At 32.9% G+C, this 70,415-nt stretch overlaps 10 protein-coding genes across 11 annotated transcripts; 3 read left to right on the top strand and 7 right to left on the bottom strand.

Moving 5' to 3' along the window:
• Positions 1-20: 20 nt before the first annotated feature.
• On the top strand, positions 21-2,479 carry LOC25494182 (growth-regulating factor 1). 2 transcript variants are annotated; one of them, XM_013602967.3, is made up of 4 exons: positions 21-476; positions 568-1,036; positions 1,350-1,801; positions 2,122-2,479. In XM_013602967.3, the coding sequence occupies exons 1-4, from the start codon at positions 299-301 to the stop codon at positions 2,127-2,129; spliced, it is 1,107 nt and encodes a 368-aa protein (XP_013458421.2). In that variant the 5' UTR covers positions 21-298; the 3' UTR covers positions 2,130-2,479. The 2 variants fall into 2 exon arrangements, with proteins under 2 accessions (XP_013458421.2, XP_024637390.1); XM_024781622.2 differs by having other exon boundaries at positions 22-476; positions 1,356-1,801.
• Positions 2,480-10,592: 8,113 nt separating this feature from the next.
• Positions 10,593-15,279, top strand: LOC25494183 (mediator of RNA polymerase II transcription subunit 20a). The gene is made up of 4 exons (XM_013602968.3): positions 10,593-10,816; positions 10,916-11,237; positions 11,401-11,490; positions 14,881-15,279. Exons 1-4 carry the CDS (start codon positions 10,803-10,805, stop codon positions 15,109-15,111), a joined length of 657 nt encoding a protein of 218 aa, XP_013458422.1. The 5' UTR covers positions 10,593-10,802; the 3' UTR covers positions 15,112-15,279.
• A 4,082-nt stretch (positions 15,280-19,361) lies between these two features.
• On the bottom strand, positions 19,362-20,928 carry LOC25494184 (transcription factor MYB1). Its single transcript, XM_013602969.3, has 3 exons — positions 20,571-20,928; positions 20,338-20,467; positions 19,362-20,248 (listed from the first exon to the last, which is right to left on the bottom strand). The coding sequence occupies exons 1-3, from the start codon at positions 20,701-20,703 to the stop codon at positions 19,588-19,590; spliced, it is 924 nt and encodes a 307-aa protein (XP_013458423.1). The 5' UTR covers positions 20,704-20,928; the 3' UTR covers positions 19,362-19,587.
• Positions 20,929-24,426: 3,498 nt separating this feature from the next.
• On the bottom strand, positions 24,427-25,513 carry LOC25494185 (stress-response A/B barrel domain-containing protein UP3). Its single transcript, XM_013602970.3, has one exon. It carries the CDS (start codon positions 25,458-25,460, stop codon positions 24,657-24,659), a length of 804 nt encoding a protein of 267 aa, XP_013458424.1. The 5' UTR covers positions 25,461-25,513; the 3' UTR covers positions 24,427-24,656.
• Positions 25,514-26,772: 1,259 nt separating this feature from the next.
• Positions 26,773-44,086, bottom strand: LOC112421392 (uncharacterized). The gene is made up of 8 exons (XM_039832989.1): positions 43,916-44,086; positions 30,060-30,148; positions 29,912-29,984; positions 29,764-29,829; positions 29,522-29,613; positions 29,177-29,421; positions 27,878-28,061; positions 26,773-27,007 (listed from the first exon to the last, which is right to left on the bottom strand). Exons 2-7 carry the CDS (start codon positions 30,120-30,122, stop codon positions 27,923-27,925), a joined length of 678 nt encoding a protein of 225 aa, XP_039688923.1. The 5' UTR covers positions 30,123-30,148; positions 43,916-44,086; the 3' UTR covers positions 26,773-27,007; positions 27,878-27,922.
• On the bottom strand, positions 31,464-33,030 carry LOC120580047 (transcription factor MYB1). The gene is made up of 3 exons (XM_039832987.1): positions 32,673-33,030; positions 32,440-32,569; positions 31,464-32,350 (listed from the first exon to the last, which is right to left on the bottom strand). Exons 1-3 carry the CDS (start codon positions 32,803-32,805, stop codon positions 31,690-31,692), a joined length of 924 nt encoding a protein of 307 aa, XP_039688921.1. The 5' UTR covers positions 32,806-33,030; the 3' UTR covers positions 31,464-31,689.
• On the bottom strand, positions 36,529-37,616 carry LOC120580048 (stress-response A/B barrel domain-containing protein UP3). Its single transcript, XM_039832988.1, has one exon. It carries the CDS (start codon positions 37,560-37,562, stop codon positions 36,759-36,761), a length of 804 nt encoding a protein of 267 aa, XP_039688922.1. The 5' UTR covers positions 37,563-37,616; the 3' UTR covers positions 36,529-36,758.
• On the bottom strand, positions 40,426-43,980 carry LOC112421337 (uncharacterized). Its single transcript, XM_024782744.2, has 7 exons — positions 43,827-43,980; positions 43,679-43,751; positions 43,531-43,596; positions 43,289-43,380; positions 42,944-43,188; positions 41,645-41,828; positions 40,426-40,774 (listed from the first exon to the last, which is right to left on the bottom strand). The coding sequence occupies exons 1-6, from the start codon at positions 43,887-43,889 to the stop codon at positions 41,690-41,692; spliced, it is 678 nt and encodes a 225-aa protein (XP_024638512.2). The 5' UTR covers positions 43,890-43,980; the 3' UTR covers positions 40,426-40,774; positions 41,645-41,689.
• A 2,464-nt stretch (positions 44,087-46,550) lies between the features above and the next one.
• LOC25494186 (retrovirus-related Pol polyprotein from transposon RE2) lies at positions 46,551-50,945 on the bottom strand. The gene is made up of 6 exons (XM_039832829.1): positions 50,718-50,945; positions 48,997-50,603; positions 48,794-48,915; positions 48,335-48,661; positions 47,716-48,262; positions 46,551-47,163 (listed from the first exon to the last, which is right to left on the bottom strand). Exons 1-6 carry the CDS (start codon positions 50,943-50,945, stop codon positions 46,551-46,553), a joined length of 3,444 nt encoding a protein of 1,147 aa, XP_039688763.1.
• A 7,563-nt stretch (positions 50,946-58,508) lies between these two features.
• LOC25494188 (protein ELF4-LIKE 4) lies at positions 58,509-61,339 on the top strand. Its single transcript, XM_013602973.3, has 2 exons — positions 58,509-58,704; positions 60,793-61,339. Exon 2 carries the CDS (start codon positions 60,838-60,840, stop codon positions 61,183-61,185), a length of 348 nt encoding a protein of 115 aa, XP_013458427.1. The 5' UTR covers positions 58,509-58,704; positions 60,793-60,837; the 3' UTR covers positions 61,186-61,339.
• Positions 61,340-70,415: the final 9,076 nt, after the last annotated feature.

Here is a 70,415-nt window from a genome sequence, read left to right on the forward strand (position 1 = left end):
TGGATTTCCGTAAATATGTCAGAGACAAGAAATGCCAGAGATGCAGCAGAAGAGGTGCAGTCATAATAATAAGAGTTCAGAGAGAAAATAGAAAGAGAAAAATAGCATTGGCATGCACCACCACTGTAATCACAACCATTAGTTCATATCCATGTACAGAAGATTCTGTAACACTATGGTCCCTCAAATAAATATACCTATTCTAATTCTAGTACTCTCCTCCTCCTCCTTTTAAGTTTAAAACTCAACTCAACTCCTCTCTTCTCTTCTCTTCTCTTCTGCTCATAACAAAACAACAATGATGAATGGAAGAAACAGGTATCCTTTTACTCCAACTCAGTGGCAAGAGCTTGAACATCAAGCTCTTATCTACAAATACATGGCTTCTGGTATTTCCATTCCTCCTGATCTTCTACTCACTATCAAAAGAAGCTACTTAGACTCTTCAAGACTCTCACCTCATCAGTCTCAACACTGTAAGTACTATTCTATCCATATAGTATGCATTATGCACTTGTTTTGTACATATTTTTGAATGAAATAGTTTGTTTGGTGTGGTGCATGCAGTTGGGTGGAACTATTTGCCAATGGGATTAGGAAGAAAAATAGACCCAGAGCCAGGTAGGTGTAGAAGAACAGATGGAAAGAAATGGAGATGTTCAAAAGAAGCATATCCAGATTCAAAGTACTGTGAAAGGCACATGCATAGAGGGAAAAACCGTTCAAGAAAGCCTGTGGAAGTTTTGAAAACAACAAACACAGATGCTCCTGCTGCTACTTCAACAATCTTATCAATTACTAAAAATAGTAGTCTTGATTCTGATCATAACACTGCAGCACTAACATCAACAACCCATGACACTAATTACCATTACCCTCAACACTCTTCTTATGCTTCTTCCCATCTTAACCACTCTTTCCTTTACCATAACCCTCCATCCTCAAGGCCTAACTTCTCATTTCAAGACAATAGTGCTCCCTTGTTTCTTGACAGTAATGGTTCTTCCTCTCACAATAACAACAACACTGATTGCAGGTTACTAACTTTTCTTTAAACCAACACATATATTTAGGCCATGTTTGAATAAACAACTTAAACTAATCTTGCTTACATCATAAACACTTATCTGTTTTCATAAGCTATCGTTGAGACCGAGCGGATACTAGAGAACTTATAAAAATAAGTGGAAAACAGTTAAAAACATGTCATAAGTTGTTTCTATAAGTTTTCTGTAAGTAGAATAGTTCAAATAGTTCAATCCAAAAAGGTTCATGATTGTGCTTACTTTCCTTTTTTATTAAAATGTTTGTGAGAGATTCTTTTCTTGGTGGTGTTGTTATTTTTGAAGGAACAGATATGTTTATGGACTGAAAGAGGAGGTGGATGAACATGCTTTCTTCACTGAACCTTCTGGAACTATAAGAAGTTTATCAGCTTCTTCAATGGATGATTCATGGCAACTCACACCACTCACTATAAGCTCATCTTCCTCTTTTAAACAGAGGAATTGTTCTGGTTTATCAAATGACAATGAGTACTCTTACTTGCAACTTGACAACAACTCAAAACAACCACAGCAAGATCAAGGTTGTTACATCTCAGGTAGTGAAGAAACATTCATGAAACATGGGAAAGAAGAACCTCAGAAGATTTTTCATCGTTTCTTTGATGAATGGCCACCCAAAAGCAGCAGAAACTCATGGCTTGATTTGGATGATAAATCATCCACCACTCAGCTTTCAATCTCCATTCCTACATCTTCTCATGATTTCACAACTTTTAGTTCCACAAACCAACGAGGTAAATGGTTTCTCTTCACTCTATTGTCTTTGAAGCATTGTTACAAACACATCAACATCGATAATAATTTGAGAAAAACTTTATTGTCTTTGGAGCTCTGTAGCACTAACATTTCTAGCACTGATAATAATTTTTACCTTTGTCAACGTGGTCGTGTGAGTGTTGCGCCTGGTGTCCGTGTCAATGGTTCATAGCTTTGAAGCATTGTCACAAACACATACACAACACGAATGCATTGACACCAAAATCATATAATTGAATGTAAATTATCATGGATTAGTGGTTAGTGATTTCTCATTAGCTTGAATTTGGTTTTGCAGATGGTTGAGCTTGGATTTCAATTATGGATGGGTTCCTTTTAATTGAATCTAAGGTCAATAATAATGTAGTACTAGTACTAGACTCTAGTAGTTCATTCATATTTTCTGTAAGGTTTTCTAGTTTCACTTGAATTGTTTTGTTCCCACTTTTTCCCACTACTGTACATGTGTTGTTGTTGAAGTGGATATGTGTCTCCATGGAGGGATCCAATGTGTAGTTGTGTTGTGTGTGCTGTTTGGTATTTGTTTTACTAAGTTATGTTCTGTTGTTTGTTTCTGCCAAACATGATTTCAGTTTTCAGACTCTACCAGTTATTTGGCCGTGTCTGTTTCAGCTTATATTCAAAGACACATCACACACGTATGTGTTGAGTACATTATTGGATGCTAGCATTATGATGGCCCCTGGGATTTTGTTTGTTTGTCATATCCTCAACTCCCAAAAGTGCACAGGCTAGACTACATGTCTCTTTGAATTAAAACCAATATAGATTGCATAGTCTTTTATTTGGTTTATTTCATAGATTATATAATATCTAATAAGGGGGTCGTAATCTAACCCACTTGGGTTGGTACGGTGATATTGACTTGGATCTGGGAGTGTGTTTCTTCCCGATGTCTCAAGTTCGAAAGTTTTGTATATGTTATAATGAAGTGTTGATGATTATTCTACGTATTGAAATAGACAAAATTAAATATATAAAAAAGATGTGATTGATATGATTAATGTTTTAAAGTTTTGGGTGATGATGCGGCATGTTGGTCACATGTCTTAACTACTAAGTCATTGTTGTTAAACAATTCGTCGTATAATTAGAGTATTTGACCTTCGGTAGTCACCTCAAAGTATTCACACGACATAGACTCTTTGAAATCACTATGAGACTAATTTTTGAGTTGGTAGTGGAACATCCTCAATCATGTTATCAACTCTCCAAACTTTGTATTGAATTGTTTTATACATTTTATTGGCTCCTATTTTATCGGTACCATGTGCGACTTCACCTGCCAAAGGGACCTTTTGGTAGTCTTGTTACTAATTTGTTTTTTTATTTGAGTAAACCCTTCGAATCAGTCTCTGACATTTTAAGACACTCTTAAATAGATCATTGATATGGGAGATTAAAGTTAACAATAGATGGTTAATGATATAGACCCAATTGATAGTAAGTCGTTTAAAAAGATCTAATTGACAGTAAGTGAATAAATTTGATGACCAACTTAACAATTTAATAAAGTTGAAGATCTTTTGGAAATATTCATAATCTCGAAGATTTATTAGATAGTACTTTGATGGTTTATTCTTTTTTATTTTGTTGACAAACCATTGAAATGTTTGTTCTATGTTAGACAGTTAAACGCCATACATATTTAATGCATGTTTAGGATAGTAATGGTATATTTACCTAGATCACAAATTTGGAGTTTTTGAAAAATCACAATGATTCATCCTAATATCAAACACGCACTTATACCAACTATATATATATATGCTTCACGGCAACGATTAGTCTAGCCCTCAATACCCTCGATGTTTGTTTTGAATTTTATTATTAGTTTTAAAAGAAAGGTTACCTGTTCAGTATACGGTTCTTTAGATTATTATTAGGAAAATGATTGGTAGACCACTCATAATTTCATAACATCCATACACCCTCACATATTTGAGAGGAGAGAGATGGATGAAAAGGAAGAGAGACAAAGTGTTTGTGGGGTCTAGGCCACATGTCACATGTTTGTGTAGAGGTTTAAGTGTGTATGCCACCTATGAATGTGCATGTATCACCACTCTTATTATTATATGCAGTCGTGCACAACACATGCATAAGGAAAGAGCACTGTAGTATTATCAATAGATAAATACTGTGTGTTTTGTTTGGGAGAAACTATTTATTTATTACCTTATGCAAGGAAAACTTTGAATGAATTGATTTTGTGTATTATTGGAACGGACACTTAAGCAGTCTATAACTAATTTAATAATAATTAGGAGAGATCAATAAAAATCTCTGAAACTACTAAATAATATTTTCTGAAAAATAAAAATAAAAACAGGACCATGCATAACGTTAGATATCTTCATTTTATTTGCATTGCTCATGCATCTTATTACATTTAAATAGCATTACTACAAGAAAATAGGGTTATTAATTATTGGCCATTCAGCCCAACAAAATACACATCAACACAGCCAAAAGATGTGGTCAAAGTGGGTCCAAAGTGAGTGAGATTTTAAATCATACTCTGAGATATAGTATATCTTTTTACTTTAATTGAAAGATCATATCCTTTAGACTTTGCTAACAATTTTGCTAGCATAAACTCTTTTTCTTAAAACTTTATTATAAAGATGTCAATGTCATTCAGAGAAATATATATGATAGTATAGGAAATAATTTGTATCCTCTGACTCAGGCCATGTAATGCAATAAAGAAGTGTCACTCTCATGACTTATAACTTGTGTGGTCATCATGGAAATAAAGGCAAGCTAAAACAACGTCTTTAATTTGGACTGTCCAATTGTGCAACAGTGCAAAGCTTTAGTAAATATGATAAGAGGGTTTTGATTTTGATTATGAAGGTGGTGGTGCGGTGAGAATAAGTGGGACAGACACAGTTGTTGGTAATTTTGGTTCAAAAAGAGAGTAATGAAATGTAACTATTGCTTTGCAGATAAGTTCTGACTCTATCAGTGACATATACATACATGGAAGAAGGATACTTCATATAATATATATCACTTTGCAGTAGGGATAGAAGAAAATGAAAGCGTACACTTATTTAACCTGAGTGCCTGACATTCAAATAATATTGGATTATGATGAGTAAATTAAATTTATGAAATTGATTAATATTTTAACTGTTCTTCAAAATAATTAATATTCTGACTGGGAGAAGGAGAACCCTCTAGGGTAATTAAAACAAATTTGTTGAAGTTATGAGTCATAAGTTTCATATTCCATAATTTAGGTTCGATCTCCTGCTTGTCTTGCTCCTTCATAGTTGGTTCCCGTGCTCCTCTCGACAATCGACAATCCATTTTGAAATTGTAAGTGTGTAATTGGTTTTACAGTGTACAGATGAGAATTGATTATGATATAATTGATTTATGTTTGAATGCAATAATGCATAATTCATTAAATATAATGAAATAAAAATTACAAATAGATAATAGAATTTAAATTGCAACAAAGTACTAATATTATTACAAAACTAATTTAAAGTGTATTATGGTATTAAAATATTGATATAATAATTTAAAGAACAATATTAATTATTTTGCATGTGCTCAATAATTTGATTGCAGATTATGTTTCGAACGTGATCCATCTCTGACGAGGAAACTACATTTAAAACATGGGATTGATCCAAGTTAGATGAGTTATCATCATGGTGAATGAACGTGCTTTCATCTTCATAAACATTAGAATCAAAATCAATTTTTGTCTTCCTTCAGATAAATTTGTGTATAGCCATTGTTGCGACAACTATTTGAACTTGTGTCTCAAATTTAAAGTTGGACATGCGACGTAGGATTTCAAATCTGTTCTTCCATACCCTAAAAGTTATTTCTATTGTGCACCTAAATTCAGGAAGATGATATCGTTCATGTCTGCATGGATCAATGTACCCTATTGGTGTTGGATAGCCAAAATCTACCAAATAATACTTACCTAGAAAAATATTAAATAACAAACCTGGCGAAGGGTGTGGAAAATTAAGATTTGCATTTGTCAAAGCTTGGTAAAAAACACGAGCATCATGAGCAGTACCTTTCCAACCAGCCAATACAAAAGTGAAACACATATTCCAATCACATACGGCCATTACATTTTGCGTAGGATATCCCTTTCTTCCAATAAACCTTGTTTGCTCACTGCCCCTAACTACGCATGACACATGTGTACCATCAATTGCTCCTATAGCATTTTTAAAAAAGGGCCAGTATCGTTTATGCCTACTCCTAGTGTTTAAAATTACTACCTCCCTTCCTTTTTAACTGTACTATTTGACATTTTACACAAACCAATCCAATCAATAAATATTACTACTTTTGATACAATACTTCATACTTTTACTATAATAATCTTATTTATTTAATATTTCATTTTATATATTTCTCTCTCCACAATAAATAACTAAGGATAATATTGATAAAATAACATTTAATTTTGCATTGAACTTTGAAAGTGACAGTTAAATTGAAAAAAAAAAAAATTCTTCAAAAGTGACACTTAAAAATGGAGTACATTCAAACACTTTACAATAAATATTTAAATTACTAACTACATAATTTTCATAAAAAAATCACTTTAAGCTCTAAGAGACATTTTATCAAACACATATAATACAATTGTTTTTGTTTGTAGAAATTCATAAGAGATGTTATATTATGCAACCAAACAAATTTTATAAGCATTGCAGGAAAGAAAAAAAGATTAAATTTAATACAACAAGTAGGCAAATCAAAGTAAAAATCACTCAAAATTGTCAAATTACCTTGTTGTTGTTGTTACCTTTTGAGCAAAAAATTTCCTTTTTGTTGTTCTCTTGAGCACAATATTTGCTAGTAGGAGGTGGTGTTGTTATATAACCTAATAGCAATAAATTTTCAGATTAAATTTATTTTCAGATTAAATTTGTGAAGGGTGGTTGAGTTATAGCTAGAGAAAAGTGAACAGTGAAGTGAATGAATTTAACGTTTCAAGTAGAAAAAAGCAAATATGGTTGGAGAAAGGGTGAGAGAAATTGATGATAATTAAGAGGGCAGTTATGGAATTGATAATAGTTTAATGTAGAATTGATTCTACAAAAGCCAAAAGCTAGGATTTGTAGCTTCAAGGATAATTGCTTTTGGAGGATAGAAGCAATTCTTAAAAGTCAAACCAAACACCATTGAAAATTCAGTTTTTTACTTTTGAGAATTGTAGAATCATTTTTTGGTGCTGAAAAGTCAAAATAAACAGGCTCTAAGTGCATAAGCCCTAGCCTAAGTGTTAATGTTTGATTTGTTTGATTTTGATTAGATGTCCAATCAATAGGTTTAGAATTTATGTAACTAAGTGACTCTAAAAATCTTATAGTACTACATTTTGAAATGTTATACTTGCATGTTTTTGAAAATTGTAACAAAATGACACTAATGTTTCAAATCTTATACTTGCATGTTTTTGAAAATTTGAATATTGACTACATTTATTTTTGGAACTTTCAAAAAAAAATTCTGAAACTTTCTTTTTATGTGAATTGATTCGGTCAGATTGAGTGAAATGTTTCACTATCCTTTAATTAAAGTATATTTAAAATATTGTAACAAAAAAAATGTATATTTAAAATATACTTTAATTAATAATACTAAATACCGGGACGTACATCCTTGTGAGAAAAAAACGAGACATGCTGCTTCTATCTCCTAGCACAATGTAGAAATGAAAAATCACCGATTAAGTCTTACTCCAGTCTTCAAATCAAGATAAGCAAATTAGACAAAGTTTAGTCCCTAAGTCATTCATCAGAAATTGTTGTCAATAACTCATGGTCACCAAGTGCCATTATCGTAAAACATATTTGAGTGGAAAAAAAGTAAATGGGGATTACTAGATGTAAAAGGATAAATTTGGAGGGCTAAAATCCAACGATTGAAATTTGATGGCTAAAATAAAAATACGATTGAAATTTGAAAGACCCTATTGGGGTGGGGCACCCTGTGTAGCCTATGCGTCAGTCTACCCATTCAGTCAAGCCAGAAGGAAGCAGGCGCAAGCAAGTAGGGGCTATTCACATGAAGCCGAGAGAGCGCTTAAAGGAAAGTTTTTGGGAAGCAAAGTGACTCTAGCCGGAACCGGAATTAAATAAGTGAAGTGACCCTAACAGGCGTTGCGTTGAGACAGGAGCCAAGCCGACTTTCCATATGATTTGCGTGAAAGAAAGCTAACTTCTTTGTATCACCATTCTTCTATCAAGACAGACCCACTCCCACTCATTCACTCTGGTACACTGGAACGAGAACTTCACTTCCAGCCGAAAAGCTAACTGATTGCTTTCTTAGCTGCTACTTGGCTAAACATTTCTAGAAGGGCTAAGACAGTCAGTTCAGTAGTACCCTCTATCCTTTCACCTGACTAACTTCACACGAGACGCTGATTCTCAGTAGACAGTTCGAGAGAAAGAACCGGATTCCTAACATGAGGACATGAAGACGCAAGGCCATATAGAGCCCAATAGAAAGAAGAAGTGATTTGACATTCGGGTAAAAAGGACTGCTCTTTGCAGCATAAGTTATCCACAATCACAGGGAGATATTACCTGAGAGGCGATAGGATTGACTCGTGAATTGGATTTCACTTGACGCTCGGATAGAGGTTTATCGAGCGTTCACTCACAGAAGATCAGGGGATTCCTATAGGGGTCAGGTACACTCTACCTTAAAATGAGACAGAAATGAATGCGCTTCGAAGCAAGGCTTGAAGCTCAGAAATGGATAATTTGAGATCCCAGACCATAAAGCGTTAAAGTCTTTTTCCTCCCACTTGAATATAAGAATGAAGGAAGTCAATTGCCCCTTCTCCGACTAACCGATAGGGAAAGAAAGAGACTACTTGCCAAATCGAGAACCGGCTATCCTAAAATCCCTAGTCTAAGAATAGACTGCTTGAAGGGAGGGTAATCTTGGAGTCCGTAGTAGCTCCCAGGAATGTAACTACCAACTCCTTATACAGGGGCATCAGGGGAAATCCTACTAATTAAAATAGAATAACTAAGTGTGAGAAACTATCTATTGAGAAAATGGAAAAAGGGCCAGCAACCAGTAAATCACGCTATCCTTACCTTCAGTGGATAATCTTAATACCAAGGTATTACCCTTCCATTTGGAGGTCCCAGCCAGGAGAAAGAAAGTGATTTGTTGCATCTTTCTAGTTTTGTCTTTTGCTCATTCGGGAGAAACAGAAAAGACAAAAAAGAATGAGATCAACCTTGGCTTACTGTTCATAGACAGCTGCTAAGGTCAAGTCGTCTAAGCTAAGTAGGAAGAGAAGGAAACTTGACTAGCTATAAAATTGAGTAATTGAAATTTCGAAGGTCAAAATCAAACAATTGTATAACTAAGGGAACTATAGCTGCAGTTTGACTCTAGTGGGTCAAAAAATAACAAATATTTGACGAGTTAACTTATAACTGATGAGCTTATAGTAGATATAGTTAAGCTAATTTATGATTGATAACAAATGAGTTAGTTTTTTTTTTTTTACACAAACAAAACGATATTCATTTATTCAAATTGAGAGTATAACAGATACAATAACATGTTCAACAACACTAAAAATGTAAAATGTGAATCTGCAAACAAACTCATAACATTCAAATTAATAGTATACAACAACAAAATGCCTACAAAAAATATGATAAATTCAAAGTCATTGAAATATCCATGCTTCTAGATCTACAACATCAACGCCCAAATCATTGATTGAATCTGTAATTGACTGAAGTTGATCTTTCAATAGGAATTAAACGAACACCTCAACAAGACACATAATCAAACGCCGTACAAGACGACGAACATCACAATGCCACACTTAGACGATGAAATCATAAAAAACACAAAATGAAAAACTTGCTATGTGAAAACCACTTATTTAAATTAAAAGAACATGGAAAAAGATGCAGGGGATTATTCTAGATCAAAACGGACCTAAAACCACTCCTCCTCCTCAACGAATGAATGAGAAAAAAAGTTTGAGAGAAAGGGGAGTTTTTCTCACCGTAAAACTATGGCCAACAACTTCTGGATGAGTTAGTTGGTTGAATATGTAGTGTTTAGTAAAATTATTGTTGAATTAGGTTGTAAATATAAAATGACAGAGAAATAATATTATTTATTTTCAATTAAGAGTATTTTGGCTCCACTTTTAGAACAATCAGAATTGATTTTGGAGGTATAGAATTGATTGTTGTTGAGTAGAATTGATTTTGGCCCTAGAATTGATTCTACTTGAAGACGATTTATGACTTTTAGTTTTAAAATTGATTTTCCCACGTGAATTTATAATTTAACGCACATGGAAACACAAATCATATTTATTTTTTTACTCCCTCCGTTCCTTTTTAAGTGTCTCTTTTGAAGATTTTTTTTTGTTTTATTTAATTATCACTTTCAAAGTGCAACATTAAATGATGTTTTATCAATATTACCCTTAATTATTTATTGCGGAGAGAAAAATATATGAAATAAGATATTAAATGAATAAAGTCATTATAGTAAAAGTATAACTTATTGCATCAAAAGTAGTAACAATGATTGATTGTCTTGATTTGTGTAAAATGTCAAAATATGACAATTAAAAAGGAACGGAGGTAGTAATAATGTAGGTGTAAAATTTGGATATAAAATGATTGAGCAAATCATTAAAATTGGTATATATCTTTGTACTAAATTATCAAATAGGTCATTGATTCTATTAATAATTCAAAATCATTGTATCTTTATCAAATGTTTCTATTTCTTGGATTAGATCCTAGTTTGTATTTTGAGTGTTAATGGATCAATTTTGAAAACAGTGAGTTAAGGTGAAGTAAAATCGGTGTTTGTAATTCGAGTTTGACAACTAGCGAGTGCTGGTTGTTTTTGCGGCGTCGAAATTGCAACTTTCCGGCACCGGCTCCGGCTCCGAACTTCAAGATGCCCGTCAGATGGTACTATCACTGAAATCAATTCCGTTTTTTCTTCTAATCTTTCTCTTAATTTCAGTTTAAACCAAAATCATTTGACATTAATTTTTTGTTTTGTTTCAGGATTCTTCACTGGCAACCAAGCCAAGGAGCAGTAGTAAACAGTCACATACTTAACGAAATCTCACAGTGCGTTGAGAATTTGAACGGCGTCAAAGATGGAAGAACCAAAGCTACTCTCACTTTCTATAGACCCAATTTACGTGACCAATCATTGAGTTCTGAATTCCCTCGCGACTTTCTCGGGATTTCATTGATGGAACAACCCAACAAATATTACTTCATTATTCGTGGTCATAAGCTTGCTGTTGAAGCTGATTCTTCCATTTTGACTATCATGGAGAAACTTCAGTCCTATAAATCTAAAGTTACCCTTAATTTTGAGGTTTACTCTTCATTCTTTCTATTGTTGTTTTTTTGTTTTTTTAGCTTTACAGTCCCTCATGTCCTATTTATAAGACACGTTTGGGTGACTCTGATTTCTTGTATAAATATGACCAGAGGAAGTATTATCTTTTTTATTAATTGGTTGTGTGCTTATGGTGCAGGGTACACAGTATAAACTGGGTGACTTTCAGGTGAGAATGATTAAGGTTGTTCCAAATCAAGCTGAAAATTTGAGGGGCATTTTAATGGAGGTAACAGCATTTGAATTCTTCTTTCATTGCTGTTTGTTTGTTGATGTTTTTTTTGGTCATATGTGTTTCTTGATATGCTTATGATGAAGAGAAGTGTGAGGTCCAAGTATTTTCTCTTGCTCAGTCTGTGTTTGGTTCTTGCATTGGCGAAAATTGATCTTGATTGAATTGATTTTAGTTAAAAGTGAGTTTAAGGTAAAATGATTTCTGTTTGGAACCGTAAACGGGAAACTGAGTTGAATGATTAATTTGAGTTTAAAGATCACGTTTTGAGGTAATAACTACCGATCATAGCTTCAAGTTAGAATCATTTCTATAGGCAAAATCAATTATAATCAGGAACCCCTAGACATACCAAAATCAATTGTAAGTCTTTAGAATCACTTTTGACTCTCACAAAATTGAAACTCAACATGCACTCTGTACATTTGACTGTCACTGCTTCGAACTTTGAAAGGGAAATGCACATAATCGATTGCTAGTATTGTTTTTCCCTTTGAAGTTTTTAGGTTTATGGCAGTCGGATATGCTGCAACTTGCTAAAGTTGTTATCTTACCTTAGCCCCTTTAAATTATTACCCAATGTTGTCAATCCGGATAACAGAAAAAATCGGACCGTTAAAATTCCGCTACATAATAGTGCCACTATAGCCTTTATTTCACAATATTTTGCACTGAATAGCGTATCGCAGAATAATAGTTGTTTGTCCAAATTCTGCTATTTCATTCCGGTATAGTGCCGCTTTAACTGCTACTTAGCAACTCTGGTATTACCTGGATATTGAGATGGTTTGTTTTCCTTTATGATATGTTAAATTTACCAAGCCCAGAGTTTGTGATTCCACAATTGACTCCATTAGTTGTCCTGTATTCTTGCATGTAATTAGATGATTTTTTTTTATCCTTAGCCCCCTTTTGATAACAATAGTCTTATATATATAATCGGAAGAGTTGTATTTCACATTTCTGTTGAATACGATACCTTTAGAGTGTATGCACAAGGTTCTTTGAAATCATTACTTATAAGCTAAACCCAACTTATTTTCTTCCTCTGACTGTTTCCTTATCTGGTTACACTCCTCAGATGTCATGAGATAATGAGTGTTTTCCAGTGTTAATAATTCTTCCTGCAGTAGTAGATATCTTACATGGTACAAATGAAGAAAGAAGAGACCCAAGAAATGGTTTCTTGATTTGATACCTTTTTTTGATTTGTCCTTTCTAGTGGTATTAGTAACGTTTAACAATTTACTAACACATGTCTCTCCAAATAAATAAGTAACGGCCTTATCCATGTACCATAGACGAAATAATACACCGAGGTACTTATTAGTTACTGTTAGATAATAATTAATATATTTCGGACAATAGAGATTTATTAAGGAGAATTGGTAGCGAAAGATTTAAATATTTACAAATGAGTCCTTTTTTCCTTCATCATTCTAGCCAACCTGCATCTGCTGCTTATACCACACACCAACCCTTCTCCATGGCCTTCGTGGCATGGTTCTTTCTATCTGTTTGTCCCTAGTCAAATTTGGGGCATATTGTGGCATGGTTCTATCTGTTCGTCCCAATGTTGGAGGAAGTTGGAAAGCATAGTGCCTTCCTTGTCCTTCCTTTTTTCCCTCTATTACTTTGGTCCCATTTTATGCTTTCTCTATTGTTTTTGTTTCCTTTTGTAATGAACCAATCACGAGAGATTCAGTGTTTCTTCTTGTGATTTCAAGGAAGCATTTGGATGATAGGCAGGGGTTCAGACATGTAATGATAAAACACAAGGTCACTGAGTTATTTGGAGATGATCTGATGCACTAGTTTAAAATAAAAACTTTTGATCTTTTTGACGATTTTTTCTCAATTTTGATAGTCTCAAAGCTATCAAAGTTTTGACGCATTCGCCAAAAGTATATTCTGGTGGAAAATATGCTTGCAGTCCTTTGCCTTGCCATCGGCTAGACTCCAGCGAGGTTATAGAACTTGACAATGGGAATGGGAAGGAATTCCCTTATCAACAGCGTTGACTTGGTTCTAGACAATATTTAGCAGAAAACATGGAAGGTCCTCTTTGCAAAGCATAAAATGTAGTCAGCATCTATAACCTGCTATAACAAGTACAGCCATAGCATAATTCATCTTTCTTACCACCAATCTCACTACCTCACCATAGACTTCACCCTTAATAATTGTAACTTGCACTTTTAGACCGAGTGGTGGAAGTATAATAGTTAGTTTTATACAACAACTGAAGCATTTTCCTCCTACTTATCATATGCTTAAACTTTAGTTATCTTTCTAATGGTTAAATTTTAGTCGATTATCATTAATTTTTTCTGAGAATATTTTCAAGACAATGGTGATTATGTTGCTCTCTTATTTTATTTAGTCTTTTATCCAGTAATCCAAAAGTTTATTTTTGAAAAAGTCTTCCATGTTGTTGGTTTTTTGGCTCAAAATTGTCGATGGACTTTCCTCCGAAATCGTGTACTGATTCTATGGAATCGTGGCACGGTTGTAGATAAGGATGCAACGGTACTGTGCACTTGCATCCAATCGTGACATGATGGAGGGCAATCATGGCGCGATTTGCCCTGATTTTGGACACTGTATAAGCATTCTTTATCATTTTGTTGTGGAATCTCATGAAACCAAATGAGGGAATTTTTAGGGAACTTAGAGGTTAAAAGTTGAGGGTCTTTTGATGAGATTCTTGGGTTGGGAAACAATTGTGAACCCCTTGGGTGAGTGAAAATCATCGAGTCTCTTGATCAACGGAAGATATTGGGAAACAGGTAGAAATTAGGTTGTTCTTAGAGAGCTTATTGAAGCTATTTTTCTGTAACCCCTTTTGTATCTCTTTGTTAGAAACTCATTGATAGTGAAGTGGAGAGATCTCTCTCCCCCATACGTGGGTCATTGTTGTGTCGAACAGGGTGAACTAATTTTGGTGTGTTTGTTTTTCACTACGCTATCTTTTGTTCTTGTTTTGCTTGTGAGCTTTGCTTTACACTTGGTTTCTTGATTAGATCTAGGTCTGTTGTTGTTGTTGCTTGAAGCTATTTTGATTTGGGTTGCTACTTCCTTTTGCTCCAAACATCTAAGTTGTGAATTGGCATGAGATTTGAGTTTGAATTCACAACACCTTAAAAATGAAAAGACCTTCTATTGATTTGCTAAATTTAGTCTCAAGGACCTTATCCCTTTAAAAGTTTGATCCTTGAAAAAATAAGAAGGCTGCTTAGTTTTGCTTTAGTTAGTTATGTTTTCACTCTGAATTTCAACACTCAATGCTCTTACCGTGCATGGCATCTTTTAGTAGTTGTTAAATTTGATAGAAACTGTGCTACCTTAGATACATGTTTTCAAGTTTGGTTTAATTTTCTTCTGCAGATTGAGTATCTTCCTAATTCTTCAGTTGAAAAAGTCAAGCCAATTATGGAAGAGTTCATTGAAATATGGCGAGACGTGCTGTCCAAAAAATCATTACCTGGCCAGTTCATGCGAACGGAACCAATTTTTGTAGAATACGGGCTCTCTGACCATTACACTTGGCAACACACAGCTGTTCAATATGCTGCTGCATTGGCCCAACTAATTGCATCAGTGCAAGTAAGGAATTAGTTAGGACCATTGAAGGTTTTCCATTCTCATCAAAAGGCAACATAAATGTTCTTCCTGTTTCTTACTTTCCCTCATTCTTAACACCAAGAATGTAAAATATTGAGACTGTGAAAGTGGATTTTTGTTGCCCGTCTCCTGAAGTACAATATTATTTATTGATGTTGCTAACTTGTGCTCATAAGTTAAGGAATTAAAAACTAGAAATTTGGCATTGAAAACAACAATTTTGAAACAAAATTACTATAAGTAGTTTGTTAACACGTGTTCTAATGCCTTTAGGACACATGTTAGCATTTTCCTTCATTAATCCCTTATTTATTGAAGAATTATAAAAGTAATGAAGCCAAGGGAATAGCTAACTAGTGAAGTTCTAGTTGAGTGCAAGTTTCTATCAGTCCGTATGGTAATAGCATCTGTTCTGCGTCAAGACACCTCTTCAAGATGTCCACAAAATCTACATAACAACGAATAAAACATACTCAAAACCGGCCAAACAAAATATTTTAAACAACCTCTCAAAAAAAAAAAATCCAACAAATTATAAATAAGTAATTGACAAGCAGAGCAAATAAACCAATTGCAATTATATTTAAGTTGTTAATGAACTCCACTAAGTACGAATTGTTTGGAAGAACTTGAAAATTGAACAATTTTTAGTCCGTCTTTACTTATCTTTTGGCCGAATTCTCGTTTACAAAGAAAAAGATATTCCGACACAATAAGATCTTAAGCATTAGGTGGCATTTTCTTGAGCATTGTTAATTGGGACTCAATTAATACGTAAGATCTTTGTGCATTAGATGTTCGTTAGATTTTTGTTTTGGATATTAGATTATTACGTACTTTCTCTAGAATGAAATATAAACAAAAATAATAGTTCAAAAATCAATGTATGTGTTAAAATTTTAACACACGTACATCAACCTTTCAACTACTCTCTTTTTACTTATATTTTATTCCTAAACAATTCGCAACTGTTTGCATTCAAATTAATAGGTAACACATGTAAAATGTAGATTTTTAAATTTTTTGCAACTGTTTTAAAATTAGAAACCATTATTTTATTTATTTATTTTGATCAAATTGGACACCATTATTGAGTTTATGTTCTATTGAGGCTGTGATAAATAAAGGCAACAATTATTTGGACACGAATTAATTTGGAATATTGTAAGATTTGGAAGATTAACATAGGGCAGGGCTAGATAGAGACCAGTGGCCGGAGGACGGCAGTGACGGCTTGTTTTGCATAGGTTGGCCACATTCATTTATGGTAAAAATAAAAATAAAAAATTGAGTAGCCATTCATGTTCCTTCTTTCCATCTAAACATTTTGAAAAATAAATAACATTTAGTAAAATAAATATTCTATTTCTATATGAATTTTTAATTCTGTGTATTTATTTTTTTAATTCTATTTTGATTTGTGATTTGGTCAATTATAAAAGAAAATTTCAAGTATTGAAACGAGGATTACAAAGATGAAAATCGACCTTACAACCAAATGATCTCTCGAAAAGTAACAAATTTTCTATTTGTTATGGACTTTTTTTGTATATTTTAATGTACTTATATCTTTTTTCTTCTTCTAAAAATCACGTACACTTATTCATACTAGGTAGATTCAAGCTATCGATAAAAGAGGTAGTCTATTGGTCAACAAAAGTTTGATTTGTTTTTTTTTTTTTTTTTTTGGAAGTTAGATAACAAAAGTTTGATCTATGATTTTTTTTTTTATAGGTGATCTTTGTATAATTTTATCAAAAGAAAATGGATTAGCGAAAATGAAGTTAAATAAAACCTAATTTTCATTGTATAATTTTATCATGAAAGTTATATGGTTTCCATTCTGATATGAGCCCAACTGTATGTGCAACTATTGAATTGAACCTATAAATTATATTTGTAGGTTAATCTAATTTTAAAATTTATTTTTCCATTCCTATCAAGCAATCTAGTGTATACAATCAACTTGCTTAAATATTCCCACATGACTTTCATTCCTTTTTTTTTTTTAAGGATGACTTTCATTCCTATCGAGTGCCTACAAAAAGTTAGTATATATCAAGCAAAAATTGAATTCCCATCAACTTCTACTGACACCAAATATTTTTTAGAATATACTTTGGGGATGATAGATTGATACGTATATCTGTAAAAGTGAACATGATCTTATTATTGGTATGATGAATTCAAACTAGAAAGAAGTAAAAAGTTATGAAGATGAGAAAAATAAAATATTTAAGGCAAAAACTGGAGCCCGGCCATGTCAATAGCCTCCTAAATTATGGAATGGTAACCATCAAATTTCTTTATAGAGAGAGCATTCATCAAGTATTTCAATCCAGCCCCACAAGTCCCTAACTAAGTTAAGCTATTTTCTTTAAATGTTGCATAATAATAAACCCACCTATACAACTGACTCTATTACGATAAATTACTCAGTTTGGCAAACTGCATTTAAAAATGGACCCACTGGTTTGTTTGTACTTCGTACATATTGCTACAATAATGATATTATACTAGTTAGATTTTTCAGTTATTACCTTCACTTCACTTACACCCACATGACAAGTTACTAAAATTGTCCTCTCTTTATTTACATTTTCAGAAAATATTCAAAACTGAAGTAGACCTGAAGGAATCCTACAAGTACAAGAGCCTCATGATTTATATAACATGATCAACAATGAAAAGAAATGTGAACCGTGCGTGTGTGTACTTCATTATGTTTAGCAGTGTTAACAATTTCAGTTGTGATTTTTTCTTAAATCGAGTATTCATGCGCGCAACTGTGGATAGTTGAAGATTAATCTCTCAAGTTTTGTGAGATTCAAACGAGTTTAACATTGTTGCATGTTCAAACTTATATTCAAACCTGAAACCTTTGTAAAGTTAGAAGAGACCGTTGTGTTCTCATCTAGGCGCTGTAAATCGAGTTGTATCAAATGTTGGAATCGATTATTTCTTATAATATTCATATTTTGGAAGAAGATATAAAATTTGTTTTATGGTAAAAATGATATGTGGGTATTAGTGTAAGTACAATACAACGACTTGTTGGTTTCTCATGGCCTTTTAAGGTCTAACGTTAAGTTGCTATCACTAGTTCACAGCCACGTGACAATGTACTTACACTTATTAGTTACTATTTGTTAATTATCATTTAGTCTTTAATATAAACAAAACAAAATATTATACGTGGCCTCAACTATGAATAATTTGTTTTGAACGGAAATATGAATAAATTAAACTAATTTAGATTTTATTTCATCAAAATTTCATGTTCAGAAACTCCTCAACCATATGTAAAGACTTTAGTTGAGTCTTTACTCTATAGGAATTAGAGTGAGTGAACTTGAGAGAATGATAGGATTCACAAAGTGGGAACTCTAAATAAATATCTAACATTGTAATAATTCGAAAACTATGTATTGGCAAATGACCATATGTAACGATTCCGAGGTTATGAGATTCTCACCTTTACCAATTGTATATGAACTACAAATGGCTAAATGTATTACAATTTGTATATGAACTAATGGCTAAATGTATTATTTGATAAAACTATTTAATATCATTTAAAAATTGTAATATTTAAATTTTGCATTTAGAAAGAAAAAAAAACATTGAAATAGCATTTAAAATTTTCAATTATTAATAATTGTGAATGTTGAATGTAACATTGATGCATCTTTTTTCTCTTTCGATAACAAAGTCGGTATTGACATTTGTATAAGGATGAAATGGGTGCTCTTTATTTTGCCAAAATGTGATGTGCATGTGGAAGAAGCAATGAGTTTATGAACTAAACTTGGTTCCGGTTGATTCCGAGCTCGATTCAATTAAAGCGATGGATAATTTTCTATCGTCAAGACACGATGCAACTGAGTTTGGTTCTAATATTGTACACTATAAATCTATTTTCTCCCACTATTAATTGAACATATTTTGATTAATAAAATGTTATGAATTTATTTGTCTCAAAAAATAATGAATGTTGAATATTTTTTTAATAAAAGATATAGAAAAGTAGCCTAATGCTTATAGACAATAATTTTCTTTTTTGTGTGAAATAAAAGAGTTTACAAATAGTTCGATGAATAACAAAAATTGTCATTAATTTATTTTTAGTTTAGAAAACAACCAAAACCCTTTAGTTTGACAATGTAGAAGATCCCAAAAATCAATGCCAATAAAATATATAATACGTTAAACATCGTTCCATGAGATTTCCAAGTCCACAAACATGAAATGAAAGACTTCATACTATCTTAGCTATTTTATTATTTTTGGTAACCACTAACCATTGGTGGTAGCAATATTAAACCGCAAAATATATATTTACTTATTGAAGGATAGTAGCACGAAATCAAAATAAACAAATAAAAAGCTTAGAGTGGCTAATTTAATTGAGTAAAAAGGATGTTTAAGAAGGACATCTAATTGTAACTACAAAGTCTAGAGTGGTTAATTTCATTCTCCAAGTACATCCTCACTGGATTCGAGAAAAGAAGTAAAATAATGAAGGTTGTTAGTCACATTTTTCTCATCAACAAAACTACATTCTGTCCAGTTCTTGAGAATCTCATCCGAAAACATAGGAGTCTGGTCAGAACAAGGTGACAATAACTCATTGTAATCAAAATTGCATGCAGTTGAAAAATCCGAGTTCAAAAGTTCGGATAAGCTAATATCATGATCTCCCATGTTAAAATCAACTAGCAAATCTGTGGATAGTCCTTTTTTCGCATCTGAAAATGACAAAAATTCATTACCATTCTCCATTTGGTTGTTACTCATTGAATCACTATCCCTGCTATCAACATGCATTGATGGCTTTGTTTTTGTCTCTGTCTCAACTTTGTTCTGCAAATTCTGCATTGTTGATGAGTTAGGGAGTGAATTCATGAATAATACCTTAGAGCACTTGGTAGCTTTTGTACGAACAACATGTGAGTTTGGCACCATTGGTTTAGGATTGTTCTGTTTATGTGCGATCTTTGCATTTTTTGGAGTAGAGTTGTTGGTGTTTTGTTGTTGGAGATCTTTAACCTTTTTTCCTAAATTCGTGTTCCAATAATTCTTGATTTCATTGTCTGTTCGCCCTGGTAGTCTTCCAGCTATTAGAGACCATCTACCAAAAAATTAAAGGAAGAACAATTAGCATAAATTCTTCAAAATAATTAGTATTAGTAATCACTTTTTATGATAATCAAATGTTACCTATTTCCAAGTAGTTTGTGAAGTCGGATGATAAGATCTTCTTCATCTGAGGATATGTTGCCTCTCTTAATATCTGGTCTTAGATAATTCAACCATCTAAGTCTACAACTTTTTCCACATCTTCTTAAACCTGCATGGCATAAATATATTTACAAAAACATGAAGGAAAAAAATATAAGCAAACAAAAGTGCGTCATTGATGATCTATGTAAGAAGATACATAATTAATGAACCTGCTCTTTTGGGAAGGTTTCTCCATTTTCCTTCACCATGGAGCTTAATGTAGTCTGAGAGAATTTTGTCTTCATGAGCTGTCCAAGCACCTCTGTTCAATCCCTCCTTTGCACAACAAGGACTTCTCCCCATTGATGCTCTTCTTAATTAGGCTGTTTTGGATTCCTACCTCACTCTCCGGATTGGAGTACGTGTTTGGATGTAGACAGAATTAAATAACTTGCAAGAGTAATTGGTAACCACCTATATATACACATATGTGCCAATATATGGATACTTTAGGTTGCATATGGAATTGCTATCATTTATGTCATGTCACGGAACAATGTTAGAATGGGACATGCACTTGGCTAGAAATTTATATCTGGCTTCAACAGTGTTATACTTTATTTTAGATACACCTACTAAATTTTTTATTTTTTTTTACAAAAAAAACTTTTAATATATAAATATAATATTCTATTAACTTTTAAAGTGTTACTCTCTCCGATCCTTAATATAAGAAAAAAAATTATTTTATAGATTATGTACTTGCAGAAAATAATATAACATAGAGGTGATGATTTAGATGTGAGCTGGACATGGATTTTCCTGGTCCTACGTATTCCTAAAGATCTTAGGTAATCAAAGTTACATAATTCTATATTGGATGAGACTCTCTTTTACGCCTTGAGTGAGGGGTGTATTTATAAATACGACATGCAACCTATTTATAAACCCTTTATTCATATCTAACAACTAGCATCGCCCTTTTATGGATATATTCGTTATGCCAGTCTATAGCCCCCCAAAACATGAGGCCAGTAAGGCGAAGTGATTTTAATTATGATGAGCTTCATCTGGCTTGGTTGCCCATAAATGCTATGTTTTTTTACGACGGTCCAAATTAAATGAATAATTGATGTATCTAATATATATTATAAATTAGATACATCAGTTATTCAATTAATCTAAAAAGTGATTTTTTTTTAGAGTATTTTAGAAATTTTATTTCTATATACCTATATTCTTTTAAGAGTCAAATATATTTTGACGGTAGCCAATCTAAAATATAATTTTTTTTAGAGGATAAATTATAAAGTTGAACATTTATTTATTTTTAAAAAAATATTATACACTTTTTTTTTAACAAATAGTTTTTTTTACTAAATATTTATGTATTAATTAAAAAATATCAAAGTAGATTATGTGAATAGTGCACATTTTAAAAATGCAACATGTACTTTAAAACATAAGAAGTATTACCGATTAGAGCAAATTTAACTATCCAAACTAGCTTAACCGAACAAACGGAGAACACATCAAGTTCGCTCATAGTTTCATTGGGCCACATATTTGGTGGCACAACCCAACCTAAAATACGAAAATTGCTCTTCTCCCAACAAAAAACACACACTCCCATATAAACGGTTCAAAATACCCCACGTAAGTTAACTCGCACTAATTTTCTTTCTGACTTTCTCAATGAAAAGCACCCAAATTCCAATTTTTTAGCAAAGTGAACAGCAGGGATGAGTTTCAATCTGTCGAGACATGTCATGGATGTACATTGAAACTTTGAACCATCATTGCACTCTTGTCCACCACGTGCTGTTCCATGAAAATTGTTTTTTTGACAATGAATATTTCCTATTGACACAAGTAAATGATTAAATTACTCTAGCGGTAGTTAATTGTCTTGGCATATGTGCCTGTCTCTGACTTTGTTGTTTTTTATTATGATTTTACGAGTTTTGGTTGAAAAATTAAAATAAATTGAAAGTTATTCAGAATTCTACGAAACTTTACATACATCTCTATAAAAATATATATAGATGATATGAAAAGTTTCGTAACATTCCAAATAAGTCTCAATTTTTTTTATTTTTCGACCGAAACGCACAAAATCGCAATTGAAAAAAAATCGACACTTATTCGGAATGTTACGAAACATTGCACATCATCTATATGTATTTTTATAGAGGTGTCTATAAATTTTCGTAGCATTTTGACTAAGTCTCAATTTATTTTGATTTTTCGACCGAACCATGCAAAATCGCAATTTTTTTCAAGTGCGAGTCCGAAAAAGTGTCCTAGAGGTTGAACTTTTTCACGCTTTTTTGCACTCATGTTTAGAACAAAAAAATAACATCCCCCAAATTTTTTTTGAATTTTTCGACAAGGACGGATTATATATAAATTTTTAACGCGCTAAAATTAAAAACGCGTAAACATCAACCTAAAAATTGAATTTTGAGCTGTTTTTTTGCAGACACCTCTGTAAAAATAGATATAGAGGATCTGCAAATTTTCTTAGTATTTTGAGTAATCGTCAATTTATTTTTAATTTTTTTACTGAAACGCTTAAAATTGCAATATTTTTTCAACTGCGTGTCCGGAAAAGTTATATAGATATTGAATTTTTTTCATTATTTTTTGTACACATATTAAGAACTTAAAAAAAAAAAAATTCCCGCAAAAAATTTGAATTTTTCGACAACGGATGGATTAAATATGAATTTTTAATGCGCCAATAATTCAAGAAACTAAAACATCAAAACGTCGACCTAGAAATTGAATTTTGATATGGTTTGTTGCAGACAACTCTAAAAAAAATAGAGGGTCTGTAAAGTTTCAATTTATTTTGATTTTTCGACCGAAACACGTAAAATCAAAATAAAAAAGCAGAAAAGCCAAAGGCAATTAACTACCTCTGAAGGAGCCAGCGGCAATTAACTGCAGCCGCATATGCCAGAGACAATTAACTACCGCTGGGGTAATTTGATCATTTACTTATGTCAATAGAAAGTATTCAATGTTAAAAAAACAATTTTCCTCTTCCATTGTCATTGCTTCTCCAGGTGTTGGATCTGAACCCTTTGTTGGTGTTGGGTTTAGTGACTTGACTGTGGATGCCATTGATGTTTTCTTTGTGAGTTTTTGCGTGTGACATGTCTCGATAGATTGAAAGGGTGTTGTATGGAAGTGAGCTTTCAATGTGAATTTCAGTGGGAGTATTTTGGTCGGTCTATATGGAAGTGAGCGTTTTTTACTGAGAGAAGAGCAATTTTCCTAAAATACATCAGGTTGGGGCGAACCAAGCCCAGGTATCTAACAAATAAACTATTTTAATTTTCAAAACATGAATAAAATAGGGGGAATTTCTAATCTTATCCACCATACTTCTCACGCAACCTTTTAATTTTCAAAAATACTTTTCGATTTTCAGATTTTAAAATTCGAATGAGATTTTTTTGCCATTTTTAAAGTGTTATAAATAAGTTACGGTTCAACTGTGACTACTTTTTTTCCATAACTTTTACCAGTTCAGATTCTAAAATATAGATGAAATTAATACTTTAGATTCTAAAATTTGTAATTAAGGATGTCAATTCAACCTAAAAGTTTTAAAATTGATCAAAACACTCTCATATCTATAGGCCATATATGTATGTTGTTCTCGCAGAGAATTCTAAAAAGTGACTTGGAGTTGGGATAGCTCTGGTGGAGAGTGAATATGGCTGAACGAGAAAGGTTAATAGTGCCTGTGGGTAATAATGATAAGGAATAGGATAGTATGAAATGAAACAAAATCTCAACTTAGTCTATTAAGTATAACTCTCTTCAACTTTCAAGACTAATTTATCTATACTTAGAACTAAATTGGAAGGGAGTGTGATATTCCAATGACTAAATTGAAGGTTTTTTTCTATGAAATTTGGAGAAAAGGAATGGCGGGGGTAATGTGAAACTGTGTAAGGTTGCTCTAATAATTTCATGTACCCTTTGCCAGTATATCATTATGCTATTTTACACACAACACCAACTTAAAATTCAAGAAAAATGTTAAAATTGAAGTTCACCGGCATCATCCCATTCATAAGCTTATTGAAGTTTTATTATCATGTTTTGATTGATTGACATAAAAGAACCTTTGAAAACAAATTACAACAAGTTCATAAGCTATTTCTAGTTCAAATTTATTTTCATAAGCTTTCCAAGATGTAAAAAAAACTGCAAAATTGAGAGTACAACACAACAGGTCTACACAATGAAACACAGAAGTGAAAAATTCAAAAGCAATGATCAAACAGAAATAACCTTCATCAAAGACTTGCCGATTGAGGAGGTGGTGGCGGCGGCACCACATAATCAACGACAACAACACTCTCAATCTGATCCCTAACCTTATCCTTCTGAAATTTCATCAACTCATGATTGGAATCATGTTCCTCCATCTCCTTCTCTCCTGGAAAAACCGCTAACGAAGCAATCGAATATCCCTTAGCTCTCGCCGGAGAGAAATTCTCACCATAGGAAATTTGCTTAATCTGTTGAAAATTTTCTGGAATTTCTTTAATAACCTGTAAAACCTTATCATTAACAACATTCTCCTTCAATTTCAAGAACATAACTCTCATCGCAGAACCCTCCTTCGGAACCAAATCCTCACCGTTAAGATCCTCAGCGATCCAATCAACGGCCATGATATCATCAATGATAGGAAGCACGTTTCCCTTAACGACGCTGACGTGGCTAGGGTGAGCGGAATAAGCTTCGAGATCTTGTTTGGAGCTGTAACGAGTGTGAAGCATGTGAGTGAAGGTTAATGAAGTGGAACGATTGCGTAGGAGAGGGCCTACGGTAAGATGGAGGACTTGATCGAGGGATACGAGAGAGCTGAGATTGTTAATCATGGAGGTAATTTTGGAGGGTTCGGTGTCTTGTTTGACTTTGAAGAGAACGATGTGTTCTATGGTTTGGGATTTGGAATGAGTTGTTGACATGGTTTTGATTGAAGAAGAAGATCTTGATGGAAATGAGAGAAGATGTGGTGTGAGGTGTTTTGAAGATGACGAGGAAGAAGGTATGCGAAGTGAAAATGAAAGCTGCGTTCTCAGACACAACATCGTTTACACTGGAAATGAATGATAGTGACTGGGATAGTGGGTGACTCACTTGATTCTTGTGAATCCAATTTTATTTTGAGCATTACTTTTCCACGTGTCTTTTCCCTAGCACCCTATTTTTTTTTTCTTCGTTTTCTTTTGTTAAATGGTAAAAAGATGAGTAATGGGTTTTTCCGGATCACATAATCTGGAAACCCCCTAAATACCATTTTTTAAGGTAAAACAGTTCAGATTATATAATCCAAATTGTATCAGCACAAATCTTAAACATGTTTGTAACATGCATAGTCATTTTTGGGACAATATTAATTTTCCTAACTTTCATTCTTCTGGTTTGAGTCATTGTTATCTGTTCTTAGTCAAAAATCGGGTTTTTGGACTCCTTGATCGGATTGCTCCAAAACTTCCCCAGAAAATCAGAAAAAATTCAAGGACCATAACTCCCATAGAAGGGACTTCTTACGGGACTCCGCCTCTCAAAATCCAAAATTCCATCATCTTGGTTATTATGCTCCCGTTTTTTTTTTTTTACTTTGTCTTCGATTTAGTGATTCAATTTTTATTATAATCTTCTTATCTTGGTATTATGTTTCAGTCGATTGTAATTCTTATGAAATTGGAATCTAAATTTATTTAAGTGGCTGAAGCTTTACAGGTTTTAATAGTTTATGTGTAAAAATGGTAAAAAATAAAAATAAAAACAAATCTGAATATGACTATGATGTTCATAAATCATAGCATGCTCTGAATGTTGAAGATGATGAAAATGAAACACAAGTACTGTCATTTTAATTTCAATAAGGGATTTGAAGATGGTGGAGAAGACATAATGGATAACTTATCCTGTGACTTTCGGTTTCATGAATTGGTTTAGTTTGGAAGAACTATTAGGAAATATATCAAAGTTAAGAACATGAATCACAATTTTTATTTTTTTTTGTGAATGCATAAGTAACAAAAAAAAAAATTAGGTGAACGTAAAGTGCAGACTAGGGTGAGTGTTTGTGAACTGGTTGTGTGTGGAAGGAGAGAGATGGTGGTGGAAGATAGTGGAAAAAATATAATGTTTGAGCCTATTAGTATTACTGTACAGTTTATTCTTTTTCATTCACAGATAAGAATATTCAAAGTTCTGCAAACTGGTTGGTTTGCTAGAAATAGATAAAAAATTCATGTTAAATTTTACACCAAACCGAGAAAAGAAAGAAAATGGGATTTGCATTGTCTGTGTAAATTAGTTTTACACCGACGTTCAATGAGAATTGAGAATTCGGTAGTCATTTTTTAAAACTTGTTGGAATATACCAAAAGCTTCCATGGCAATGCGATTGTAATAAAAATATAATTAATTGATTCAACAATAAGTTCTTAAATATTCTTGAAGGTCTAAAATATATCAGAACAGCTATTTCTCCACACAGCCATTACATATAAATAAATTCATAAACTAAAAGTCAGTGCTAGCTCAGCGATCCACCAAGACGCATAACCTATATAACCTTGACAAGATAACAATGTTGCCATTGCCCAAGATAACTTATATCTTTCTGCAAGTCACAACACAATAAGAAAACAAATACTGTCAGAGGGAAGGAAATTACAATGAGGAGAACACGAGGGTAACATCATGCGAGAAAGAATTTAAAAACAAGAAATGTAGAAAGACCGTCCAATACTTCGGCGTATAAAAATGGCTTTTAAACAAAACCTTAAAACATTGAAAAAGCACCAATGACATGCTAAAACAATCCATGTCTCAGATCAAGGTTAATGTTAAATGGTTTCACCCAAAGAGAAAATAATGTTTAATGAGCCCCATTTAAAAATGAGGCATGTATACACAACAATGCCTAAGTGACTAAGTAGGATATGAAAGGTAAAAATATACAATAGAATTCAATAAGAACATCAAAATTAGCAAAAATATGCAAAATGGTGATGGGTACAGCTCGTAACCAAGTGTTACGATGCATATATCTCCCAAACTGAAGATAAACATCTAGAAATATAAAATTATCGCATGTAATTTGTACAAAGAACAAAGTTATACAGCAAAAACATTCGATTTGAAAAGCTATTGCAAGCTTTATAAACATAGTGATTAGCATAGAGAACAATAAAACAATAGAATAAAGGAAACATGTTATATGACTAAAACAAAAAGAAATATGTTGATAAAATACAACAAATTGTGTCAATGACACACAACACTGCATTACTAGAGGAGAGCATACAATTCCAACTCATTACCTACCTATTCACCATTCCAAAAGTTTGATTTAATACCATAATCATGATTTTATCCCGCACATAGCATATTACTACTCTTAATAAATAACTTTAACTTAAAGCCACCATAATATGAAGATAGGACAGAAAAAGAACAGAAAAACATGAAAATGATCATTCAATCTTACGTTATTGTAGGGTCTCCATTAGTAGACAACAACCTGGCGCCGCGTTCAATATTGCCCGAGGTCGCGGCCAGTGCAACAGTCAGGACAGTTACATTTAGAAACTTCCTCAAGTTCATGGAATTCAGCCACGACAGAAGGGTCATCCATGTTGTAGTTCCCCAGATAGGGAGGATAGATAGGATTCCTTCATGTGCATAAAGAAAAAAAATGGAATAAGGAATGTGCAAAGATCGTTCAATACTTCTACATATCAAATATGGTTTTAAACAATCTTAGAACTTTGAAAAGAACCATAACAAATCATGTCTCCAATCAAATTTAAGGTTAAATGAGCCCTTTAAAGACGAGGCAATGGAAAGGTAAAAATATGCAATCGAGTCCAATAAGAACATCATAAGCAACAAAAATATACAAAATGGTGATAAGTTATAGGTCAAAGCCCGGTGTTTTGACGCATATATCTCCCACAGTGAAGACAAACATCTAGAATAATTAAATTATTACATACAGTATGTAAAGACTAAAGAGTACAAAGCTTTACAGCAAAAACATTATGTTTGTGCAATTATGGCAAGCTTTATAAACATGGTAATTGATAGGGACGCAATGATATTGGGCCAGCAAAGTGGGCCTAAGGAGTGGAAAGCCTATGTGAGGAGAAATAGGAAGTAGCACTGCTGATGTGGCAGTAGGGCCAGTTTGAGAGGGCGTGGTTTAGTTATGATTTATGTTATTAAGGATTGATCCGAGAAAGGGGGCGGAGAATTGTAATCTCTCTCTGTGGAGCAAGCTCACCTCAGCTCTGCTCCGGGGAGGATTGGGGAGTGTGTTCTCATCTGCATTTTCAATTTCTAATTCAATAATACCAAAAATATTTCTACTAATTTGTGTTTATTGCTTGTACTTCTCTGTTTTGAGGTATGCAACAGTGATTGTCACACAAAGTACAAACCAGTCAAATAATAGAATTAAACATGTTACAAGAAGTGTATTGGAAAACATAATAAATAATGGCAACTGACAATGACACACAACACTGAATGTTAAAGAAGGAGAGCTTAGAATTCTCTAACTCATGATTTACGTATGATTCTATACCAAAATTGTGATTTTATCTCACATGTAGCATATTACCACTCTTACTACGGAACTCAAACTTAAAGCCACCACCATTATAAGAAATTAATTAGGAAAGCAAACTAAGATGAAAAAGAAAAAAGAACATAAAAAAGATGAAAATGATCCTTGTAAATTCGTATGTGCATCCTCTACATTGAATCAAGAGTAAAATTTGTGCACCTCGATCTTTCCAACAAAAACTCATACTTCACTTTACTGTCTCCATGTATTCCATATCTCCGAATGCAATCTATGATATCTTTGAGATGAACGGGAGGGGCAGCAGCACAAGGAAATTCACGACCGTAGATATAAGTTTTACGGAACCAGTTGAACGTGGTTTGTTTATCTTCCTCTGAGGAGAATGTTGCTTTATGTTTCTTGCACCAATTTTCAAACCCTTTTTGAAAATCCGCATCAGTGACCTTGTATTGACACAGTGATTAGGCATAGAACACATGGAAATATTAAAATACAAATTATGGGAACGAATTGACACAGGATAGTTAAGTAAAAAAAATTTACCCCGTCAATTCCCTTTCTTCCCTTTCTCTTTCTCTTGACTAGAGAAGAAGAAGATGGATAACTTTCATAAATGTGGTATCTTGACAGTGATGCTGAAAGGGGAAAATAAAGGTCAATAATCAAGCATATATGGGAAATGTTAGTAACTAAAAGAAAGTAAATTAGTACTAGCATACATGAACTTGGAAGCCCTACTAAAAGTATAATACTACTCTAATGCATTTATGTTTTATGATTAATACCTGAACCACGGATTGATGAGTTTGGTAGCACTCGGTTATTGACATTAACGCCATGTCCATGTGCAACTGCAATTGTAAAATTAACAGGGTAGATCTTAAGATGATAGTATTTGTTTAGAAAATGAAAAGGGTGAATAACAAGTACCACCTCCTCCTCCAATAACTCTGGAAAGAGTCCAGAGTCCAGAATCCAATGTCCTATGGAACACTCCTTCATAGATCTGAAATTCACCAACGAAAAGATAAGCAGAAAATAAAATGGATGAATTAAGGAGCGTGAGAGAAAGATTGCATACGGATTTGCATGAGTCGCGGATGAGATGAGATGAGAGAAGCCTAACGCCATTGGAGCGAATCATTCTGGAAGCTGCACGATTTCCAAAACCCTAACCTTCTTCTTTTCGTTTTTTTGAAAACAATGACACACAGAATGAATTTTTTATTTTTGTTTTCGGTGTCGTGGCTTGTATGTATACTAGTGTAACTTTCCGTGTCAAGTATGGGATTTGATCCCTTAACTTATTTTCTATAGTCCTCTTCGTTAATTTTTTAGGCAGTGTGTTTGGTAACAAAAAAAGCTAGCTTATAGTTTGTTGGATTAGCTTATAAGTTCGTTAGATGAAAACGTGACGTGTTTGGTAACAAGCTTTTTTCATGAGCTTATAGCGTTTTTTGAAAAGCTATTTCAAATAGCTTTTTAGCTTATAGCTGGTAGCTTTTTATATTTTCTTCCAAATTTAACCCTATTAATTTAAATTAATTATTTTTTTAATTAAACAAGTAACCATGTTCATCTTTATAACCGCCCCATTTTTTTCCTTTAAAAAAAATGTCGTCTATTAGTTCTACAATATATATATATATATATATATATATAATTTTAGTGACTCTAAGGTTTGAAACTATGTTCAAAGAGGTTATGAGATTCTCCCCTTTACCAATTGTATATGAACTACAAATGGCTAAATGTATTACAATTTGTATATGAACAATGGCTAAATGTATTATTTGATAAAACTATTTAATATCATTTAAAAATTGTAATATTTAAATATTGCATTTAGAAAGAAAAAAAAATCATTGAAATAACATTTAAAATTTTCAATTATTAATAATTGTGAATGTTGAATGTAACATTGATTCATCTTTTTTCTCCTTCGATAACAAAGTCGGTATTGACATTTGTATAAGGATGAAATGGGTGCTCTTTATTTTGCCAAAATAGTGGTTTAAGCCAAAATGTGATGTGCATGTGGAAGAAGCAACGAGTTTATGAACTAAACTTGGTTCCGGTTTATTCCGAGCTCGATTCAATAAAAGCGATGGATAATTTTCTATCGTCAAGATACGATGCAACTGAGTTTGGTTCTAATATTGTACACTATATATCTATTTTCTCCCACTATATATTTATGTTATGAATTTATTTGTCTCAAAAAATAATGAATGTTGAATATTTTTTTAATAAAAGATATAGAAAAGTAGCCTAATGCTTATAGACAATAATTTTATTTTTTTGTGTGAAATAAAAGAGTTTACAAATAGTTCGATGAATAACAAAAATTGTCATTAATTTATTTTTAGTTTAGAAAACAACCAAAACCCTTTAGTTTGACAATGTAGAAGATCCCAAAAATCAATGCCAATAATATATATAATACGTTAAACATCGTTCCATGAGATTTCCAAGTCCACAAACATGAAATGAAAGACTTCATACTATCTTAGCTATTTTATTATTTTTGGTAACCACTAACCATTGGTGGTAGCAATATTAAACCGCAAAATATATATTTACTTATTGAAGGATAGTAGCACGAAATCAAAATAAACAAATAAAAAGCTTAGAGTGGCTAATTTAATTGAGTAAAAAGGATGTTTAAGAAGGACATCTAATTGTAACTACAAAGTCTAGAGTGGTTAATTTCATTCTCCAAGTACATCCTCACTGGATTCGAGAAAAGAAGTAAAATAATGAAGGTTGTTAGTCACATTTTTCTCATCAACAAAACTACATTCTGTCCAGTTCTTGAGAATCTCATCCGAAAACATAGGAGTCTGGTCAGAACAAGGTGACAATAACTCATTGTAATCAAAATTGCATGCAGTTGAAAAATCCGAGTTCAAAAGTTCGGATAAGCTAATATCATGATCTCCCATGTTAAAATCAACTAGCAAATCTGTGGATAGTCCTTTTTTCGCATCTGAAAATGACAAAAATTCATTACCATTCTCCATTTGGTTGTTACTCATTGAATCACTATCCCTGCTATCAACATGCATTGATGGCTTTGTTTTTGTCTCTGTCTCAACTTTGTTCTGCAAATTCTGCATTGTTGATGAGTTAGGGAGTGAATTCATGAATAATACCTTAGAGCACTTGGTAGCTTTTGTACGAACAACATGTGAGTTTGGCACCATTGGTTTAGGATTGTTCTGTTTATGTGCGATCTTTGCATTTTTTGGAGTAGAGTTGTTGGTGTTTTGTTGTTGGAGATCTTTAACCTTTTTTCCTAAATTCGTGTTCCAATAATTCTTGATTTCATTGTCTGTTCGCCCTGGTAGTCTTCCAGCTATTAGAGACCATCTACCAAAAAATTAAAGGAAGAACAATTAGCATAAATTCTTCAAAATAATTAGTATTAGTAATCACTTTTTATGATAATCAAATGTTACCTATTTCCAAGTAGTTTGTGAAGTCGGATGATAAGATCTTCTTCATCTGAGGATATGTTGCCTCTCTTAATATCTGGTCTTAGATAATTCAACCATCTAAGTCTACAACTTTTTCCACATCTTCTTAAACCTGCATGGCATAAATATATTTACAAAAACATGAAGGAAAAAAATATAAGCAAACAAAAGTGCGTCATTGATGATCTATGTAAGAAGATACATAATTAATGAACCTGCTCTTTTGGGAAGGTTTCTCCATTTTCCTTCACCATGGAGCTTAATGTAGTCTGAGAGAATTTTGTCTTCATGAGCTGTCCAAGCACCTCTGTTCAATCCCTCCTTTGCACAACAAGGACTTCTCCCCATTGATGCTCTTCTTAATTAGGCTGTTTTGGATTCCTACCTCACTCTCCGGATTGGAGTACGTGTTTGGATGTAGACAGAATTAAATAACTTGCAAGAGTAATTGGTAACCACCTATATATACACATATGTGCCAATATATGGATACTTTAGGTTGCATATGGAATTGCTATCATTTATGTCATGTCACGGAACAATGTTAGAATGGGACATGCACTTGGCTAGAAATTTATATCTGGCTTCAACAGTGTTATACTTTATTTTAGATACACCTACTAAATTTTTTATTTTTTTTTACAAAAAAAACTTTTAATATATAAATATAATATTCTATTAACTTTTAAAGTGTTACTCTCTCCGATCCTTAATATAAGAAAAAAAATTATTTTATAGATTATGTACTTGCAGAAAATAATATAACATAGAGGTGATGATTTAGATGTGAGCTGGACATGGATTTTCCTGGTCCTACGTATTCCTAAAGATCTTAGGTAATCAAAGTTACATAATTCTATATTGGATGAGACTCTCTTTTACGCCTTGAGTGAGGGGTGTATTTATAAATACGACATGCAACCTATTTATAAACCCTTTATTCATATCTAACAACTAGCATCGCCCTTTTATGGATATATTCGTTATGCCAGTCTATAGCCCCCCAAAACATGAGGCCAGTAAGGCGAAGTGATTTTAATTATGATGAGCTTCATCTGGCTTGGTTGCCCATAAATGCTATGTTTTTTTACGACGGTCCAAATTAAATGAATAATTGATGTATCTAATATATATTATAAATTAGATACATCAGTTATTCAATTAATCTAAAAAGTGATTTTTTTTTAGAGTATTTTAGAAATTTTATTTCTATATACCTATATTCTTTTAAGAGTCAAATATATTTTGACGGTAGCCAATCTAAAATATAATTTTTTTTAGAGGATAAATTATAAAGTTGAACATTTATTTATTTTTAAAAAAATATTATACACTTTTTTTTTAACAAATAGTTTTTTTTACTAAATATTTATGTATTAATTAAAAAATATCAAAGTAGATTATGTGAATAGTGCACATTTTAAAAATGCAACATGTACTTTAAAACATAAGAAGTATTACCGATTAGAGCAAATTTAACTATCCAAACTAGCTTAACCGAACAAACGGAGAACACATCAAGTTCGCTCATAGTTTCATTGGGCCACATATTTGGTGGCACAACCCAACCTAAAATACGAAAATTGCTCTTCTCCCAACAAAAAACACACACTCCCATATAAACGGTTCAAAATACCCCACGTAAGTTAACTCGCACTAATTTTCTTTCTGACTTTCTCAATGAAAAGCACCCAAATTCCAATTTTTTAGCAAAGTGAACAGCAGGGATGAGTTTCAATCTGTCGAGACATGTCATGGATGTACATTGAAACTTTGAACCATCATTGCACTCTTGTCCACCACGTGCTGTTCCATGAAAATTGTTTTTTTGACAATGAATATTTCCTATTGACACAAGTAAATGATTAAATTACTCTAGCGGTAGTTAATTGTCTTGGCATATGTGCCTGTCTCTGACTTTGTTGTTTTTTATTATGATTTTACGAGTTTTGGTTGAAAAATTAAAATAAATTGAAAGTTATTCAGAATTCTACGAAACTTTACATACATCTCTATAAAAATATATATAGATGATATGAAAAGTTTCGTAACATTCCAAATAAGTCTCAATTTTTTTTATTTTTCGACCGAAACGCACAAAATCGCAATTGAAAAAAAATCGACACTTATTCGGAATGTTACGAAACATTGCACATCATCTATATGTATTTTTATAGAGGTGTCTATAAATTTTCGTAGCATTTTGACTAAGTCTCAATTTATTTTGATTTTTCGACCGAACCATGCAAAATCGCAATTTTTTTCAAGTGCGAGTCCGAAAAAGTGTCCTAGAGGTTGAACTTTTTCACGCTTTTTTGCACTCATGTTTAGAACAAAAAAATAACATCCCCCAAATTTTTTTTGAATTTTTCGACAAGGACGGATTATATATAAATTTTTAACGCGCTAAAATTAAAAACGCGTAAACATCAACCTAAAAATTGAATTTTGAGCTGTTTTTTTGCAGACACCTCTGTAAAAATAGATATAGAGGATCTGCAAATTTTCTTAGTATTTTGAGTAATCGTCAATTTATTTTTAATTTTTTTACTGAAACGCTTAAAATTGCAATATTTTTTCAACTGCGTGTCCGGAAAAGTTATATAGATATTGAATTTTTTTCATTATTTTTTGTACACATATTAAGAACTTAAAAAAAAAAAAATTCCCGCAAAAAATTTGAATTTTTCGACAACGGATGGATTAAATATGAATTTTTAATGCGCCAATAATTCAAGAAACTAAAACATCAAAACGTCGACCTAGAAATTGAATTTTGATATGGTTTGTTGCAGACAACTCTAAAAAAAATAGAGGGTCTGTAAAGTTTCAATTTATTTTGATTTTTCGACCGAAACACGTAAAATCAAAATAAAAAAGCAGAAAAGCCAAAGGCAATTAACTACCTCTGAAGGAGCCAGCGGCAATTAACTGCAGCCGCATATGCCAGAGACAATTAACTACCGCTGGGGTAATTTGATCATTTACTTATGTCAATAGAAAGTATTCAATGTTAAAAAAACAATTTTCCTCTTCCATTGTCATTGCTTCTCCAGGTGTTGGATCTGAACCCTTTGTTGGTGTTGGGTTTAGTGACTTGACTGTGGATGCCATTGATGTTTTCTTTGTGAGTTTTTGCGTGTGACATGTCTCGATAGATTGAAAGGGTGTTGTATGGAAGTGAGCTTTCAATGTGAATTTCAGTGGGAGTATTTTGGTCGGTCTATATGGAAGTGAGCGTTTTTTACTGAGAGAAGAGCAATTTTCCTAAAATACATCAGGTTGGGGCGAACCAAGCCCAGGTATCTAACAAATAAACTATTTTAATTTTCAAAACATGAATAAAATAGGGGGAATTTCTAATCTTATCCACCATACTTCTCACGCAACCTTTTAATTTTCAAAAATACTTTTCGATTTTCAGATTTTAAAATTCGAATGAGATTTTTTTGCCATTTTTAAAGTGTTATAAATAAGTTACGGTTCAACTGTGACTACTTTTTTTCCATAACTTTTACCAGTTCAGATTCTAAAATATAGATGAAATTAATACTTTAGATTCTAAAATTTGTAATTAAGGATGTCAATTCAACCTAAAAGTTTTAAAATTGATCAAAACACTCTCATATCTATAGGCCATATATGTATGTTGTTCTCGCAGAGAATTCTAAAAAGTGACTTGGAGTTGGGATAGCTCTGGTGGAGAGTGAATATGGCTGAACGAGAAAGGTTAATAGTGCCTGTGGGTAATAATGATAAGGAATAGGATAGTATGAAATGAAACAAAATCTCAACTTAGTCTATTAAGTATAACTCTCTTCAACTTTCAAGACTAATTTATCTATACTTAGAACTAAATTGGAAGGGAGTGTGATATTCCAATGACTAAATTGAAGGTTTTTTTCTATGAAATTTGGAGAAAAGGAATGGCGGGGGTAATGTGAAACTGTGTAAGGTTGCTCTAATAATTTCATGTACCCTTTGCCAGTATATCATTATGCTATTTTACACACAACACCAACTTAAAATTCAAGAAAAATGTTAAAATTGAAGTTCACCGGCATCATCCCATTCATAAGCTTATTGAAGTTTTATTATCATGTTTTGATTGATTGACATAAAAGAACCTTTGAAAACAAATTACAACAAGTTCATAAGCTATTTCTAGTTCAAATTTATTTTCATAAGCTTTCCAAGATGTAAAAAAAACTGCAAAATTGAGAGTACAACACAACAGGTCTACACAATGAAACACAGAAGTGAAAAATTCAAAAGCAATGATCAAACAGAAATAACCTTCATCAAAGACTTGCCGATTGAGGAGGTGGTGGCGGCGGCACCACATAATCAACGACAACAACACTCTCAATCTGATCCCTAACCTTATCCTTCTGAAATTTCATCAACTCATGATTGGAATCATGTTCCTCCATCTCCTTCTCTCCTGGAAAAACCGCTAACGAAGCAATCGAATATCCCTTAGCTCTCGCCGGAGAGAAATTCTCACCATAGGAAATTTGCTTAATCTGTTGAAAATTTTCTGGAATTTCTTTAATAACCTGTAAAACCTTATCATTAACAACATTCTCCTTCAATTTCAAGAACATAACTCTCATCGCAGAACCCTCCTTCGGAACCAAATCCTCACCGTTAAGATCCTCAGCGATCCAATCAACGGCCATGATATCATCAATGATAGGAAGCACGTTTCCCTTAACGACGCTGACGTGGCTAGGGTGAGCGGAATAAGCTTCGAGATCTTGTTTGGAGCTGTAACGAGTGTGAAGCATGTGAGTGAAGGTTAATGAAGTGGAACGATTGCGTAGGAGAGGGCCTACGGTAAGATGGAGGACTTGATCGAGGGATACGAGAGAGCTGAGATTGTTAATCATGGAGGTAATTTTGGAGGGTTCGGTGTCTTGTTTGACTTTGAAGAGAACGATGTGTTCTATGGTTTGGGATTTGGAATGAGTTGTTGACATGGTTTTGATTGAAGAAGAAGATCTTGATGGAAATGAGAGAAGATGTGGTGTGAGGTGTTTTGAAGATGACGAGGAAGAAGGTATGCGAAGTGAAAATGAAAGCTGCGTTCTCAGACACAACATCGTTTACACTGGAAATGAATGATAGTGACTGGGATAGTGGGTGACTCACTTGATTCTTGTGAATCCAATTTTATTTTGAGCATTACTTTTACACGTGTCTTTCCTCGCGTGCCCTATTTTTTTTTTCTTCTAAAATTATCTTCGAAGCATTTCGGATTATATAATCGGAAATGATGTTTTCTTTTGTTAAATGGTGAAAAGATGAGTAATGGGTTTTTCCGGATCACATAATCCGGAAACCTCCTAAATACCATTTTTCAAGGTAAAACAGTTCAGATTATATAATTCAAATTGTATCAGCACAAGGTGGAGTTTAACATGGGAAAGGAGAGTTATTTCCCATGATGGGAAAGTTGATGTTACAACCATAGATATATCATTTAATTTATTCAACGGTTCAGATCATAAGTTGGTTACTTGCTAGTAACTTTTTGAGGTTCAGATTGACTACCCTCACAATATCCTAATGTCACTTCATTTAAAAAAATCTCAACCGCTCACACAATCAAACGTAGTGTACTCTGCCATGTCATCAATGAAATTATAACATTATCTAACATTCTTCTTGCCATTCTCCACTAATTTGGCGTGAAGGTTATCTGATATGGGTATAAGTTTTGCAAGAGCTTCTAATGATAAAAATCCCAATGAACACAAACAAAACTAAAATAACAAAGATATTAACATTAATATACCACCAGTTTGATCTTGAACACCTTGTAAGATTTTTCATAAGCTTTTTCAATCACACTAATTTTATCAAATGACTGGTTTTGCATTACACAAATTTAAGAGGGCAGGTCTTGCAACTCAGTCTTCTATTTTATTTACAAGGTTTCATCAAATCTGAAAATATATAAGCTTCCCACATTCTAATTAAAGAGGTTTGGGAAAAATACATTCATCTCCCTTGAGGTCTCTTTAAACGACACAGACACCCCCTCTATTTTCTTATTTAACATTGACCTCCCCTATTATTTGACATTGTTTAACTTCCGTCAAGTTATTTTTATCAAACAAGAAAAAGAAAAACTATTGTTGCCTCTCGTTGATGTGAATTTAACTTCTCTGCAATCAACACCAAAGAATTTCCTTCATCTATAGAAGCAACACAAAAGACATGAAATACAAGTCTTTCTCTTTGAATTTTCAGTTTTTGGGATATGTTGTTCACGTGTGCATTTATAATATATTTGAGTTTATTTGGTATTGCTTTTTGGTTCCAGCAACAATTGATTAAACTCAACAATACAGTAGCTTCATTCAGGGCTCCAGCAACGTGACGGCGGCGCTTCGTTGAATGACCACCGTGCCACCCATTTGTTTCATTAGTACGATTCCCAAGCTTCACGTCACAGTATAAAATAAACTGTTTAATCCATCAACACAGAAGCTCCCTGCCTGTCCTCGCCGGTGTTCTGTGGCACTACCACCATAGAGGTGGCCGCCTTCTCGATCCCCACACAACCTTGCTTGCGGTCTGGGAAGCCTTCCTTTATTGATACTGTATTTTTAATTTCTTTTGAGACATAAAACTTGGAGCGTTTGATAAATATAACGGTGGAGATTTAGACAACTGTAATGACTCTAGGGAAGCTTGACAGTGGTGAATCCATATTCCATTTATTTCACAACTGGGAAAACTGTTTGGTGTCTGTAAAAAGTGAAGTTTCCCATCATGGGAAGAAAGTTTGTTTTCCCATGTTAAACGTGACCTCAGCACAAATCTTAAACATGTTTGTAACATGGATAGTCATTTTTGGGACAATATTAATTTTCCTAACTTTCATTCTTCTGGTTTGGGTCATTGTTACCTGTTCTTAGTCAAAAATCGGGTTTTTGGACTACTTGATCGGATTGCTTCAAAACTTCCCCAGAAAATCAGAAAAAATTCAAGGACCATAACTCTCATAGAAGGGACTTCTTACGGGACTCCGCCCCTCCAGAAAATCAGAAAAAATTCAAGGACCATAACTCCCATAGAAGGGACTTCTTACGGGACTCCGCCCCTCAAAATCCAAAATTCCATCATCTTGGTTATTATGCTCCCGTTTTTTTTTTTTACTTTGTCTTCGATTTAGTGATTCAATTTTTATTATAATCTTCTTATCTTGGTATTATGTTTCGGTCGATTGTAATTCTTATGAAATTGGAATCTAAATTTATTTAAGTGGCTGAAGCTTTACAGGTTTTAATAGTTTATGTGTAAAAATGGTAAAAAATAAAAATAAAAACAAATCTGAATATGACTATGATGTTCATAAATCATAGCATGCTCTGAATGTTGAAGATGATGAAAATGAAACACAAGTACTGTCATTTTAATTTCAATAAGGGATTTGAAGATGGTGGAGAAGACATAATGGATAACTTATCCTGTGATTTTCGGTCTCATGAATTGGTTTAGTTTGGAAGAACTATTAGAAAAAATATCAAAGTTAAGAACATGAATCACAATTTATTTTTTTTTTGTGAATGCATAAGTAACAAAAAAAAAAAAAAATTAGGTGAACGTAAAGTGCAGACTAGGGTGAGTGTTTGTGAACTGGTTGTGTGTGGAAGGAGAGAGATGGTGGTGGAAGATAGTGAAAAAAATATAATGTTTGAGCCTATTAGTATTACTGTACAGTTTATTCTTTTTCATTCACAGATAAGAATATTCAAAGTTCTGCAAACTAGTTGGTTTGCTAGAAATAGATAAAAATTCATGTTAAATTTTACACCAAACCGAGAAAAGAGAGAAAATGGGATTTGCATTGTCTGTGTAAATTAGTTTTACACCGACGTTCAATGAGAATTGAGAATTCGGTAGTCATTTTTTAAAACTTGTTGGAATATACCAAAAGCTTCCATGGCAATGCGATTGTAATAAAAATATAATTAATTGATTCAACAATAAGTTCTTAAATATTCTTGAAGGTCTAAAATATATCAGAACAGCTATTTCTCCACACAGCCATTACATATAAATAAATTGCCGAAATGCCGAAATTGTTAGGCCGGATGCCATGACCGGGGTTCGAACCCCGGTACCTCCACTTGTGTGTGTGAGTTTATAATGGCTTTGCCATTTCGTCTATTTATCAAAAAAAAAAAAAAAAAAATTCATAAACTAAAAGTCAGTGCTAGCTCAGCGATCCACCAAGACGCATAACCTATATAACCTTGACAAGATAACAATGTTGCCATTGCCCAAGATAACTTATATCTTTCTGCAAGTCACAACACAATAAGAAAACAAATACTGTCAGAGGGAAGGAAATTACAATGAGGAGAACACGAGGGTAACATCATGCGAGAAAGAATTTAAAAACAAGAAATGTAGAAAGACCGTCCAATACTTCGGCGTATAAAAATGGCTTTTAAACAAAACCTTAAAACATTGAAAAAGCACCAATGACATGCTAAAACAATCCATGTCTCAGATCAAGGTTAATGTTAAATGGTTTCACCCAAAGAGAAAATAATGTTTAATGAGCCCCATTTAAAAATGAGGCATGTATACACAACAATGCCTAAGTGACTAAGTAGGATATGAAAGGTAAAAATATACAATAGAATTCAATAAGAACATCAAAATTAGCAAAAATATGCAAAATGGTGATGGGTACAGCTCGTAACCAAGTGTTACGATGCATATATCTCCCAAACTGAAGATAAACATCTAGAAATATAAAATTATCGCATGTAATTTGTACAAAGAACAAAGTTATACAGCAAAAACATTCGATTTGAAAAGCTATTGCAAGCTTTATAAACATAGTGATTAGCATAGAGAACAATAAAACAATAGAATAAAGGAAACATGTTATATGACTAAAACAAAAAGAAATATGTTGATAAAATACAACAAATTGTGTCAATGACACACAACACTGCATTACTAGAGGAGAGCATACAATTCCAACTCATTACCTACCTATTCACCATTCCAAAAGTTTGATTTAATACCATAATCATGATTTTATCCCGCACATAGCATATTACTACTCTTAATAAATAACTTTAACTTAAAGCCACCATAATATGAAGATAGGACAGAAAAAGAACAGAAAAACATGAAAATGATCATTCAATCTTACGTTATTGTAGGGTCTCCATTGGTAGACAACAACCTGGCGCCGCGTTCAATATTGCCCGAGGTCGCGGCCGGTGCAACAGTCAGGACAGTTACATTTAGAAACTTCCTCAAGTTCATGGAATTCAGCCACGACAGAAGGGTCATCCATGTTGTAGTTCGCCAGATAGGGAGGATAGATAGGATGCCTTCATGTGCATAAAGAAAAAAAATGGAATAAGGAATGTGCAAAGATCGTTCAATACTTCTACATATCAAATATGGTTTTAAACAATCTTAGAACTTTGAAAAGAACCATAACAAATCATGTCTCCAATCAAATTTAAGGTTAAATGAGCCCTTTAAAGACGAGGCAATGGAAAGGTAAAAATATGCAATCGAGTCCAATAAGAACATCATAAGCAACAAAAATATACAAAATGGTGATAAGTTATAGGTCAAAGCCCGGTGTTTTGACGCATATATCTCCCACAGTGAAGACAAACATCTAGAATAATTAAATTATTACATACAGTATGTAAAGACTAAAGAGTACAAAGCTTTACAGCAAAAACATTATGTTTGTGCAATTATGGCAAGCTTTATAAACATGGTAATTGATAGGGACGCAATGATATTGGGCCAGCAAAGTGGGCCTAAGGAGTGGAAAGCCTATGTGAGGAGAAATAGGAAGTAGCACTGCTGATGTGGCAGTAGGGCCAGTTTGAGAGGGCGTGGTTTAGTTATGATTTATGTTATTAAGGATTGATCCGAGAAAGGGGGCGGAGAATTGTAATCTCTCTCTGTGGAGCAAGCTCACCTCAGCTCTGCTCCGGGGAGGATTGGGGAGTGTGTTCTCATCTGCATTTTCAATTTCTAATTCAATAATACCAAAAATATTTCTACTAATTTGTGTTTATTGCTTGTACTTCTCTGTTTTGAGGTATGCAACAGTGATTGTCACACAAAGTACAAACCAGTCAAATAATAGAATTAAACATGTTACAAGAAGTGTATTGGAAAACATAATAAATAATGGCAACTGACAATGACACACAACACTGAATGTTAAAGAAGGAGAGCTTAGAATTCTCTAACTCATGATTTACGTATGATTCTATACCAAAATTGTGATTTTATCTCACATGTAGCATATTACCACTCTTACTACGGAACTCAAACTTAAAGCCACCACCATTATAAGAAATTAATTAGGAAAGCAAACTAAGATGAAAAAGAAAAAAGAACATAAAAAAGATGAAAATGATCCTTGTAAATTCGTATGTGCATCCTCTACATTGAATCAAGAGTAAAATTTGTGCACCTCGATCTTTCCAACAAAAACTCATACTTCACTTTACTGTCTCCATGTATTCCATATCTCCGAATGCAATCTATGATATCTTTGAGATGAACGGGAGGGGCAGCAGCACAAGGAAATTCACGACCGTAGATATAAGTTTTACGGAACCAGTTGAACGTGGTTTGTTTATCTTCCTCTGAGGAGAATGTTGCTTTATGTTTCTTGCACCAATTTTCAAACCCTTTTTGAAAATCCGCATCAGTGACCTTGTATTGACACAGTGATTAGGCATAGAACACATGGAAATATTAAAATACAAATTATGGGAACGAATTGACACAGGATAGTTAAGTAAAAAAAATTTACCCCGTCAATTCCCTTTCTTCCCTTTCTCTTTCTCTTGACTAGAGAAGAAGAAGATGGATAACTTTCATAAATGTGGTATCTTGACAGTGATGCTGAAAGGGGAAAATAAAGGTCAATAATCAAGCATATATGGGAAATGTTAGTAACTAAAAGAAAGTAAATTAGTACTAGCATACATGAACTTGGAAGCCCTACTAAAAGTATAATACTACTCTAATGCATTTATGTTTTATGATTAATACCTGAACCACGGATTGATGAGTTTGGTAGCACTCGGTTATTGACATTAACGCCATGTCCATGTGCAACTGCAATTGTAAAATTAACAGGGTAGATCTTAAGATGATAGTATTTGTTTAGAAAATGAAAAGGGTGAATAACAAGTACCACCTCCTCCTCCAATAACTCTGGAAAGAGTCCAGAGTCCAGAATCCAATGTCCTATGGAACACTCCTTCATAGATCTGAAATTCACCAACGAAAAGATAAGCAGAAAATAAAATGGATGAATTAAGGAGCGTGAGAGAAAGATTGCATACGGATTTGCATGAGTCGCGGATGAGATGAGATGAGAGAAGCCTAACGCCATTGGAGCGAATCATTCTGGAAGCTGCACGATTTCCAAAACCCTAACCTTCTTCTTTTCGTTTTTTTGAAAACAATGACACACAGAATGAATTTTTTACTTTAGTTGAGTCTTTACTCTATAGGAATTAGAGTGAGTGAACTTGAGAGAATGATAGGATTCACAAAGTGGGAACTCTAAATAAATATCTAACATTGTAATAATTCGACAACTATGTATTGGCAAATGAGCATATGTAACAATTCCGTCTATTTGTTCCTACAATATATATATATATATAATTTTAGTGACTCTAAGGTTTGAAACTATGTTCAAAGAGGTTATGAGATTCTCACCTTTATCAATTGTATATGAACTACAAATGGCTAAATGTATTACAATTTGTATATGAACTAATGGCTAAATGTATTATTTGATAAAACTATTTAATATCATTTAAAAATTGTAATATTTAAATATTGCATTTAGAAAGAAAAAAAATCATTGAAATAACATTTAAAATTTTCAATTATTAATAATTGTGAATGTTGAATGTAACATTGATGCATCTTTTTTCTCCTTCGATAACAAAGTCGGTATTGATATTTGTATAAGGATGAAATGGGTGCTCTTTATTTTGCTAAAATAGTGGTTTAAGCCAAAATGTGATGTGCATGTGGAAGAAGCAACGAGTTTATGAACTAAACTTTGTTCCGGTTGATTCCGAGCTCGATTCAATAAAAGCGATGGATAATTTTCTATCGTCAAGACACGATGCAACTGAGTTTGATTCTAATATTGTACACTATATATATCTATTTTCTCCCACTATATATCTATGTTATGAATTTAGTTGTCTCAAAAAATAATGAATGTTGAATATTTTTTTAATAAAAGATATAGAAAAGTATGCCTAATATAAACTCTTTCATTAAATGAAAAATTTACAAGTTCCACTAAATGTTACTATCATGAATAACATTCAGAGACCGCTCTGTTCAACTTTCTACTTCTCACCTTCCACCTGAATGTAAATCTATAACCTCTTTCTTTTTCAATTTCATCAATCATACAAATTTATTTAATTAAATTATTCTTTTACTCTCTCAACAGACAAAAATGTTGAAATGAGTGTATTGTTAGTATCCTTCACTCCTATGTTACCGAGCACTAAATGGTAATTGTGCTTTTTAGGGACACTAAAAAAAATTGAACCGTAGTTAATTATTATTTGGCGTCTAACAGCAATTAACTATTCGTATAGGTGTTTTAGGTTGTTTGTGAGCAATTTTTAGGAGTTTAAAGAACAATTTCCCCACCTATTTCTAATTGTTAGGTCATGAGGCATGAGGTTTAAGCACATCTTAACACAATTTTTTCCTTAAAAAAAAAAAAACACAATTTTTAAGGAAGCTTGCTGTTCACACTTTAACCTTTGCCATGAAACACCAGAAAATTACATATTTACTTCATCGGCAGTTAATTATCATTGGATAAGTTTTTTAACAAACTCAAAAGTGGGAACGAACGATTATCATTCTTAAGACATTTAGTTTATGAAACATTTAACTTATAAATTGTTTAAGATAGGGCTACATGCCTACATCATTTTATGAAAATGATGCAAATGATCTGGATGTAGTATTTTCAAACAAACTAATCCTCCGAGAGAGATTAATTTAATGATACACGAACAAGTGATGTGTATATAGAATATACACATAATGACAAGTTTATAATGTGTGCTCCCCTAAAAAAAACTGTATAATATGTTATACAGTATTAAACTCAAATGAAAATGCTCAATCAAATCAGTAAACTAATTCACAAATTATATAATCCAAATGATTCACATAAAGAAGAATAAAAGGGTTTAAAAAGGTCAATGAGTGTCTAACAAGTAATAATTATGTAAAAAACATCAAAAAGTATCTAGTTAATCATCTACCAGTTTTACTTTTCTAGTCACTAGTTATTACACTGAGAAACTCATAAAGAACATGACCACGGTGACAGCCAAAAAGAAGAAAAAAAAACATTGAGGATGAAAATGATTGCCATATTTAGATAGTCGCAAAGACAAACAAAACAGAGATATATTAAATTTGTAAAGAATATGACATCAGAATTAAGGTAGTTTGGATTATAGCCTGCATTCAGAAATAAGAATCACAGTCAATATTTCACTATTTTGTCAAAAAAAGAACATCATCAATATTTCACTACAGAAATATTTATGGAATTAACTTGCTTAAGCACATGATGCTAAAAAGAAGAATGAAAATTTTGAAATATTACATAATTTCAACAAGATATTAATAAAAGGAAGTACACAGTGCACGCTGAAAGTAGCTAAAGTACCAAATCATGAATATTGCCACTCAACCAATTTAATAAAGATCAACCAACATATCCCCAATTTCGAAGGTAGGTAGACTACATAAATCGTGTCATATATCGTACCTAACTAACATCACATTACAAATGGGTAACACTGACATTAATTCAACGACGATTGCTTTTTTGATAATTAGAAATTCTTAACAACATAAGTAAATTACTAAAATACTCTCAGCGAGCTGGATTTTTTGATCTTTTACTTATGTTCCTAGCATATTTTGAATGTCAGAAGAGCAATGGTCTAATTCAACTAGGAAACAAAACCATATTTTAAGAAAATCAAAGTAAAAAAACCTCGTCAAGGCGATGTTGGGTTATGTGACACATAACCAAGAACCAATACAGTGTCCAGATTTTCCTTAACCTTATCATTCGTATCATATTTGCGAAATTCCTCATGAGAATCAACTTCATGCAATTCCCTTAAACTTGGAAAAACCGAAAGGGAACCAATAGAGAACCCTTTAGCTCTACCAGGAGAGAAATTTTCCCCACAATTAAACTGATGTTGAATTCCACTTATACCCTTCAACACCTCATCTTTAACTTCTTCTCCCAAACCCTCCTTCAACTTGAAGAACACAACTTGCATAGCAGATCCATGTTGTAGAACCAAGTCGTTATCGTGAACCTCGGTGACCCAATTAAGAGCCATGGTTTCATCAACTATAGGCTTGTTATCTTTGATGACTGCCAAGTGTGTAGGGTGCACTGCATAGGCATGGAGATCTTCCTTGGATCTGAATCTACTATGGATCATGTGAGTGAAATTGAAAGATGAAATGGAATTGGAGGATTGAATACTTACCAACGGACCCATAGTTAAGTGAAGTGGCTCTTCAAGAGAGATAAGGGAATTCACTTGCTTCACCATGGAATCAATCGCTGATTGTGGAACGTCTTCTTTGATCCTGAACAACACCACATGCTCGATTATTGATAACATCATTTCTTTCTGTTGTTGGCTCTCAATGTTCACTGTAAAATAACTCTCCCATATTCAATACTTCCTTCATTCTTTAACTTTAATACTTTTAACAGTTTAACTAACCAAATAACGGTCCATTCCCACAGTTTAGCTGATTTTTGCATAGTAGTTAAGTTCAATATTATGTTAAGATATATTTTTTAAAATTGATATTATACAAGGAAAAAAAAATAGTTTTGTGACTAGAAATCTACGGAGATTCTATTGAAAGGCATATATTTCTGTATATATCAAAACAAAGAAACTGTACATGGATATATATTAACCAGAAGAGGCTAACTAAAGAAGGCTAATAAAAGACTAATAAAACTAATAAATACATATCCTATGAAATCTCAACTGTTGAAGGTCAAAACCGTAGACCCTATAATTCCTCCTATAATACATAGTCTGACTGTAGGAGAGAATCAAAAATATTATTTAACTCTTCAATACTCCCCCTCAAGTTGGAGTGTGAGGGTTATGAAGACCCAACTTGGCAGTAAGATCTTGAAACTGCTTGGATGCTAATGCCTTCGTGAATATATCAGCCTGTTGCTTTTTAGTATGGATATAGGTGGTGGAAATTACGCCTCTCTGCAGATGAGTACGAATGAAATGGCAATCGGTTTCAATGTGTTTTGTCCTTTCGTGGAATACTGGGTTTGCTGCAATGTGGATTGCAGCTTGATTATCACAATGCAGAACAGTAGGACAATCATACTGAATTTGTAAACTGGACAATAGACTGCGCAACCAAATGATCTCGCTAACAGCTTGGTTCATGGCTCGATACTCTGCCTCACTTGATGACTTTGACACGGTGATTTGCTTCTTCGTCTTCCATGATATTGGGGCAGATCCTAATTTCATCAAGTAACCTGTGGTGGATCTTCGAGTTAAAGGGCATGATGCCCAATCCGAATCACAATATCCTACTAGTTGGAGATCATTGTCCTTAGGTAGGATGATACCTTGTCCTGGCGATGATTTCAAATACCTCAGTACACGCATGGCTGCATCCCAATGAGCCTGTTGAGGAGCTTGCATAAACTGGCTCAATATGTGAACTGAATAAGTGATCTCTGGTCGTGTAATGGTCAGATAGATTAGACGACCAACCAGTCTTCTGTAACGCGGCGGATTTGCGAAAATTGGACCTGCATCCAAAGCAAGTTTCTGATTTTGCTCCATTGGAAATGAGGATGGTTTGCAGTCAAGCATTTTGCACTTGCTTAAAATATCTAGAGTGTATTTTCGTTGGCAAATGAATAGCCCAGTTGCTCCTCGCGCTAACTCAAGACCTAGGAAATATTTTAGAGATCCAAGGTCCTTCATGTGAAAACACTGCTTTAGATATTGCTTGAATTTGTTGCATGTAGAGCTATTATTTCCTGCAACTACCAGATCGTCCACATACACTAAAACAGCCATGAATTTGTCTTCTTCAGTGTAAGTGAATAAGCTATGATCCGCATCAGATTCTTGGAACCCATAGTTTATGAGTGATTGAGAGAGTTTTGAGTACCAATTCCGCGAAGCTTGTTTCAACCCATACAAGGACTTTCTCAGACGGCAAACCATTCCTTTCTTGGGAACTTGGTATCCATCGGGAACTTGCATGTATACTTCTTCTTCGAGATCCCCGTGTAGGAATGCGTTGCTTACATCCATTTGGTGGAGCTCCCACCCCTTTGCTACAGCAACTGAAAGAAGACATCGAACTGTCGTCATTTTAGCTACAGGAGCAAACGTCTCGTTGAAATCTTCTCCTTCTATTTGAGTGAACCCCTTTGCTACAAGCCTCGCCTTGTATTTCTCAACTTCTCCGGAAGCTTTGTACTTTACCTTATAGACCCATCGGCAACCGACTACCTTCTTTCCCATCGGTGGTAGCATAACATCCCAAGTTTTATTGTCTTCCAGTGCTTTGACTTCTGCTGCCATGGCCTTTTGCCACTCAGGATGTGTTGCATCCTCTTGATAATTCTTTGGTTCTTGAATGCTACTGATTGCTGCAAGATAAACCTGATGTCTTTGGGAAAAACATCTATCATTGATAAAATTAGTGATAGCATAGGCTTTACCTGAAGAGTGGGACTGATCCGGGTGCTTGCTTGAGGGGTTCTTGCTTATTGTAGGGCGATGGTAGTCCACAAGGTATCCAGGTGGTCGCCTGTTACGTGGTGGGAGATCAATGAGGCCATTTTGTTGTTGGGTTTCATCCTTCTCATCAGTTCTGCCTTCTTGTATCATCTCCCCCAAAATTTGTGTCGAGTCTTCTTTTTCTTGACCATTTCGCTCCTCATCTTTCATCTCGTTCTCATGACTCTCATCTTCGTGTGATTCAGAGATGTCATGAAAAATTTTAGAGGGTGCCTCTTTGATCTTATTTGTTTGAGATTCAATGTAGGGAAATATGTGCTCATAAAATATAACATCTCGCGAGGTGTAGAATTCACGAGTCCTTAAACTGTAGACTCTCCAACCTTTATGGCCTTGCGGGTAACCAACAAAGATGCACTTCTCTGCTCTTGGGTCAAATTTGTCTCTGGATTTCAAACGCGTTCCAACATAACATAAACACCCAAAAACTCTGAGATGATCATAACTCGGTGACTTCCCAAACAGCTTTTCAAAAGGTGTGATCCCTTTGTTGGCTACAGTCGGTGTCTTGTTAATGATGTGAGTTGCTGCTAGTATGCATTCTCCCCAAAAGTGAATGGGAAGATTTGCTTGGAACCTCAAAGCTCTTGCAACATTCAAAATGTGTCTGTGTTTTCTTTCAACCCGCACATTTTGCTGCGGTGTGGCCACACATGAAGTTTCATGAAGTATCCCTTTATCCATGAGGAAGGATTGTACTTTTGAGTTGGTAAACTCGGTTCCATTGTCACTGCGAATTCTCTTGATTTTTGTGTTGAACTGTGTCTCTATCATATTGTAAAAGTTCATAAGTATATTGGTGGTTTGGCTCTTATGTTTCATTAGATACACCCAAGTTGCACGTGTATGATCATCAACTAATGTTAGAAAATAGTGTGATCCATCACTTGAAGCAGTATTATACTTTCCCCACAAATCACAATGAACTAAATCAAAAGGCCTTTCAGCTTTATTCATGCTTTGGGTAAAGGAGAGTCTACATTGCTTGGACTTGTGACATATGTCACAACAGTCTATTTTATTGAAATCAAAACTACATTTAATTAAACCAGACAATTGCTGAAGAGACTGAATTGAGGGATGACCCATTCTGCAGTGCCAAAGAGTGGTGTTGTCTCCTTGATTTGTAGCATAAGCCGTTCCTTGATCCACTTCTTTGAGCACATAAACCCCATTTTGCAAGCTACCCGAACCAATCATCCTCCTCGTGGCTAGGTCCTGAATAACACAAGAATCAGAGTGATAAGTGACCATACATTTCATATCACACGTCAGTTTATGTATTGAAATAAGATTGCAACTAAATCTAGGAACAATCAACACATTGACTACCTTGATATATTTATCAAGTCTGAGATTTCCAGTTCTCTCCACAAGCACTACCTCCCCTGTTGGGATAGTGATGTAAAAAGGTTTCTCAAGAACTCTTATATCCTCTAGTATGAAGGAAGAAGGGGTCATGTGATGAGACGCCCCACTGTCCAAGACCCCATTGGATCTGTTTATTACCAGCCATGACTGATGATTCTGTCCCCTTGAATCGCATCCCATGCAAAGCATGACCTGTGTCTGTTACTTCTGCTTCCTCAAAAATTTGATTTTGATTTGCCTGAACAGTGGCAGCTCTTCCTCATGGCTTTGCGCTCCCGCGTTGTGTTCTGCGAGTGTCCCAATGTGCAGGGTATCCAACTATTTCATAACATTTAGCTTTGATGTGACCACCCTTCCCACAATGATCACAGGTGGGTTTTGGTCCATCTCTTTTCTGCCTATGTCCATTGTTGGAATAAAAGGCAGCTCCTTGCTCTACTTTTACATTTCCTTTCTCCCTTTCGGTATTGTAACGCGCCTCCTCCCTTAGAATATGATTGAAAGCACGCCTGAGTGAGGGCAGTGGATCAGAGTTCAAGATGGTGGTCTTGACATGATTATATTGCTCACTGTCTAAACCTCCCAGGAATAGGTGAAGTTGTTGATCTTCTTCTCTTTTCATCAATTCTTTCGAAGCTCCGCATGTGCATGATGGCAGTGGTTGAAGTTCATTTAATTCATCATAGAGGCTCTTGAATTGAGTGTAAAATTCGGTCACACTCAAACCTTCATCTTTCTGCATTAGACACAGATTGCGCCACAGTTGGGAAATTCTAGGTGCATTTGCTTGAGCAAAACGCTCTTCGAGATCCAGCCAGATGTCTCTCGCGGTGGTTGCATGCGAGATACTGTCGTGAAGTTTCTGATCCGTCGCGTTTATGATCCATGCCATCACCATGGAGTCCGCTCTCTCCCTGTTTTGGTAGTCTGCATTCTGCTTTACCGGCTTTGTGACTGCTCCGTCAATGAAACCTAGTTTCATTTTTGCACGGAGTGCAGTTTTCATTGAACGCGACCACATTCGGTAGTTTTCGCCATTGAGTAAGACTGCTACCAGGGGTGTTCCTGGGTTATCCGAGGAACTAAGATAGTATGGTGAGCTTGGTGTGAGAATCGATGAGTTGTTACCGGAGGTATGAGATTTCTTCTCCGAATCGGTTTTCTCAGGATCTTTTTGCTCTGATGCCATATTGAAAGGCATATATTTCTGTATATATCAAAACAAAGAAACTGTACATGGATATATATTAACCAGAAGAGGCTAACTAAAGAAGGCTAATAAAAGACTAATAAAACTAATAAATACATATCCTATGAAATCTCAACTGTTGAAGGTCAAAACCGTAGACCCTATAATTCCTCCTATAATACATAGTCTGACTGTAGGAGAGAATCAAAAATATTATTTAACTCTTCAATAGATTCAACTCTTGTATACTGCAACGTCATTTGTCATCTAAGCTATACTTACAAGAAGAAGAAAAAATTACGCGACGTTATTGTACAATTTCATGTAAAAAAAGTTTAGGTGATTTGTTGTGAATTCGGACTCAAAATCACACCAATACAAATTATGATGTGTGGAACAAAGGAAAGTAGTAACCAATATCAAAGTGAACACAAGCAATAATCAACAATAACAGCACCTAGATCTTATCTAGGAATCAAAAAGAAAAGCATAAAACCACAAGCAAAAGATAAAAGGAGAGAAGAGATAAACAAACACACCAAAGATTGTTCACCCAAATCGGTCTAAACTTGACCTACTCTGGAGGAGAGAATGATCTCCACTATCAAAGATTTCTTACAAAGAGATACAAATGGGTTACAAGAAATTAGTTTTGACAAGTTCACAAAGAACAACCCTAGTTTCTACCCATTTTCCCAATCTCACCAATGAACAAGACAGTCAATGATTTTCACTCACCCAAGGTGTTTACAATGTTTCCCAACCCAAGAGAACTCTAATCAAAGACCCTCAACCCTAAAGTTACCTCCTTTGATTTCCCAAGTTTCTCTCTCTTCAAGCTGTCCTTCAAAATTTGCAAAGAACACTTATATAGGAGTCTTCAGCGTCGAAATCGTGTCACGTTTTTCCCAAATCGTGTCACGATTGATGCTTACGACCCAAGGTATGACCAACCTTATCCTGAAAATCTTGCCCAACAAGCCAAAAATCGTGTCACGATTGGACACCCTAAAAACAGCTCTCGACATTGCCAAAATTATGACACGCTTGCCAAATCGTGTCACGATTTCTCTGCTTTTCAACTTTGCAATTTGAAGACATACACAAATCATCCTCTGCTTTTTAACGTCTCTCCAGATGATCACCACTCTACAAGGCATCAATATCAAGGCGAGAACCCTCACCTTCATCATCCTCCCAACAAATCACCACCAAAGCACCCACATCCCCATACTCCTCGGACACAACTTGCGCGGAGTTCTCATTTTCCTCCGGGCAATCCCTCTTGAAGTGACCCAACTTGTGACACTTAAAGCATTTATACTTATCCTTGTTACTGCTCTTTGAGCTTCCTCGGTTACCTCTACCTCCACCATTTTCTCTTGAAACACTAAGGCCTTCACTGTTTTCATCCGCTCTCAAGTCATTGGACTTGGTCAACTCCTTGGTTCTTAAAGCCGCTTGAACTTCTTCCAAGGTGACAATGCCTTCTTTGCCATAGAGCATGGTATCTTTGAAGTATTCAAATGATCTCGGTAGAGCACACAACAAGAGTATAACCTTGTCTTTGTCCTCAAGTTGCACCTCAATGTTCTCCAAATCATCAAGGATTTTGTTGAACTCCGTCAATTGCTCCATCACGGTCTTTGAATCCACCATCTTGAATGAGTAGAGTTGTTGCTTAAGGAATTGCCTATGAGCCAAAGACTTGGTCATATACAATGACTCCAACTTTGACCACATCGATGCCGCGGTAGGTTCCTTCGTGAAATCCCTCAAAACTTTGTCACCGAAGCACAAGACAATGACACTCATAGCCTTGTCCACCATCTCGGTCTTCTCCGCTTGTGACATGGTGACCGATAACGCACCTTCACCCTTCAAAGCTTTCTCACACTTTTGTTGTATCAACACTGCTTGCATCTTCACCTTCCATAACCCAAAATCGTTAATTCCGGTGAACTTCTCAATATCCCACTTTGAACCCATGGTACTCACTAAATCGATTCACTCATATACCCCACGGTGGGCGCCAATTGTTGTGAATTCGGACTCAAAATCACACCAATACAAACTATGACGTGTGGAACAAAGGAAAGTAGTAATCAATATCAAAGTGAACACAAGTAATAATCAACAATAACAACACCTAGATCTAATCTAGGAGTCAAAGAGAAAAGCACAAAACCACAAGGAAAAGATAAAAGGAGAGAAGAGAGAAACAAACACACCAAAAATTGTTCACCCAGTTCGGTCCAAACTTGCCTACTCTGGAGGAGAGATTGATCTCTCCAATCCACTATCAAAGATTTCTTACAAAGAGATACAAATGGGTTACAAGAAATTAGCTTTGACAAGTTCACAAAGAACAACCCTAATTTCTACCCATTTTCCCAATCTCACCAATGAACAAGACACTCAATGATTTTCACTCACCCAAGGTGTTTACAATGTTTCCCAACCCAAGAGAACTCTAATCAAAGTCCCTCAACCCTAAAGTTACCTCCTTTGATTTCCCAAGTTTCTCTCTCTTCAAGCTGTCCTTCAAAATCTACAAAGAACACTTATATAGCAGTCTTCAGCGTCGAAATCGTCACGTTTTTCCTATATCGTGTCACGATTGATGCTTACGACCCAAGGTACGACCAACCTTATCCTGAAAATCTTGCCCAGCAAGCCAAAAATCGTGTCACGTTTTCCCAAAATCGTGTCACGATTGGACACCCTGAAAACAACTCTTGACATTGCCAAAATCATGACACGCTTGCCAAATCGTGTCACGATTTCTCTGCTTCCCAACTTTGCAATTTGAAGACATACACAGCATGATTTGATGTAAGCCTTATTCAATCAATAATATTGTTTTAATTACAATTTTCGTCTTGTGTAACCTTTATTTATTTTTTGCTTGAAACAACATTGATTTGGTTTTGTTCGATTTTTATTTTAATAGGCAACCAAACCAAACTAAATCGTATAATTTTTTATCTTATGGATTGGATAACTTTTAGCCTCAAATTATAAGTCTGTTCGATGAATTTGAAAATTGAATTTTTGTTTATATATGAAATTTGAGATAATATTAGTTAGAGGATATAACCATAAAAATGTATTATCTTCGTTCCAAAACAACTGTCTTAATCAATCAATTCACACAAATTAAGAACAATGTACAAATAAAAGAGAGAACATAGTATTTATACTAAAGTACATTTATTATGTATTGGTGTATTCACCTTTACCACAAATGCAAAGTGAAAGATATTGAATCAGAAGTGGTGCAAGTAATTTAATTAGCGAGTACAATTGAAAAAAAAAAAAAAGTAATGTAGAATTGAAAATTGAAATGAGTCGGTCCTTTAATTTTGGGACAATTTCTTTTGTAAAGACTAATATCACGAATTGAGTAAGACATCACAATTCTTTTTATCTAAATATTTAGGCTTAAATATGTCTTTAGTCCCTGCATTTTCATCAGATTTTGGCATTGGTCCATACACTTTATTTTGTTTGGAATTGGTCCCTACACTTTGTAAAAATATTGGTATTGGTCCTTTTGTTAACTTTCTGTTAAAAAAAACACAAAACTTTTAGTATTGGTCCCTGCACTTTGTAAAATTATTGGTATTGGTCCCTGCACTTTGTAAAACTATTGGTATTGGTGCCACGTGGCACTCCGTTAGTTTTGTGTTTTTTTTAACAGAAAGTTAACAGAGGGATCAATACCAATATTTTTACAAAGTGCAGGGATCAATGCCAAACAAAAAAAAAAGTGCAGGAACCAATACCAAAATCTGATGAAAGTGCAGGGACCAATGACACATTTAAACCAAATATTTAATATTGTTGCATTATGATAACTGAATTCTAATAGAACCTTTAGTTAAGTTTGCATGAATTTATCACTGTCTTATTCAAATGTTCTTGGATAATAATTAATATTGAATTTAAAATAAAAAAGGTCATTCATCTTGAAATATTTTTAAGTTATTTTTTATAAATGGATCGGATCACTCATTATGTTGTATTGAAGGAGTACTTTTTATTATATTGCATGCACCTATATATTCTGTTTAATATTTATGACAATATGTTTAAATACAAAAATACTTGATAAAGACAATCTCGTAAAAAAAAAAATATATATTTCTCCTTTATTTACATAGTGTGTGTTTGGTGTGGAGTTTGAAATCTAATGCAACTAAAAAAATGGCATACCAATACACTTTTTGGTTGTGGAATGAGAAGCTGAGAATTCTAGCATCAGACCATACATGCGTTTTGGCCTTCCCACCACTATACCAAACAGCCTAATAGTTGTTAGTATGTATAAATGGTAATATAGATTGATTATTGTAGGTCAATGGAAGTATAAATTTCTTTTGTCACACAACCAGCATTCAATGAGTTTGATCCAAATATGGTTTATGATAGAATTATGATGTAATTGGATATCATGTAGCCAACCTCACTTAATGGTATAAAACTTGATTGTTGTTGTATTTTCCAAAACATTCACACATTTATTTGTTTCACGGTATGAATGCATAATCATTTTTTTTCTCGACAAAAACAAAACGATATTCATTCATTCAAATCAACAGAGTACATCATTCGATACCGCTAAAAACGTAAAGGGTGAATATGCGAATAAACTCACAACATCCAAGTTAATACCATATAACGTCATAATGCCTACAAAGATATATGATAAAATTAAAGTGACCGGAATATCCATGCATCCAGATCTGCAACGTTGACGGCCCAAATCTTTGATTGAATAATTGATCTTTCAATATGAATCAAATGAACACTACAAGAATAGGGGAAATCAAACAACTCTGCACAAGACAACAAACAACACACCACCACCACACTCGGATGACAAAATCACGAAGAGAAAATTTAGTTCTATGCGAAAAATCACTTATTTAGATTGAAATAGGGAGAAAAGGATGAACATAAGGTGATTTCAAATCAAAAATTGATCTAAAACCACACATCAATTAAAAACTGAAAGAGAAAACCTAGAAGAAGAAAAAACTAAGATTGGCTTGTTAGAGAGAGTGAATTTTATTTTACTAGACTAGCACGGGTCATATACACTGTAAATATAGTAGACAAAAATAAATCTCAATGCATATCAAAGAGAATGAAATATGTGGTCCCAAATATATGCAGATGTTGGAATTCAAACTTCAGACACAACACTTATTCACCTTAAAAATATTAAATTTTTATCAATCGTGTGTTACTTCATTCTTTTGTTAAAATTATATGTCAATGTTATATTATTGGTTTGTTACTTCATTTTTTATTTTATTTTTTGACAAAATGTTACTTCATTCTTTTGTAAAAATTATATGTTAATGTTATATTATGTACCTAAAAATAGCTTATTCTTAACCTCAACATGTAAAATGTTTTATTTAAAGAATTTTCCTTTTATCGAATATTTGGTCTTTACCGTAAATGATACCCTTTAACTGTTTGTTGAAATGTTTCTTCCACCTGTTTATATAGATTGCAAAATTCTGGTGCATTTTGTGGTAGATATTTAACAAAGAGAGTTCAGTTCTAATTTGGATGAAAAGTGTAATATTAACAAAAAAAATGTTGCTATAATCTTTCAAAACCCTTTTATTCCAATAGGGCGATTTGTTTTGTTGAAGAAATAGGGCGATTTGTTTTGAAGAAATAGGGGAAATAAAGCGATGCCGATTTGTTTTGTTCATGAAAATAGGAGATTAGGTGTGAGCATTAGGGTTGTTCATGAAAATAGGAGATTAGGTGTGAGCATTAGGGTTAAAACAGTAAAATTATGCAATAGGATTTAGGTTAAAATTAGGGCTTACATGTTAACTTTAATATATAAGAAGATAAGAAGATTAAGTGTGAGCATTAGGGTTGTTCATGAAAATAGAAGATTAGGTGTGAGCATTAGGGTTAAAACAGTAAAATTATGCAATATGGTTTAGGTTAAAATTAGGGCTTACGGGTTAACTTTAATATATAAAGAAGATTAGGTGTGAGCATTAGGGTTAAAACAGTAAAATTACGCAATAGGGTTTAGGTTAAAATTAGGACTTACGTGTTAACTTTAATATATAAGAAGATTATGCGAGAGCATTAGGATTGTTCATGAAAATAGGAGATTAGGTGTGAGCATTAGGGTTAAAACAGTAAAATTATGAATTAGGGTTTAGGTTAAAATTAGGGCTTACGGGTTAACTTTAATATATAAGAAGATTAGGTGAGAGCATTAGAGTTGTTCATGAAAATAGGAGATTAGATGTGAGCATTAGAGTTAAAATAGTAAAATTATGCAATATGGTTTATGTTAAAATTAAAGCTTACGGATTAACTTTAATATATAAGATAATAAATGCGGAATTCTCTAGCTCCATCACGTTTTATTCTTGAGTCAAATATATATATATTTTTTTATATGTGTTATTCATTCATTTCATTGTAGAATTAAGAGAAACAATAATAAATTTACTATATTATAATTTTTTAAATATAGTGAATGTATCCTATATTTAGTCTAAGGACTTAACATATATAAAAACGTCTTGGGGGGACTGTCAAATCTACATATTCTCTCTCTATCTATCTATCTATCTATCTGGATTCATAGGACAGATCATATTTGCTCAGCAGATTCGATTTAATCGCCGATCTTTATTACTCGCTGTTCCTCTCCTCTTCTCCATTCAATCTCTGTCTCTTCTCATATAAATGTTTCAGATTTTCAAGGTACGATTTTTCATTCATACTAATAACTCTACTGGTACTATAAACCAACCTTTTCAATCATTTATTTGTTGAATGAATATATTTGTCAAAAAATAAGTAAATTAATTCACCTGATATATTTTCATTCTACCAAACAAAACATGATATAATTTCATAAAATGTTAATTTTGTTCTCTAGTGTTTGTTTCCAGCTTCAGTTTCTTTCCCTTTGATTGGGTTCGTTTCATTGACATTGGTTCAATCTGTTTTTTTTCTTCCAATAAAATAATCTCATAATCATAGTGAATGGACAAGGACAACCGCAATTGGGTTCTTTTGTTTTTCTTTGACCAGTTTTATTTTTTCTTTTTTTTATACACCAGTTTATGTTTTCTCTACAAACAAGTACAGTTTGAACATTTTAATTCTTCATATTAATATGATTAATTTCGGATTTTTATGAATTTAAAGTAATCAAACCAAGACATTATTATTAAATGGATTTTTTTTGGTGTTGTTCAATGTGTGCGTTGTTTGCGGGATTTGGACAATCGTATCAAACATTTGGACTTCTCTTATTTTTGTTTTTGGTAATTTTGCCTGAAAAAGGGTTAATGATATTGTCTCTGCAATAGTACCTTCACAGACTCATTTCCTCTGTATCATTTGCCAGTTTTTTTTTTTTTTTTTTTTTTTAATATTAATTTTATATTTTTTGATTTTGAGATTCTTCTTTGGAACTCTGTGCTTTAGGTAGGTATTCGATGAGTACAATAAAAAAGGTTCCTTTTATGGAAAATGAGATCTGCTTTTTCCAATCTCATCATTAAAAATATTACAATCAATAAAAGACAATATACACTCACAAGTTTCACAAGCCAAAAATATTTGTTTCATTTTATATAGACAAAATTTTTTTTGAGGGAATTGTTTCATTTTGCATAGGCAATTATTATTAATTTAGTTTCTTATTATATATTTATATTCTTTATTACTCTTTTTTTTCAACTTATATAATTTTGATTTTTCATACTACTAATTTTGTAAAGTACTTCAATTCATAATTTATCTTAAAGTAAATTATGTTTCTTAATTAATTCATGTGTTATGTGTTAAAATGATTTATATTTTTGAAATAAGAGAGTATAGTTCATCTTCCATCAATACAGTGATCTCATCGTGTTAGTTTTAGAAAAATTTATTTATGGGAAATGTTAACGGGTGCTTTCGTCTCTTAATATTCGACCTTCTCAGATTTATAAGCAAAATTTGACAGATTTACCCTTTATAAATACTTTTTGTGGTTCCCATGTTAAAGTTTGTAGTGGAACAAAGAAAATAACCATTACTTAAAAGTGAAAAAATTTCAAAATAATGACAAGTGCAATTCAGTAAAAATATCATTATATTTCTTTCATCTTTACACTTTTCTTAATCTGTGTGAAATAGTCAAGTTGGTCAAGTATTGAGGGACACAGGAGTAATTTTTATGAAAAAAATTATATATTCAATGTTAAAGAATAATTTTTTAATTTGGTATGTTTAAAGAGTGCTCCCGTATATTTATTTTCTTTTGTACCACTCTTGTAATTTTGAAAGAGAAGTTAATCATGATTGAGTTTATTTTTAAGGAAGTTAATCATGGATGTTTTTAACATTTTTTGAGTATAACTCCACAGCGTAGTACTGTCTAAAAAGGTAAAATTGAACTTCATATCCTAGAGTTTACGCTATACATGCGCAGACGACCACTCACGATGGAACTTGGCTCAATTAAAATAAAAGAATAACAATAATAATAATTGATGTTATTTTAATGTAATAATAAGTCATGCTTATAATTTGATTCCTCTGGAAAAGGAACTCATGGTGGTCATGATTTTATACCTCAGAGCTTGTCTCATCTATTCAATGCATTAAACAATTCTAAACATCTTATGTTTTGTCTATTTGTTTGTTTGGTTAGTGCAGGCAGGTACAGTTAGGAGAGGATATGTTTATAGATAAATCTTAAAAAAAAATTAAAAAAAAAATTCCAAATATTTCATTTCACATCTTTTTACATTCTTTCTATCTTCTCATCTTATTTTCATCCCACCCATGATACAGAACTGATTAATCCTTTGACTCCACCCCAACCAATAACAAAGAAACATGGAGGGTGACACATACTCCACCCTTGGCAATGGCACCCAGCAAATTGATGGCAAGATCTTGCAGACATTTCAAAAAAGGTTTGTTCAAGTTCAAAACATTTTGGATCAGAATAGAGTACTCATCAATGAGATAAACCAGAATCACGAGTCTAGGGTCCCTGACAACCTCAACAAGAATGTTGGTCTTATTAAGGAGCTTAACAGCAACATCAGAAGAGTTGTTGACCTTTATGCAGATCTTTCAACTTCCTTCACCAAATCAAATGATGTTTCTTCCGAAGGAGATTCAAGTGGTGCTGTGAAATCAGAAGGAAAATCTTCTCACAAACGACACAGACCTCTTTAGGCCAGGGAGTTCATTTTTCTTTTTCATTTCGGAAAAATATTAGGTTCTGTAGCTGAATCTCTCTTCTCTTGTATTGATTAGTTACTTTTTACTGCTTACATTTATCAAATAAATATAAATATATATATTCTACTATATGATTTTTCAGCATTAATTCCACTTATTATTATTATAGCTTTCTAATGTGAATCTAATACAAGTCAAATTAACTTTTTGTTGTCTTTCAAAAGGTGAAACATTTGAATTTGAACATATAATGAGATTTTAGGTTTGATAAACTTTTCTTTCTTTTTCTTGTGTCAAAAGTGGGTTTTTAAAATGTTAATTTCAACCAAAATGTGGTTCTTAAATAAATATTCTTGCTTTAGCTAAGAAAGTGAGAAGGGGTTACATTACTGTTTTAGGAGTATTCACACCAAGGTCCAATTAGAAAACGAAGTTCATGTGTTTCAATGTGGGGCGTGACAATTGATAACTCAAAACTGCATATTTATTTGTGCACATGCTCTGAAACAGATGCAAGAAAGTACGGAGTATACTAGTTTTATGGAAAATTTTATTGTGAAGATTTAAGAATGACTTTTTTGGTGAAGTTAAAACGAGAATATGAAAGAAAAAAACTGCTTTAACTCAAAACAAAGCACTACGGCTTAAAACAAGGGACCCAATGGTTGGTCCATATGGGATGAAACTGAACTTCTCCATAATTACCACTTCGTGTGCTCACTCAGGTACCCAAATTTCCTCTTCCTTTTATTCTCTCAAATCAAATGGATATAATAATATATCCTATGGCTATGTGACAACGTGTAGTGTAGGAATCATATATATATGGTACAGCAACAGCAGCATGTAAAATACTAAAATCCTTAGATCTCTCTGATTGCAAATACTCCTATGTCTTTATTGGTGGACCCGGATTATGCCAACCAAATTTCTCCATCTTAGAATAGTAGAGACCCACATGAGTGAATGTTGACAATAATCTGTTTTCTGTTAGCTAGAATGCTCATTGTTTTCTCATCACGTTAAAAAGGAGATAAATATTTGTTATCCTGTCATTTCGGTAGTGTTTATTTCAAGAGTTTTATTGTCATCTAAAATCTTCTTATGCATTCATCCAATTTAATCATTTTTATATTACCATTTATATTATTATATAGGATAATTTTTAAAAATATATTCACAAATATTTATATGGTATGATTTGATTGAATACATACGTAAAAATGTTTACACCGTTGGTACATGCATGACGATTAAACTCATGAATTTATACTACAACACAAGAAATTGTATATGTTTTTATACTACACCGTTGGTACATTGATTCACTACCGTATAAGAATCTTGGTTCTTTCCCTAACCTCCATTGGTATCACACAAGCATATACAATATTTGGTAAGTATTTGCAATAATTTGTAATATTTTTCTATGATCGATCAATATTGTTTAACATTTTTTAAGTTTTTCTAAGGTAATTTATAAAAACATCTTTCAAAGTTTATCTCTAATTCCATCCGGTCATATCTATTACTAATATAGTTATTTTTTAAGAAGTCAAATTAACATACTAAAATTGACATCGAATATAATCGAATGTGAAACCTTAAAATTAGTACACTCCAAGATTCAAAACCAGCATCATTAGAGTAAAATTAATGTCCACCATTTTTTCTAATATATTCTCGGTTAATCTCTTAATATCACTAATTTGGAGGATTTAAATTGTTAATTTGCAAATAATAATCATAGGTGATTACAATCGCAATCCTTGATTTTCTCAATATAGTAAACAACCAATGTTTTGTTTAAAAAAATCCTAGAAAAACTTAGTTTTATCCGTGGATCCAAGATTTTGGAGAAATGTAAATATAAATCATTTTGTCTCTATGAGCCATACGATTTTTACAATCATTACACACAAAAAATGAAATGTACATTATTTAGTTAAAAGTAACAGAGATATGGACATTATCCTATAATACAACATTTTAAGCTTCATCGTTATACAAAAAACAAAAGTTGTATATGTAATTAGGGAGTTTCTATGGTACATCCTTAAATTAAAGTGTACCAGTACATCTATTTCATAAATCAATAAGTTATCGATCATTTTTATGTAATAAAGAGATATTTATCAACTTTTATATTTTAGAAAATATTATTTTATAAGAAAAAACGTCATTTCATCCTTTATAAGAATCATACTATTTTTTTAACATTTTATCCAAAAAAAAAAATCAATATTTACTATTATGGGTATTAAAAATTAAAAAAAATTGAATTTTGATTTGCCGACACTTTTGAGAAATAAAATATAATTATTATAATTGTAACCAATAGAAAATATATTTTTTCTAAAAAAAATAACTCATTAAACTATTCATTTAACATATAGATGTACCGGTACACTCAATTTTATTGAATGTATTATAGAAATTGACATGTAAAACGGCCAGATTAACTACTTTCTTACACATGTTCATGACTTTTTAGACTTCTAATTCAAAAATCAATTATATATAAAGAATACAAGTTGACCAATCGGGGATCTAGACGGTTAGATGATGACAATAGGGTGATTCAAAATTTTGTTAATCCTTATTAATCGGATAAAACGCTATATAAACCCAAACCTAATCCAACAAAAGAAAAAATTCCTAGTACTTGTAGGGAGCACTGAACACCGTCAAATACATAAGCATGCTATGTTTAAGGTAAAAAATCAACGACTAGAATAAATATCCTATATAAAAAAATGGATTTGGTCCCCAAAGCAAGCCAAGACAAAATAGACATTGTGTAGTACATAACATAACATGTGGTGTGGGAATCTACTTTTGCTTTTCTTTCCCTTTGTTCCTTACATTTCCAGCAAATAGGTTGAAAGAAAATCAACTCTAGTTTGTCCAATGAAAGCTATGTTTTTAATTAATAATAATAATAATAATGGAACTTGTAGATATCTACATCATTGGTTGAATAATCCAACTATAGTAATACACGTCCCATGGCGGAGGTGTTTAATTATGTCCAAATGACACTTTATAATAATTTGATGATAATTTTTAATAAGTTTTGTCCATCCTTTTCTTTTCATTCTCTCTCATGCTTTTTATAAAACTAAACTCTAATGAATTGAGAGTTGAGACTTTCAGAAAGACAATCACACGCTGATTTGAAAATTGCATTACTTATAAAAAATATTATCAACTTTCCAATGTTGACATCACTTAGGTTAGGTGACCCGTAAGCATTGCAAAGTTACGTTTTAAACATTATATATTGGATTGTTTGGTGGTGTTGACTACGGTAGGCAACTTTAATGGGTCTCCTACCGTAGGAGACTACAATTTTTACTTTTTTATTTTATTTTAAAATTGATGCCAGTCATTAGATTTAGAAAGAAGGTTTTGAATGGCATAAATTTGTTTGCAGCATGACCCACCCACTAGGATGATATATTTAAAACATTAATTTTGAACTTTAAAAAAGCAATTGAATTTGTAATGAATTTTTTTGTCATGAAGGATTAAGAAGCTTATAAATCCTACAATGTTACCACCACCATCCTCGTGTGTTCCCTGCAAGCTGCATACATTCCAGCAAGCATACACTTTCAACATGTATATTTTCGTGTGTTCCCTACAAGATGCATACACTTTCAACATGATATTTTTGATTTAGAATCTGCACTTTTGATATGAAGAAGATGAATAATCTATACAAACAAGATATCATGTAGCAAGGAACATATGTTGTTTAAAAGAGAATTTTTAATCTCAATTATTTAATTCTTATCTCAGGGTCAATAAGCACCAATATTATTCTAAAATAAAAAAATCATATTAGTTGTAAAAAAAAAAAAAAAGAGATCTCCTACGGTAGGAGACCTAAAAAGGTCTCCCACCCTAAACGGTACCTGGTTTGGTACATAGATCATGTCTCATTGAAGTTTCACCTGCCATAAGGTAACGAAATTCATGTATAGTTTTTTTTTCTTCCTGTCATAATTAAGGTGCATCACTATAACTCCTTTCCTAATTGTATATGAATTTTAATCATTTGAAATCCTCAAAAACTAAACTGTTCATTATCAAGAATCTTGATTTGCACCAATTCTTTTGATTGGCAAAACTTTAGTTATTGAGAAATGATAGTTTAACATCCAATTTTATTCATAAAATACTTACTTACAATATCCTAAATCGTGATATAAATTACTATACTAGAACTCCAATTTTTGTTCCATGTTTTTTGAAGAAGAATTTTCGTTCTATGTTCTTAATGGAAAATGATGGATATAGCGACAAAATACATCAAAAATTCTTCACGAACGTTTTTGATTGGTTGGTTAAACCATGATCCAACCTGTTTTCCACAAAATCAGGAGTTAAAGTGTTTCTCTTTTCCTTATATGCAAGAGACGTCGGCTTCGTGAATTTCTCTGAAAAGAATCTTCACTGTGCATAGCACTTTGGTGGTGAAACTTGACATAAAAAAAAAAAAAAAAAAAAGTACTCACAAGATGTTGATTTTCGGTAACACTGCTAATACAACATTGAATTTGGGAAAAACGACAAAATTGGAGTCCAGTCAAAATTGGAGAGAAAAAACCGTTATTGTTGTCATAATTAGGACAACCAAACAACTAACATTATGTGTTGCACAAAAAAAAACATTATTGGAAATGTTTTACAACACATACTCTCTCAAACGCCAACTAACCCCTATGCAACCTCATTCTACAATGCAATTAAAGTATATCTCATAATCCAACGAACTAAATCTCATCCGTTGAATTGTTTTAATCTAGAGGCTATTAATTATTCATTTAAAAGTACATCAAATTTATTTTGCACACCTTATTACCTCTATTTTCTCATCCTCTCTCTTCTCTAATCTTTCTGGTTTTCACTTTCTCTCGTCAAAAAATATAATAAAATAAACATGTTAAATCAACTGTATTGTTCAGGATATGGATCTGAAACAAATTGATTCATTATTTGCTAAAATCCAACATTCAAATTTACACCAGGGATCCAATCCATAATCCTTATAGAATTCATTACCTTGAACCCAATGAAGATTGAAATAGAGGATTTTCAAAGGTTACGTCCATAATTGATTTTACATAAAAAAAAAAAATCATCTTTATTAAAATGTTGCCTGGGCTTAGTTGTAGGAGAAGAGATCATATAGGGAATTGCATTTAACAACTAATATTTCCAATTCGTTCTAAACAATAATATTTTGGAAGTATTTTAATCAATAATCACACCCTATTATTGATTTGTAACATTGGTGTATATTATAGTGTAATTTTATCCCTCCTTATATATATTCTCCCTCCTCTTCATTTTTTTTTTGGTTAAGTAGTCTAGTGACTAGTGGTTAAAAATTCATTTTAAAATGTATAACTGTAGTGTATGGAATTCAAACTCCGATTCTTGCATATATAATGCAATGCCCTAACAACTGCGATAAGCTCACATGATGTCTCCCACTTCTTTTACGATACAAATCAATTCAAGATTTTTAATGTGCAAAGATTGGGGAATAAAACCCTAATCCAATGTACCCCTAAAAAAACCTTAAACCAATATAATAAAAAAAAAAAAAAAACAAGCGGATGAAACATAAAGGTAAAGCTGAAACAAAATCATAATTAAGAGCGTCAACCCCGCACCACTTGCATAATCGGGCGTGAAACTAAATTGAAAAAAAATATATTTGAGTTGACGAGTCCGTGACTCAGATCTTTGATAACAACGAACAAATCTGGCTAACAACACGGTAACTAATCCAAACACCAACAATTTTCGGTGACAAAAATAACAAATCAAGGCCATTCCTAACCAATCACTATAAATTCAATCACGAAGGAACGAATCAGATTTAAAATCATCCCCAATTTCTCCAATGTGGAAGACACAAATCCAAAAGCTTTGAAACTTGCAAATCTCAATATATCTGAAACCGAATCAAGAAACCAAAGGTTCATACATCAACGACAAAGTGGTCGTTGGAGTGACGTGACATAGAGATGAGGCTAAAGTAACTACGACCAACCCGAACACGACGAACAGAGAAAAGCCATTTAAATAAACCAACAATGAATCTCTTGTAAAAAAAATTAAATAAACAAATAATAGATTAATGTACATTAGCATATTCGATTTATTATTTAATTAAGTGTAAAATAAGTTTTTGGTCCTTTAAAATTTTCAAATTTCACTCTTAATCCTCTATAAAAATTCTTCAATTTTTGGTCCTAAACATATTTTTCGTCACCACTTTTCGTCATTGCTTTTAAGCAAGGTCACGTATATCTTTCACGTTTTGTAATTAGTTTTTTCATAAATGTTTAGAATATTATAAGAATTTCTGAAAAAAAAAATATAAGAATTGTTTCCTAAAACATGAATTAAATAATAATTTTAAGCGGAAAAAACATAAAAATTTATATTTAATTCATTTTTTCTTAAGAAATTCTAAACTTTTGCAAAAGAGAATTATGTAATGTAATAAACATGAATGAAAAATAAAAATCAATATTTCAAACGAAGCACATGAGTTGGCATAAAAGTAGGGACTAAAAGAGGTGCGGAAAATATTTTGGACCAAAAATTGAAGAATTTTTTTGGAGGAACTAAAATCAAAATTTAAAAATTTTATAGGGATCAATTTTTTTTTTAAGGGATCAAAAACTTATTTAACCATTTAATTAATTAAGGATTGACAATAATAACCTATTAGGAATTTTAATTATAATTAATATAAATTACTGTCTATTTTTTATTAAACACTGATTATTGATGAGTTTTTTTAGAAACATGGCATTGAACGCTGATTATTGATGAGTTATTTGATTGAGCATTGCTTCTGAATGAACCGTGATTCCATCAACCTATCATGGCAAGTACCGTGATGGAAGCACAATCCCTAGTCTTGATCGTTTAATTACTTAAACATTATTCCATTAAACGGTTAAGTTTACAGCGAAAGTTTAACCTAAAAATCAAGACTAAAAGGTATGTATTAGATTTAGATTTTAAAGTATTTTAAAAGACTTTTTTGTTTTATAAAAATCTTGTGGTATTCAATCAAGATTTTTAAGGAATGTAAAACATTCTTGTGGTATTCAATTAGGATTTTCATGATTTTTTAATGAGTCCAATGAAATCCAATGGTATTCAATTGAGATTTTGCATAACTTAAAAATTGTATACCGATATTCAAAACTCTACGGATTTTAATGGATTGTTGTGAGTAATGGATTTTGTGAGATTGTTTAATGTAAAATGTACCTACTAACAATCCCACACCTAGCCTTGAGACTTTTCTGTCTCCCACACATAACCTTGAGATTTGTTTAGTTTTTATATTATTGTTCTAAAAAAATGTTATCTTGTATCCAGTCAAGAAAAAAAAAATGGTGTCCACTTTACATACTAAAAACCATCGCCGTCGTTCTCTCAAAAAAAAAAAATCATCGTTGTCGTGTCGAGATCGAATGTACCTTGTTTATGTGAAGCATTTCATCTTATATTTCACTATTGCAGTTTCATAAGTGTAATTTTTTTAAGTCAATTTGTTTTTCTAATTTATAATAATTATTTGATTTTTAGCATATAATTTTTGTTGACAACGTTATGTTATTTTGTTGTTAACCAACAATTATTAGTATTATTTTATCATCAGTCAATTTCATAAAAAAAAATCATTCACTATGCTAATATTGAATTTTTCTTAAGAATCATACAAACTTTTCAAATCTTTAAAATCTCATAAAATCCTTTGAAATCTTAAAGTTTATGTTACAAATCCATTCAAATCTTGATTTGAAATTCCTAATTGTGAAATAAAATCTTTTAAAATCTCAAAAAATCAATACAATCGCACAAAATCTTTTAAAATCTTTAAGATTTTTTTGCCAAAACAATCGTTCAAAATCTCAATTCAATACACCCCGTAGTCATTATATGATCTTTTATCCAGGGATTGTTGTATCTATGATCTATGGCCTTATTGTTAAGTTCTACAATGTTCAATTCCTAACAAGTGTGTCTAACTCACACAAGAAATCTCGGTGTTATTGATTAAATTAGAAAATGACACATTTTGTGTCTCATATCATTTTCATTAGAATTTAAGAGTTAAATCTTTGAATCATATGAAACGATCCCCTTAATAACATAAACTCCATGTTACGGAATATAAAAAATAATAGTAACAACACTCACATTTAGTGGAATACTTGTTCGCACCAACAAGCATTTCTCCTAATTATGCATTCAAGCATACATATGCTATATTATCATAATTGTTGATTCTTGCGCCCGGTTCTTTCCATGGCCTTTTGGTTTTCATTGATATATAATGGATTTGGATAATCTCAATGCATTTTAATGATGAGATCATATAGATGACCTCTAAAAATAAATATTCACAATTGGGAGATCCAAATCTTCATACTACACTACACCAGTTTACATCCCTCATCAGTGTCACACAACCGATCTTCATTATCTCTTCTCTGTCTCATTTAACTTTTTTTTTTAGTTTTTTAAATTCGATATATATCATCCAAGGCCTGCCCTTGCTTTAGGCCGATTCAAAATAATTCATCTTCATCCTCTCTCCAAAATCTCTCTATCTAATTGTTTAAGAACTGATCATGCTGGCGAGTCTGACTTTGAATACGATCTGGTACTTGCCAGGGAGGTGAACTCGAAGTTAGGGGTGCAGGTTTTGAATATTAAATTGATTCTGAATAGCCAGTGGCATGAGATGTGCCACATTTTGATTTCCCATGTCGTTTGTGCTCGCTACTCGTCTCAACTTCTTGTTCCTACACTTATCAAATTTATTTGTATTTTAATTATTGTAATTATGATTCAATATATCATGTGATGTTTGACATATGATTGTGAATATGAGTTTCTATGCTAACTTTAAATTCTGTAGAATTGCAATCTGGTAGAAATTCATATCGTAATTATATTTACCTTGTTGAGTTGATGTTGCAGCATTGTCTTTGTGGCAATTGTATGCAAGCCAATGGCATCACCACGACCTAATTTAGTCATAACAACCAAAATGTTATCGCGGTATATGATTTCAATCAGAAACTGCTCTTGGATTTGTCGAGGTTGATACAATTTTGAATGATTACGATAGATTTTTTAAACTGTTTATCTTTCTTCTTGAAGCAAAACTTAGC

Source organism: Medicago truncatula, chromosome 4 (genome assembly GCF_003473485.1).
Source record: "Medicago truncatula cultivar Jemalong A17 chromosome 4, MtrunA17r5.0-ANR, whole genome shotgun sequence".
NCBI lineage: Eukaryota > Viridiplantae > Streptophyta > Magnoliopsida > Fabales > Fabaceae > Medicago > Medicago truncatula.

What these genes read in the sequence shown, in the direction of transcription:
- LOC25494183 (XM_013602968.3), top strand. An exon ending in AAGTTACCCTTAATTTTGAG is followed by an intron (nt 11,238 to 11,400) that starts GTTTACTCTTCA and finishes CTTATGGTGCAG; the next exon opens with GGTACACAGTATAAACTGGG. An exon ending in TGAGGGGCATTTTAATGGAG is followed by an intron (nt 11,491 to 14,880) that starts GTAACAGCATTT and finishes TTTCTTCTGCAG; the next exon opens with ATTGAGTATCTTCCTAATTC.
- LOC25494185 (XM_013602970.3), bottom strand. Translation starts at nt 25,460, where the DNA reads ATGTTGTGTCTGAGAACGCAGCTTTCATTTTCACTTCGCATACCTTCT.
- LOC112421337 (XM_024782744.2), bottom strand. Translation starts at nt 43,889, where the DNA reads ATGATTCGCTCCAATGGCGTTAGGCTTCTCTCATCTCATCTCATCCGC. An exon ending in CAGAGTTATTGGAGGAGGAG is followed by an intron (nt 43,597 to 43,678) that starts GTGGTACTTGTT and finishes TTACAATTGCAG; the next exon opens with TTGCACATGGACATGGCGTT. An exon ending in GAAGAAAGGGAATTGACGGG is followed by an intron (nt 43,189 to 43,288) that starts GTAAATTTTTTT and finishes TGTCAATACAAG; the next exon opens with GTCACTGATGCGGATTTTCA.
- LOC25494186 (XM_039832829.1), bottom strand. Translation starts at nt 50,945, where the DNA reads ATGCTTTGCATGGGATGCGATTCAAGGGGACAGAATCATCAGTCATGG. An exon ending in GCAAAGGGGTTCACTCAAAT is followed by an intron (nt 48,916 to 48,996) that starts AGAAGGAGAAGA and finishes AGTTGCTGTAGC; the next exon opens with AAAGGGGTGGGAGCTCCACC. An exon ending in TTTCAAGATCTTACTGCCAA is followed by an intron (nt 47,164 to 47,715) that starts GTTGGGTCTTCA and finishes GGTGTTGTTCAG; the next exon opens with GATCAAAGAAGACGTTCCAC.
- LOC25494182 (XM_013602967.3), top strand. Translation starts at nt 299, where the DNA reads ATGATGAATGGAAGAAACAGGTATCCTTTTACTCCAACTCAGTGGCAA. An exon ending in ACCTCATCAGTCTCAACACT is followed by an intron (nt 477 to 567) that starts GTAAGTACTATT and finishes TGGTGCATGCAG; the next exon opens with TTGGGTGGAACTATTTGCCA. An exon ending in AACAACAACACTGATTGCAG is followed by an intron (nt 1,037 to 1,349) that starts GTTACTAACTTT and finishes TTATTTTTGAAG; the next exon opens with GAACAGATATGTTTATGGAC.
- LOC120580047 (XM_039832987.1), bottom strand. Translation starts at nt 32,805, where the DNA reads ATGGGGAGAAGTCCTTGTTGTGCAAAGGAGGGATTGAACAGAGGTGCT. An exon ending in AAACCTTCCCAAAAGAGCAG is followed by an intron (nt 32,570 to 32,672) that starts GTTCATTAATTA and finishes TATGCCATGCAG; the next exon opens with GTTTAAGAAGATGTGGAAAA. An exon ending in CACAAACTACTTGGAAATAG is followed by an intron (nt 32,351 to 32,439) that starts GTAACATTTGAT and finishes ATTTTTTGGTAG; the next exon opens with ATGGTCTCTAATAGCTGGAA.
- LOC25494184 (XM_013602969.3), bottom strand. Translation starts at nt 20,703, where the DNA reads ATGGGGAGAAGTCCTTGTTGTGCAAAGGAGGGATTGAACAGAGGTGCT. An exon ending in AAACCTTCCCAAAAGAGCAG is followed by an intron (nt 20,468 to 20,570) that starts GTTCATTAATTA and finishes TATGCCATGCAG; the next exon opens with GTTTAAGAAGATGTGGAAAA. An exon ending in CACAAACTACTTGGAAATAG is followed by an intron (nt 20,249 to 20,337) that starts GTAACATTTGAT and finishes ATTTTTTGGTAG; the next exon opens with ATGGTCTCTAATAGCTGGAA.
- LOC25494188 (XM_013602973.3), top strand. Translation starts at nt 60,838, where the DNA reads ATGGAGGGTGACACATACTCCACCCTTGGCAATGGCACCCAGCAAATT.
- LOC112421392 (XM_039832989.1), bottom strand. Translation starts at nt 30,122, where the DNA reads ATGATTCGCTCCAATGGCGTTAGGCTTCTCTCATCTCATCTCATCCGC. An exon ending in TCCGCGACTCATGCAAATCC is followed by an intron (nt 29,985 to 30,059) that starts GTATGCAATCTT and finishes GGTGAATTTCAG; the next exon opens with ATCTATGAAGGAGTGTTCCA. An exon ending in GAAGAAAGGGAATTGACGGG is followed by an intron (nt 29,422 to 29,521) that starts GTAAATTTTTTT and finishes TGTCAATACAAG; the next exon opens with GTCACTGATGCGGATTTTCA.
- LOC120580048 (XM_039832988.1), bottom strand. Translation starts at nt 37,562, where the DNA reads ATGTTGTGTCTGAGAACGCAGCTTTCATTTTCACTTCGCATACCTTCT.